The following is a 72,089-nucleotide window of genomic DNA, read 5'->3' on the forward strand; positions in this document are numbered from 1 at the left end:
TAATTTATCCTTATGCATGTTCTTCAAATGCAAAATGAACGACGAACATTGTGTATTTGCCTGGAGCCTAGTGCACAAACCAAGAGTTTAAAAAATAATGCTAAGTAGCTACTCCTAATATTTTTGAAATTTTCTATAAATAATTTATTCTCTATACATAAAAGGAATATAAACATACAAATTAAGAAGTTAGGACAAAAAATTTGCTAAGTAGTTACTCCTTACTTTCTTAGTCCTTAGTCTCCTTACTAAGTTACTTAATTGACCTATTATTAAGGTACGTCTCTCACAATCTCACTACTCTTTAGGAGTTCCTATTTTTAGGGCGAGAATTATCTTATCCTCTTACCACATAAATTGAATATATCTAACCTTTTGAAAATTTCAACTTGACACGACACAACATAAAACTTGTGGGTCGAGCCATGGATCGGGCCTAACTAACCCCAAAGCACGTGAATTTGCTGATACGAGACATGATTTATAGCCATCTTTATACCCATCTATCTGTACTCCGTATTAGTCATACTCTTTAATGAGAATGAGAATATTTGTGGCACATTTTTACTCGCGGATTACTTGATGTAAATAAGAGAGTGAACGAACTAGCATACAACTAAAAATGACTAGCTATACAATATACTTCGTCTACTACAAACATTTATACAATACGAAGTACTCCTTCACTCTGAGGTCGAGGTGATGGAGTAATGTTATCGTGCTCAAAAATGTTGTCGTATTACTTTAATCAAAGGGAGTAGAAGAGATCGACCGAAGACCATTTTATACATCATATATACCAGTAAATATACTTCGTACAATTATACATATAAAAATACGAAGTAGATTCCTACCTTTAAAAAAATTACAGTAAATAAAATAAAATGAATAAAAGATCCAGTGATCCACAAAATACCTGTAAATAAAAAAAAAATATAATAAAAAAAATTCTGTTTAAGAAAGAGAAAAAGAGGCTTTGATTTGAGAAGTTGCCCATTAAATCTTGGAAACCGAAATCTTTCTTCCAGACTCTTTCTCTCTCTAAAAAAAATTGCCCACTTTCTCTCTCTAAAAAATTGCCCACTTTCTCTCTCTAAAATCCTTCGAAACTCCTTCAATAATGGCGGGTGTGCTCTGTAAATGCACCCCAAAACGAAACTCATACGGCTTCAATGAATTGCTCTTTGGTATTCGAAAGGGTCGAAATGGTTTCCGTACTCAACGAAACGTTTCTACCATTGTTCTTCCCCCTCTTTTAAAGAAGAAGTTCTTCAAATGGAAATCTGTAATGGGCAAGAATTCTCCCGTTTTCAGGTCTGTTTGATTTTCAGCTCATTTTAGTTTCATTTTTTATTTTACTACTGTTTTAGTTTTATGGTTATAATTTGTTGATGATTATTTAGTGTTAATTTTGGATTATTGATGAAATTATTGGGTTTCTTGAATTTTTGCATGTTTTCTTGATCATTAAATTGAATTATTTGATACGGTGATTTTTGGGTTTATTTTTAAGTCATTGATTTGATGTGGGTTTTTTTTTTGCATTTATGGGGTGCCTTGATAATGTATAATATGATTTAGTTACGAAATGTTTATCGGAATGTTAAGGGTTAACTACAATCATTAATCGTGTTTCCTAAAATGGTAATTGTTTCGGGTTTTATGACAAAATCACGCGTTGATCCGTCATTTAATAATGAGCTGAACCTTGGAATTATCTGTATTGTGTTGCCTTGATGTAAAATTGTGAAATGTAGTCATTAATACTAAACTAAAATGGGGAGTTTTGGTTTTCTTGAAATGATCATTAATTCTTGGCTAAATATCCAAGATTAATAAATGAGAGTTATGAGTTTGAATCTGGTATTGGAGGGTGTTATACATGGTTTTGGATACTCAAGCTTCTGGCTGAATGTTAACTCACTCGGTTTTTGGATAGGGATTAGATACATACTGTTAGGGTTAATCTGAGACTGTAAAGATTAATATGATCAGAGGGCTCTATTCTGAGAATGTGAAGAGTAGACTTCAATTTTATATCTGGGTTTTTGAGGGTTCTATTTTCGGCAAAGTGGTGTGTAATGATCGATCGAAGTGAAGTTACATAGATGACATGATCTCGTGCGTACTTGTCTTTTTGGGCTGTGGCTATAGGCTAGTTTGTCAACTAATCCATTCCACAATAAGTGTCTCTTGTGGCTGGTTTAATCACGTTAAGGAGTTAGGGTGTGTTCTTTCATCATACCTGGGTTTCTGAGGGTTCTATTTTTGGCATAGTGGTGTGAAGTGATCAATCAAAGTGAAGTTGATCTTGTGTGTACTCTGTCTTTGTGGGCCTGTGGCTATAGGCTAGTTTGGCAACTACTCCACTCCAAAATAAGTGTCTTTGCCTAAATTTCACTTACATATGTGTACTAATATTGAACTTAATTTATTTGAACTTATTGCCCCAAAACTTAACTCATATGAACGTACTGTAATTGTGAAGCAAGCTTTGGTAGCTCTTATTGTCACTGAACTGTATTGGACTTATTAGCCCTGAACTTAGCTTGGCAGAACAAAACAAAACTTATATACTACCTCCGTTTCATGTTTTTTGCAATTTTGGGGTATTATTGGTGAGACATAAAATATTCCAAAGTTGCAAAAAATATGAAATGGAGGTAGTAGTTAATTAAGTGGAAACGAGGTGAGGAAATAGAGCCTTTATCTTTTTTTGTCTTGTACTTTAAATTTGATTCTTGCATAGGTATTTTAAATGACAACTAATAATGGTTTAATATATTAATTTGCTAATGATATGAAGTAAACTTAATTAAATTGACTAGTAATGTTGATGTAACCATGAACAAAGTACTGTATTTTGGATTTCATAACTCAGAAAAAGAGCTCACTAGTACAGCAGCTACAATCTTTCAACTGACCCATTTTTGAAATATTAGCTGCTATTTAACTTTTATACAGGGGATCTACATGACTTAAATAGAGTTTTTTCCATTAGGCCTATATCCACTTTCTAAGAAAGTGTTAAATTTAATAATCAACATTCTTTGCATGAAGTTATTTCACACATTTCCAGCAATGTGCAAGTGTTGGTGTAGTAAATGTAAACACTTTGGACAATTTTGTTCCAAGTTTTATGCAGTTACAAGAATGTGCTTGTATGTAATGCAACTATGTTTTACAAGATATTTGCATTTTAGCAATTACACTTGCACATGTTTTAAGCTGACTTTTTTTCTAAATCCAAGCTGCGAGCATATCTCACTTAACTTTCAGTCCTTCCTCCTTCCCTCTTATTTTAAATTTTTTGTTCCCATGTAGCCTTGAATGTCAGGCGTCTTTATTACAAGTTTGAGCAGTCATGTAAAAGAAATATGTTTGCCCTTCCTCATTTCTGGTTTAGATATTATAAATACATGTGTTTTAATGGTCACAAATTGAATGAAGTAGGTATAAATAGTACGTGCCTGGTACTTGTAAAGCTAGTTTGGTCACTTGTGATAAAAACTAATTTTATCCAGTGATCTACATGTTACAGTATGGATGCCCGAGAGAGGTCAAAATCCTTGATTTTAAAGTCATCAAAGCAGAAGAGAGTGCCTGTTTTTGTGATGATGCCCGCTGATTCCTTTAGCATTGATACTCTTGGGACTATAAGGATTAAAAGGTAAGGTCCCCTGCCCTAGTATAAGATTTTATTTTATACACGTTCTAAACAAGTTTATCAGTGTTCCTTATCATTGCCTTTTACAGACTCAAGGCTTTGTCCGCTTCTCTAAAAGCACTCAAGGCGGCAGGTGTCCATGGAATTGCAGTTGAGGTTTGGTGGGGAGTTGTGGAACACACTTCTCCTTATTCTTATGATTGGTTTCTTTATGAAGAGCTTTTCAAAATGGTATCTGAAGCTGGTCTGAAGTTGCACATTGCGTTGTGTTTCCATTCAAATGCTCGCTTATCATCCCATCATAAAGGTTCTGTGAGCCTCCCACTTTGGATTCAAAAGGTTGCTTCACTTCCCCATTAAATGTTGCTTGACTGAAACTTTGTTTGATTTTAGCTGCTTTGAAGAAATGTTTTATGTCATCTAGTTTGTGGGAGATCCTCTTTTATATCATCAAATTTCTCATGTCATTGGTATCCATTGGTGGACATGTGTAATATCCTCTACTTGTAACAGTGTGATTTTGTGGTGGTGTTGTCCTATTTTTGAGGATTTCCCTTTTCTCATTAGTCATGGCTATTCTGTTTCCGTTATGTGTTGGATTTGTCTAGTTATGTTTTCGTAATGTCAAAGATCATGCGGATACAAAGTTGGGAGGTGATATCAGCCTTGGGGGTTTTAATTTCCTCCTATGCACAATTGTAAATATATGAACCTCATTTCTTTGTCTTTCCCCCAGATTGGAGCTATCGACAGGGACATATTTTACCGAGATCGGAATGGGAATTTCTGTGACGATTATCTTACACTTGGAGTGGATGAACTTCCTTTATTTTGTGGCCGTACTGCTCTCCAATGTTATGAAGACTTCATTTTTAGTTTCCTTGACAAATTTGATTTGTTAATTGGTCACGTAATTGAAGAAATAAGTGTTGGTCTTGGTCCTGCTGGTGAACTGAGGTGATATTTTTGGCTCCTTGCCCATAAGCATCAGCCTTTTGATTCCCTTAGCTTACACGAGACTGCTTGCAGGTATCCTGCTCATCCATCTGCTGATGGTCGGTGGAGATTTCCCGGAATCGGTGAATTTCAATGCTATGATAAGTACATGTAGGCCAATCTTTCAGCTTCCAAAACTTGCTATAAGTACTTTTGAATAATGCTTTTTTTTTTTTTTTTTTTTTTTTTGGGGTAAGGTAGAATGTTCACTTATGCAATGTTATTGCAGGATGGAGGATCTCAAGATAGCTGCTTGCCAAGAAGGAAAACCTCAGTGGGGAGAAAATGGCCCACAAGATGTTGGAAGTTATAATAGCTCTCCATCTGGAGTACCTTTCTTTGAAGCTGGTCATAAAAGTTTTCTTTCTGACTACGGGCATTTCTTCCTTGTATGTACTTCTCCTGAAAGGTCATCTCCCTTATTTATATGTTTCAATATCTTCGAAAGAAATTCTTTATGCACTCTACACATGTCGTCTTGTGCTACATCACGTGACAGCATAGTGTTTGAGTGTTTGCTCTAACAACAAGAATGCAAGACATTTTCTGGGGTACAAGTAAATTTCATTTCTTCAATCCTAGGCTTTGTAAGCATCACCAAAGTGGACATGGTCGGAGTTCAAAACTAAAGACTAGAGGAGTTATTTCTCTTATTCAATTAAATAATGAGACATTCTTCCAGGAAAATTATTTAGTTGCCAATCTCCTTTTGCTACTAATAGTGTGTCATTACTTGGAGTCTAGTATTACTAGAAAATCGAAATGGGGTTTTAAGCACTGCCACAGCTGGAATTGAGTCACACTAATAAGCTTAAAGAATAGCTGGAAATACCATCAAATGCTTTGGTTATTGATGAAAAACTAAAGTATCCACATGTTTCCGTCAATTGTCAAGAAAATCTGATGTAATTTTTTATTTTTTATTTTTAGGAATGGTACAGTGGTAAACTGATTCATCACGCAGATGCAATTCTTGGAAAAGTAGCAGATATGTTGAAGAAATATCAACAAGATGATAAAACATCTGTGCTACTGGTGGCAAAGATTGGTGCAATATATTGGTGGTACCACACATTGGCGCATGCTGCTGAACTTACAGCTGGTTATTACAACACCGCTCAGAGAGATGGCTATGATCCCTTAGCTTTAGTGCTGTTTCGTCATGGTGCAGCTCTACACTTATCGTAAGAGTTCTCCTGTATATACCTTTGATCTTTTACTTAGAATTTACCCCTATCCTGAGGAAATTATGCAAGTCTATCTGCATAATTAATTGATACCCATGTTCTTAACATCTAATACTTCTCCGTTAGTTGTCTGGTGAAGTTTCTAGAGGAATTGCTTGAAAATATTTAGTTTTCTGAATCAGTAATAATGCCACTAATCTATCATCAATCCATTTTTGGTTAAGCTTTACTTTATAATCTATGTGCTTACCCTTGAAAGATTCTTTTTAGGTGCCTTGAAATGAGGGACCGTGATACACCACCAGGTTATTTTTGCAGTCCAGAAGGATTACTACAGCAGGTAAACTTTTTTTTTTTTTCCATTTCTCTTCAAGTTATTTTGTCCGAGTGCATCTCCATGTTTCTCATAATCTGCTTCCTGCCTTCTGTTGTGGAAAGTAAAACAAAATGTCTCTTTTTTTTTTTCATTTTATTATTTTATATATTATTATTATTATTATTATTATTATTATTATTATTATTATTATTATTATTATTATTATTATTTGTTTATTTCACAAAAATCCCTCTTAACTTGTAGAACAACTTAGCTTGTTTGGGGTTGGTAAGCCAGACCAATCTCAAGATCTTCACCAATTACTTGCAGTGTGGATAGCTTAAAATGAACTATAACACTTTTTTCCAGAACCAATGACATCATTACATACTCCAGTTCTTTCGTTCACGAGATCTCGTAGTCCACTGACTTATCTTTTTGAGCTTATTGGCAATGTTCTCTTTGACTTAGGGTTGTTCTTCAATTTGACCATCTTAGTTTCTCACTGCTATGACTTTAGTTTCACTTTGATGAATAATGATGTTTAAGGAATGAAATAAGAGAGAGAATAGCACTAGCATATATTTTGTGAATAAAAACTTGTAAGATTTTGCTCATAAAACAAATTAATTACCCCCAATTTTGGCATCACACTTGCCTTAGGATGGAATCTTGATCTATAAGTCATCCTAGATAGGTGTTAAAATGCACTACTCATCAAGAAGGCTTTTTGAGTATAGACATCTTGTTCTGTAAATCAGAGGGCCTTGCAATATCTTGGTGCGGGAATAGTTCAGATGCTTTTGAGTCATTGCATGGATTTGAATGTATTAATAGTTAAGGCCTGACAATATACCATTTTGAATGTAGCTTCAAGCTGTCTCGAAGAGAAGGACTATAAGTTTGACAGGAAGGAATTGTATTGACCGCTGTGACAAGGTAAACCATCTTGCTTCAAATAAATGCTTGATTTATTGTGCATGTGTGTGCAACTGCACCCAGTGTGATTGGGGTGGAGTCTTTGGCTCTATCACAAACTAACAGATCCACTATGTTGGTGTTGCTGCAAAGTAATGTCTTTAGTACTTCTAGTCGTTCCAGAGTCCTAGGTCTTAGGTATTTGAAGGGAAAAGGAAATTTGAATATTGCCTCTCATATTTATGATTTGAATAAATAGCAAACTACAGGATGTTTGTAGTTGTCTAAAATGCTCTCTTCTTTTACTTCAGGAGTTATTTTGCATTAGTACTTGTTGTCTTGTTGATATGACTGTTTGGATCTGACCTTGGGGTAGGTAGGAATTGTGGGCTTATTAACCTACAAGTTCACATGCTGTTTATCCCGTTTGGTCCCAGCTCGGCTGTACTTTTATTGAAATCTAGTCCTGAAGTACATAAGCTGAGCTGCCTGGATCAAAATTTTGGCATGATTTTACGAGTGTATTTATTCCCTTCTAATGTACTCCTGATACAATGTTAGAGATCGTAAACCACTAGGCTGGAAATTGTTTATATTCATTTATTCAAGAGTCGAGACTCAAATTTTTGCCTCCTGACTTGTTTTCCCCTGCTCTCTCTCTCTCTCTCTCTCTAGCTTTTCTTTATCTCCAACTTATATTCAAATCTATTGCTTTATATTTAAAAAGATGAAACCTCATTTTGCAGGCTGGACTGGAGCAAATACAAACTAATTGCACAGAGGCAGAAATTTTAAGATCATTCACTTATTTCAGATTGAGCAGCAGCTTTTTTAATCCCGAAAAGTGGCACAACTTTGTTCCCTTTGTGAGACAAATGAATGCTGAACAGTGACAACCCCATTCAACCAATCAATCTTTTGTTGTTAAGGAATCAAATCGATCATAGAATAGCTTTCACTGCCCTGGAGTTTTTGTCAGGCGGGATAATTTGATGGTTGTGCATCATACTGACTTCATCAACTTGTATTCTTCATTCTTTACAGGTGTAAATACTAATAGCCCTCCAATGTCAGAGTAGTTACAGCTCTAATTGTTCTATAGGAAACTATCAGCTGTTCTAGGGTACTTAATATACTCTCTTATAGATTTACGGAGTATAATCTCCTTATGTAATGAAGCTGACTACTGCATTACACTTAGCCTTATATACGGCCTTACAGGAAAAAGGTTTGTTTTTGTCAGTCATATCAGCTGGTGCAATAATCTTTACTCATTATTTGCTATTGACACAATTGATCTCTCGTGTTTCTGATCTGTATGTGGATTTATGGTTTCGATCACTTCCACGTAAAACTTACAGATGAATTTGTTTTGATCTTGGTGGATGAAGCATTCATTAACTTGATCTGCAAGTAGTTTTGGGTTCATTAAACGATTTATTTTCATTTTTGATTGGTATGTGTATATGAAAATCAGTTTTGCCTTTTCATTGTTCCGAAAAATTGTTATTTTAAAAAAAATATAAATTAGATAAATTGTGTTCATTGCAGTACTGAAGCTTAATTTTTTGGCTAGTCATAAGATTTTACAGTGGCACGAGTTTCTTAAAATGGGGCTGTTTTTGAGGACTCGTCCAATATTTGTGCTAATAACAATTAATTTTGGATCTCAATTCGTCAATGGCTTTGAATCATTGGTGGTTAGGCTTTCCTGAATTTCTGTTGAGATTTTTCCATGTAGGCACGATTTACGGAATCAAAGAGCCTAAACGACACAACTTAACCTTGACATCATCAATTGTCCAAAAAATTTAGATTGGCTCTTGGGTAACCCATTAACCCAAAGAAAGTAGTTGAAGGATTCAATCATCCTCTTATTAGACCGCTATCAATCTTTAGATTAAATTTCATACATTTCGTATATAAGTCATGTTTGAGAATTTAGTATTATTTTTTTTCAAAAGGTTACACAACCTCAAACCCACATATGTCTCGTTAAACATCTTAAGTACACTTTTTTAAAAAAAAAAATCTTCATCTCCGCTTCATCACTCATCAAACTTGTTCCTATCACTATCTTGAAGCTTGATGCAAGGCGAGTATCTACCATTTATCAAACTCAATCTACTAATATCCTTAGTTTAGACATGTATAGAAACAAATCCTTTAACCTTAATACAACAATAAATACGTCAATAAACCTTTCTATGTAATATACTTCGTATTTCACTACATACGTATATTGTACATATATGCACGCGCGCACACAAACCCACTCGGCCACGGCCCTATAAAAACAAAAGAAAAAGTACTAAAACGAAAAGGGTCGACATGGCCATTTACTTGCCCGTAGCTTCAAATTGATCTAATATGATATTTGTCCAAATAACAACACAAAAATCACTCTCCATTTCTTCAAAACCTTAGCTGCCAGCCATGGCAACAGCTTATCTACTCTCCTCACCTTCTTCCTTCAAATCCATCCCTAAAACCCATTATTCAACCTCTCTTCTTCCTCTCAAAAACGCCTCATTTCTCTCATTTACAACAACACCCACTATCCCAAATCCCTCCAAAAGATTAATCCTTTGCAAATCCAAGAAAAATGATGAAAATATTGATGCCCCAGATCGATTAATCTCAGCAATTTGCTATTTTTACCCCCTTTTTGATGGAATTCAATATGGAAAATATGTAATTAACCAATTCACCCCTCTTCAACTCATTATTCAACCTCTAATTCCTGCTATTAAGGTCTTCCAAAGCTTCCCACTCAATGGTGTTTTGGTCTTTTTTACCCTGTATTTTGTTGTTGTAAGAAATCAAAATTTCAGTAGATATGTGAGGTTTAATACTATGCAAGCAATTGTTCTTGATATTCTGCTGATTTTTCCTGATCTTTTGGAGAGAAGTTTTAATCCAAAAGATGGGATTGGGTTGGATTTGATGATGAGTTTGGATAGTACTGTGTTTTTGTTCTTGCTGGTTAGTTTGATTTATGGGTCTTATTCTTGTGCTCTTGGTCAAGTGCCTAGATTGCCTATTGTTGCTGAAGCTGCTGAGAGGCAAGTCCTTTGAATTTCATTTCACTAAGATTATTATTGTTGTTTTTATTTAATTATGTTGTTAATCTTCTCTGTTACAAAAATTGTATCAAATTATTGTATACTTTGGAATTATTAAGCACAAGGGTAGTTTTGTTGTATCATTGATGTTTTGATATAGATGAATAGAAATTAGAATTTGGGAATTGCCCTTTGGATGAAAAGTATAATTTTTTATTTCAGCTTTGGATGAATGAGCATTACTTGAGATTTGTTGTTGGTCCATCTTATGAACTATGCATACATTTCATTGTTGTTTGAAACCTCGACTCGAGAACGTAACTTAGTCCTTGTTTGATTGACAACAAAATATATGGGAAGTGAAGGTTCCTAGGCTGTGTAACAAAGTAAGTTATTTGGTTAGAAAAATTGTAGGAAGTTTGTAAACTTCATAAGAAATGTCACTACATGGGAAAAGTAACTTCATTTAGTCATAAATCATGTTTATAGTGCTTCTTACTTAATTAGCATAGGGAACTTTGGTTAAGGCTAGATACCCCTTTTACATCCTTGATCCATCATAGTAACCTACTCACTATGTCATGTTGCAATAACTCTTATGTTCATGGTGCTTTCAGTAGCTGCTAGCACGCGACATGCTAGTGAGAGAACCATTTATTTCAGCTGCTAGCAATACTTGTTGCTGTTCTTCAAAGTTGGCATATTCTTCATATTTTGTACTTGATTTGGAATTTAAGCTGAGGATAACCTGGCAATATCCAAGGAGCAGGGGCACTAAGGCATTAGGCTGACTAGTTGCTACTAACTCAGCTCCTTTTGCCATTCCTCACACACTATTATGTCCAAAGTGGGGCAGATCATCAACTTTCTTACCAAGCATCCCAATTAATGCAATTTCCGAAGCCATCACCAATGTCTCCATCACTGCACTAGCATAGGTGATTACACATTGACCATCACATGTGAATCTTTCTTAGAAAGCAAGTTCCATCTTTGATCATTACCCTATTTGTAACATATCTCTCTCTATGTCCTAGACTTTCTTCGAGCCAGTGAAATGTTGCCTCATTTTGTTTTTAAAAATCCTAGAGATTATTGTGTTGGGCGGACAATGACTGCCTTGCCTTTGGCTATTCAAGGCACATTGACATAACTGACATCAGAGACAGAAGAATGGTAATTCCTGTTAAGAACATCAGTTACGGTGAAGTAGCTGCTTTGTCGGATCCTTTTAGGAATTCCAAATCTCTGATATAAAGTAATGGCATGCTGTCGGTTCCACAAGCCCCACCAGACCAGATACTGTTTTGACAATTATCGTTGACTAATGACTACTACTTCGTATATCATTAAGCTGCTAGCGTAGAAGTTGTCTAACAACAATGCTGAGATGATCTACACAGAAAATGTAATGACCATGTTTTGCTTGAAATAAATTTTCCCTTGAGTAAATATTCTCAGGTTTGAGCAACTACAAAAAAGAGTTAACTTGGTCTGTTGTTGTATCATGCAGTGCCACTTTACCCTCCCTTTTATATGTTAAGGAAATTAGCTTATAGCTTCCAGATTTTTTCTACTGATATGCTGGACAAGTTTGAGAATATTGGTGGGATGTGGGTCTAAAGACCATGGGTTATCTCAACCCGAGTTGTCTGTAAATGTCTTGATGGCATGTTCTAGATAGTGGGTGCTGTTGATGTGGCCTTATTGCCTAAAGTGCTGTTTAAGGCTTAATAAATATGGCATTTATCCATAGAATCCATATAATTATCCTTCCCAGTTTCTACAGCAACTAACTGATAATACATTTTTTAGGTCTATACTATTATCTTTTCATCTCAAGCCATTGCTTTAGTATTCTGTGCTGTGTATCTTGACTGATTAGTTAGCTTGAAATTGAACTACAAAATAAATGGATTACCACTGTGAAATATACAATAGTTAAGATATGATATTCTGATAGCTTAAGGAAAAAGGTCCAACTGTGGGAGTACTTTCCTCAATAGTAAGTGGCATCCATCTGCTAAGAATTAGGACCTAAGGCATGTCTTGAATAGTAAGTGGCATCCATCTGCTAAGAATTATGTTCGTCTCAAATACTTTGGACCAAACAAGCTCCATCCCCTCTTCTTCAATAATTCTACGGTCTACCTTGGCAATCACTTTATTCTTTAACATTAGCCTTTAAGATTCAGTTATCTGACCTTTCTGATAGACTTAAGATTTTCTGCCTGTGAGATTAAGAAATGTGAAGATTCACCCCGTAGTTGTAATCCTGTCAAGAAAAAGATGAGAAATATTTGATATTCTTCCAAGGTTTGCCAGTGAATCAAATCCCTTTCATGCTGCAAGACATGAGCATCCTGGTTATGAACACGTTGGTTACACTGGTTTAATCTCAAAGTAGAGTTTGCTAGGAAAGCTATGATATTGGAGACTGAGGTTATTACATCCTGGTTCATGGAGACATTAAGCAATGATTCACCCATAGCAATGTATTACATTGGTTCAGGCCCTTCAGGGACAAGCCATACTGCTAGGGTGATGCGAAGCCAGTCGGACTCGATACATTAAACCTCCTAATTTCAATGTCACAAGGTATACGTTTTCACCACTAGACTAAGCCAAGCTTATTTTGTAAGCCTGGTCCGAACACGAACACAAGTTATTAAACCAGGGCAATATTGCTCCAAAAAATCATTTATTTGAGTCTAATATAAATTTTTTGTCTATTTACACAAATCCTATATTGACTTTGACCATGTCTAGTTACTAATTTTACTAATGTACGGAGTATTAAAATAGTATTACAATAGTGATAGGGTTAATTTAAATGTTTATTTTCAAAATAATTCTCTTTAATTATTTTTTTTATCAAAACATAACTTAAGATAATGGTTTAAGTAGTGTGTTAGCAATCATGTCCCTGATGCATTGTGGAAAAGCAAAAGAATAAATTAAAATTGGACATGAGTCAGGGTAGCACAAGGGCCGACAAAATTTGACACGAAAATGGTCTAATCTAGCACAAGCTTGCCATGGAACGAAAGGCACACCGCATGGGTCTTACATGGGCTTATTTACAAATTTTGGCAAGAGCACGATAGACTAACTTGCGTGTCAGCATGCCTTTATTTCCACTCAAAGTCAAAATATATAAGCCATGAACTCAGCCTCGAGTTACAACATATGAGTTAGGTCGTGCATGAGCTTCATTTATAAATAACCCTTACAAATCCAACACGACACGTCTTTTTTTTTAGCCCATTCCAGGACCAGCTTTAATTAAAACTATTTACTAATTGAAATTTGGGCCTTTTATCAACCATAAAACTGGGCCAAGTAATATGGACCAAGTGTCAACCAAAGGTCATGAACCATCTACCAAGTCAATAATATCAAGATAACACAAACAAAGAAACTTCTAGTAGCAACCAAAAATCCCTAAATTCTCAAAAAATCAATTCAATTTCTCTCTCAACTTCATCCCTCAATTCAAGAAATGAGGAGCTCAACAAGGAATGGATCGTTGAAGCAAGCAGCAATAGTAATGGGTGCGCTCGCTTTTGGGTGGTTAACCATCGAGCTTGCTTTCAAACCATGGCTCGATAAGGCTCGAGCCGCTATCGACAAGTCGGACCCTGCTCATGACCCTGACGATGACAACGACAACGACGTCGTTTCACCCGATGCTCAAGCTGCTGGCGTTGAGAATGATAATGATGATTAACTGTTTATTGTTGGGTTTTGGTTTTCTAATTAGGGGTTTCGGTTGAACCTTTTGATGATAATGTTATCAACTTTATTTAGGTAATAATGTTTTAGATTTAATTTAATGTTATAAATAATGATGATAAGGGTTTAATTTAAGTTTTATTGATTTTAATTGCTCTGTTTTTGGGTTTATTATGATATTGTAACAAATGAGATAGATTTTACACCCAAGTGTATAATAATGGATTATGGATGTTAAGCTTTTGATCATCCAATAATTTTTTGTTTCAAATTAGTTATTGTTGGTATTTTATTTATGCTTGAACTAAGATATGCAATTTCTAAGCAACTAAACAAGCAATTAGAAAAAAGGGTCATATTTATTTGGTGGGACTAAAGATAGGATATTACTAGTAGTGATGAAAAGATAAGATTTAAGAACATGTCATTAGAAGCCATCTAGGTAATTATTTTAGGTTTCATTGAAACTCTAGCTTGATCGTGGTTAATGGTTAATGGTATGGTTAATTGGTTATGTTATCAATGACACCGTTCTTAGGCTTATGAACGATTTGTTCAACTTATTTTGACTATTTTTTTAAAAAAATAAGTGCATACAAGCTTAGATAAAATATATTTTGCTACAATGATTATGAATTGCGACGCAATAACAAATAGGTCATGTTATAGTGAAAGTTTAGATGAAGTTTAGTTTAGTTATAATAGTTGAATAAAACAAACAATATATAGCATCTTACTTGCTAATTAATTGATTAAATATCAAATTTTGAATCCTTTGAAAATGATTTTTGTTGTTTGTGGGACAAGTGGAAGCTTCAAAGAAGTGTTACAAAGAAGAATGTCTTAATAATATGTCATATATACAAAGTTTTAATTTGATACATTACGTCCAAAACTTAAAGTTACTAAAATAGTTGATATCCGCACGTTTCACATCCCGGATAAATTGCGTGTTGAGGACCAAGTGTTCACGGGACAAATATACAATAACGTCAAATATGAAGATATAGCAAAAACTAGTAGTATTAATTAGTAACCACAATTCCAAAATAAAAGCCACAATTCCAAATTTCCAAAATCACTTGAATATCTTAATCTAACTTGATCAACTAGGGGAGATGACGAGCGCACCAAAGGAAGGACATGTGAAGCAAGCAGCAATTGTAATGAGTGTGCTTGCTGTTGGGTGGCTAGCCGTCGAGCTGGCTCTCAAGCCGTGGCTCGGCAAGAAAGGAGCCACTTCGGACAAGCCGGAACCTACTGAAGCTAATGAACCTAGCGCGGCTAATGTTGAACCTACTGCAGCTAATGATGAACCGGCTGTCAAAGAAGCTGCTCCAACAGAAGCTCAAGCCGTTGAAGCCGGTGATGATGCAACTACAAGCAGTTGATTTTCCGTCAGTCGGCTTAGCTGCTGTGTTCTTTTCTTTTAAGCCCTTTTCAGTTTAATAACTTTAATTATCAAATGTTTGTCAAAAGAAAAAAACTTTAATTATCAAATGATCTTATTATTCTATGTCACGCTCTTGTGGCTTTCTAAACACCAAAAAATCTTATTAATCTATGTACTATTTCACGATCCAAAAAGGGGGGAAAAATTACTTTGTATTAAGTCATTTATTGTGATGACATGAATAATCATAATAAGTGCATGATTTCATTGGTGATTTAGACCATTTAGTGTCATTATTTATTGCCCAATTTTGATAGTTTGCAATCTAACAAGGGTGGATTGCAAAATATATACAATTACAGCTTTTTTTTTCTAGCTATTTTAATTGCTACATATATATTGACATCCACAATTTTCAATATGAGTTTAAGTGTTAATATTATACTTACGGTAACTAATTAATTATATATTTGTTTTCAAAAAAAAAAAAATAATAATAATAATTATATATTTATATATTGCTCTGTATGAGTTTCATCAGTACGGCATTATTCATTCTTTTTATTTTACTATTGTTCATTATATATAAAAAGTGAAAAATATAATAATTATGTTGGATACGTTGAATGTCTATAGTTTTTACAATTAAACAATACTCATATTATTAAGGATAAAGTTATTGCAAACGTGTCAAGTCATAATGAAATAACTTAGGAAAAAAGCGTAGAAAGTAAATCGTGGCCTATGAATTATTATCTACTAGCATGTCATCCAAAAAAAATCATCCAATCCTTCATACTTCATATAAATTTAAAGTATGACTTGTTCAAAAAGGTTTTTTTTTTTTATTTTTTTTTGGTGGTGGAAACGAGGGGCAAGCCCGAAAACAAGAGAAATACTAGCAGACTTGTTTAAAAAGATAGGAGAATTTATTAATTTATATTCCAGTCCGTATCTTATATAGCTTTCTTGGAGGAAAATAAATAAATCTTTCATAGGAACTATGATTGTTATGACAAACTTATCCAATCATAGGAACTATATATATGTATATTCCCCTAACACGTAAAAAGTTGTATTAGGGTTTTATTTTAGTTAAACAAATTAAAGAACATAGTTTAAAGAAAAACAGTAGATAAGAAGATATTATGGCGAATTCCGAAGAAAAAAAGAAAATTTGTGTAACAGGTGCTTCTGGATTTATTGCTTCTTGGATTGTTAAGCTCTTGCTTGATCGTGGTTACGTTGTCAATGGCACCGTTCTTAGCCTAAGTATGTATCTTTCTTTCGATTTCTCTTTTGTTATGCACGTCACAAGTAATTGTCACGTTGATAATGTACTTTACACTACTTTTCTTGAATAATTATTTCTCGATTGCCTATAGTTATGTGAAGTCACATAGATAGTTTGCGACTCTAATTGTCATCAAGAATTAATTAATTGTCACGTTAATAGTGTAAAATTAACAACTTTGTACAGGTGATCCGAAGGAAGTAGATCACTTGCTAGCTCTGGATGGCACGAAGGAAAGACTCCACTTGTTCGAAGCCAATCTTATGAAGGAAGGTTCCTTTGATTCTGCTATTCATGGATGTGATGGTGTTTTTCATACTGCGTGTCCTGTTAAACTCGACGTCTCCAATCCTCAGGTTAATTATAAATTCGTCGTGTTTTTAGGCTGAAATGATTGATCCAGCAGTAAAAGGAACAATGAATGTCCTTGCATCTTGTGCTAAAGTTTCAACCATCAAACGCGTAGTTTTTACATCTTCTATGGCTTCTGTTCTGTGTACTGGTAGACCTCTGACAGCTGAAACTGTAGTGGATGATACATGGTTTTCTGTACCTGAAATCTGTGAGAAATTACCAATGGTTTGTGCACTTTCTTGCCATATAAAAATCATCTTATGTTCTTGATTTGATAGGATATTAAAGATAGCGAAAAGACTAACTAAAACCTGACTGATATATGTATGCAGAAGTGGTATCTGCTGTCAAAGACATTCGCCGAAGAAGCTGCTTGGAAATTTGTCAAAGAACATGACATCGATATGGTGTCGATAAACCCAGGAATCGTTATAGGTCCTGCACTGCAGCCAACAATCAATGCTAGTGTTGCTGCTATTCTAAACTTGGTTAATGGTATGAACATTCTGTTTTTAGGCTTATTATTCTGTTTTGGTCAATGATCAAATCTGTCTTTTATTCGATAAATTAAGGGAAAATCGTCTGCGTTGGTTTGGACATGTAAGACGGAGACCCGAGGGTGCACCGGTGCGAAGAGTGGAAGAGTGGGACCATGGAGGGATTAAACGAGGAAGAGGGAGACCAAAGATGACTTGGTTGGAAGGAGTGAGGAAGGATATGAAGTGCATGGATTTACGTGAGGATGAAGTTTTGGATCGTAAGGGATGGAGGAGAAAGATTTATGTTGATGACTACACGGAATAATCAAATTTGGTTCATGTTAGCCGACCCCACTTTTGGGATTAAGGCTTTGATTGATTGATTGATTGATTCGAGTAAAACTGATGTATAACATGATTTTTTTCCTGTTTCTTTAATGTTTCTCTATTGAGTTGAAGAGATTAGGGCTTAAGTATGTAACGATTGCACCATTTAAACTTCGACAAGTTTTGTTATTCGAGTTTATTGCAGGGTCAGAAACCTATGATAATGGAACATATGGATGGGTTAATGTCAAAGATGTAGCTGAAGCACACATTCTAGCATTCGAAACTCCTGCAGCAAATGGGAGGTATCTGTTGAATGAAAGTGTTCATCATGTTTCGGAACTTGTGAAGATCTTAAGGGAGCTTTACCCTGACCTTCAAGTCCCTAACAAGTAAGTTTGTTCCTTCTTTTCTGCATTACTAAGGGCTTACACTGTATCTTAATTCCTATCTAGTATCTACTGTTATTTCGCCTTTGATAAAATCCGTCTATGCACACTTCTAGGCCTTCGAATGACAAGCCTTTCAATCCAGCTTACAAAGTTTCTAAGGAAAAGGTGGAAAGCTTAGGCATCAACTACATTCCCCTGAAAATCAGCCTTAAGGAAGCTGTCGAATCCTTGATCGAGAAGAAGTTCATTAGTGCTTAATTTTGCTGTTTGATCTCATAGCTATTATGTAGGACAGACATTTCTAGAGTTTATATAATCTTAGCTTAAATTGCATATACAATATTGTTCCAATTTCCAACTTTGATGTTCTAATTTCCAACATTATTTCCTATATACAATAATGTTCCAATTTCCAACTTTGATGTGTATTACTGATTACATGTACATTTCAAAATATTATTGCAGAGGGATCTTTATCAAGTTGATCCTACACCTATCTAGTATCCAGACCAACCTTCATTATTCTGTCAATACAACACATATACGTCTGGCTGCCTGATGTCTCGGCCTTTAGGCACCTCAAGTATGCCCGAGCAATGCATGCCTCAGCTAGAACTTCTCTCCCATAAATAACATGTTTTGTGCTCTCGAAACTAAATTCAAATTGACTGCGTTAGCTCGGTAACTATATGGTTGTACATTTGTGTCGGGTGCTTCCATGGCATCCTGGGTGCATCTTGCTAGTTGCTACCTTGTTAGTCAACCTGTCAGTTGTTACTAGCTAACAAGGTAACAATGCAAGCTACTTCGTCAATTTATTTGGTGGAATAGTATGGATCAATAGCCTACACATGTTGGGCCAGCAGGCCCAGAGGTTGGCATTAATATCCCATAGCAATTGGCCCAAATATAACGTATTATATTGATAGTAGTTTATACAAAGTATAATTAAGTACAAGGCTCCTAACCTCCTAGCTTAGAATATTGAAGGAGAAAAAATTAAAAAAAAAATAAAATTATGTAGTAGAATATTTTGATAATTAAGAATATCATTACATGTAAATAAAGAAAATAAAAATATATAAAAGCATTATCACATATTCACATTGATCAATTAATTAATATAACTTTAAAAGCTCCAAACCTCAAAACTAAACTAACAATAAAAATTCATTTGTTAAACCCTAATTTTAAGAGCAAGTATCAAAATAAAATATAGAGTAATAAAGATAGTTATACGGAGTAATGAATATTGATTCACATCAACTAGTATATTAAATTGACAAATAAGAAGGCAAAGGTGCTTAAATTTATTAACTGTCAAAATATCATGAAAATATAATTATTTACTAGGTATAAAAAAGGGGACTTAGTTGGTCTCAAACTATCAACCTTTTACAAAATTCATCGGTTCAACTAGCTAGCTAGGTTCCTCAAATGTATTCGATAACTAAGTTAGGAAAGGGCATGGAATCCTCAATTTAATCTCTAATGGGAATTAATTAAATCAAGTACGGAATAGTAATTAGCTAAACGTATCAACAATCCGAACAACATGCATATAAATATAGTCATATATAATAATCCGTATCTTATAAAATAATCGCACATAGCTCATGGAAGTTACAAATGATATGCTAATCACCGACCATTGATAACAGAATTTTCGGTTGCCTCAAATACATGAAAGAATACTCATAAAAACGTTGTCCTTTCTACAAGAAAATTTATTAGAGGGAAGATTGTAATCAAATGACGTTACCCATTAGCAAGAACTAGGGATGCTCAAGGAATCAATCTTAACAATGTAACATCCACTAATTCTTGTTCTTGTACGAATTTAAGTAAGTTCAAAATATATTAGGGGCCTCCATAAAATCCGATACATGATGATTCGTTTTCGAGGTGGGTCGTTATGGATTTTCGTTGATATTGACAAGAATCACAAAATTTAAACAAATTGTCTAGCAATTTCAAAGCAATTAACTACTACTCCTGTATTGTCCTTGTGGGCACATCCGAACTAAATAAAAACTTGGAAAATGATAAACATAACTCTTAGGCCTATGTATAAGGAGCTAAAAAACGAAATATTAAGGTTAAATTTACATTAATCACACCACTTTGTGCGTGATTTTGTCATGAATTTCCAACTTAATTCCATTTTAGGAAGTATATTTAATGCTTATAGATAGCCCTAAGCGCTATATATATCGTTACCCTAAAAACTTTCATAATTATATTTTATGCATTCTCTAATATCTTCAAAATCACAAAATTTATAAAATTAAAACTTGTAAAATATTGATACAATAATAAATATATATACATTGAAATGACTCTAACATGATCTCACACATAGACAGATCTAGGGACGGGCCTACCTAGACCACGACTTTTGCATAAATGCATAAAAACATATGTAAATGTATAAGAACTTATGTGAGAACCTATAGAGAATGTGTTCAATCCTTGTTGGTATCAATTATAAAGATGATTTGTATAGTGATTTTTTACCATATAAGGTCAAGTGAACTGAACAGGGCATTAGATCCAGTTAATATTGATTTTTTTACAAAAAAAAATAAATTATTTTTCAGCATTTTTTGCACATGTGCTACTTTGACCTTGACAAATCAGTGATTGACTTTCGATGTTTTCAAATCTTCCAAATATAGACATTTGCAATTTGCGTTGATGTTCTGATTGAATAGGTTGATGACATGATTTAAACCCATATGAATTGGAATTGGGAAGAAGACCCTGAAGTTTGAAACATGATATATGTATATAGATTATGGTGAGTGACATTACAAATTTACAAGATTATCTTCTCTTTAAATTCTGGATTAGTGAGTGTGTTTGAACTTAGAGCGTGTTTGAACTAGTGAACTATGTTGTATTCTTCTCGTGTCAAATGAAATCATCTAATAAATTTTATATTTGGTAATTAAGAATTATTTATCGCCCGTTTAATAATTCGATACATGTGAAGAGAGGGAAGGAAGCAATCAAGCAACATAAGTTTTAGCAAAATCAATTAGAAGACTCGAATCTAGGAGCTCAAGATCATCAACTTATTTATTAACCCCATAGAAATCAGTAAAAAATATCCCAAGTTCCAAACTTATAACGGTCGAAAAAGAACAAAAGATGAAATCTTCAATCTTAACCGTCGAGGGCCCACGAAAAGTCGTCGGTGGAAGGACAACTCTTTTTATTTTATTTAATTTTTATTTTGTTTGGGGTGAAAAATGACAAAGGGGCTTTTCTTAGATTATTCTGTCAAATGTGGACAACACTCTTGTTGAGTTAGGGACCCACCAATGGACCTTTCTACTGGCTCATCTCATGGTCCATACTTTTTTAACCCTTGATTTGGACTTAAGGTTGGCTCAACGTATAAAGGTTACTTGGAATTTTGGCTGGGGTTTAGGGTTGAATGGTAGATCCGATATTATTTGAGTTTGAGTGTAATCGTCTCTTCACTCAGATTTTTACGAAGCACTTCTTGTTTTTAGGATGAATCAAATAAAATGTCACATAATAGTTTAAAGATATATCATGTTTATGTATAAAGGATTAAAAATTAATATGTATTGAGACAATTCAAACTTAAAAGAATTTATCTAAATGTAAATGCAACATTTTTGCAAAATTGAGAGTACTTTTCAAATTGAGTAATTGACTTGATGATAGCCTTTATTTGAGATAAATCAAGGTTAGCAACAAAATAGAATTGGAATGGAGTCTAATTTTACTTTGCACATATAACGTGAATTTTAGCAATCATAATCCTTCTTTTAACTTTAATTAATTAATGTCGCTTTAATTTGGTGACATTTGAGTACAATTAAGAAGGAGATGAGATCATTATATAATATCGCATTGCTTGAATTATTTTAAGTGAGGGGTAGAATGTATTTATGTGATTATGTGCAAGCAAGAATCTAAAATTTTGTCTTAATTGTAATGAGTATTCAGAACGGACAAGTTTATGAGAGTGAGGGATAGTTCAAGTGATTAGAGCTTTCCTCCCGATTTCAGGAGATCCTGGGATCGATTTCATCACCCCCGTCCTTGTGACTCTTTAAGTTCAAAAAAAAAAAAAAAAAAAAAAAATGGACTAGTTTATTTGAACTAGGCTAGTAGTTCATATTAAAGTGAAATAATTCCCCTCACTGTGCATCATAGCAATACTTCATTCTCGACTTTGTTCAATATATATATTTTGAATAGTTTGCTTTACTTTTAGCCTCTAGTTTCAGATCATTCTAGTAAACTCATGACAAATGCATACAAATTTACTTTACACAATCACATAAATTATGTCAAACGTTGGTCCGTTACTTTATACAAATCGTTATTTTTTTTTCAATATGCTAACTTTTATTAAATATGGAGTATATATTAATATGAAGTTTGATAATATTAATTATTTTATAATTGTTTATTTATTTAGGGCCAACCTTTCTTTCTTTCTTTTTTTGAAATATTATTTAAGCCAAATTTATGTTAATCATGTCGTTTATTATGAAACTAAGTTAGTAAAACAACAAGATTAACCCGGATTTTCGATCCATCCAACCATATCATGTCCTCTTATTATCAGTGTTTAAGTAATTATAAATACTTTTTCCATTTTCTAAATAAAAGTATCTTTGATACATCAAACTTAATTTTTATTTGCTTAAACAGCAGGATGGTAGGGATCACCTTTTGGATAAAATTATTAAAGACAACAAAACGTTAAAGAACTCAATTAGGTGAATTTGGCTTCTTCTAATCAAAATATATACAAATATAAATGTATGATATAATAATTTCACTTTCTTACTCATGATTACCTAAAAAGTTCCTAATCCTAGTGTTTGTAATAATGTACATATATCACCTCGCTTTTAACAATAATGTATTCAATAAATCCACTTAACTTATAAGTTATAACTAATCAACATGTTACTACTAAATTTAAAAGAACCTTAAATAATTTACATGCATGGATTGATGTCATTAATACTACTAGCTATTTATACTTGTAATCAAGCAAATTTAAAAGAACCTTAAATAATTAACCAAGACTACTTAACCAATCTTGCAATAATCTTTATTAAGTTTTTCTTCATAAAATTCATTTATAAATTTACATGCATCAATTGATGTCATTAATACTCGTAAGAGTCATAACATGAGGATCGTATAGCTAATCAACACGTACATAACTTAAAAATAATTAACCAAATCTTCAATAATCTTTTTCGAATTTTCAGACTTTGAGGATCCATAATCTACAATCTACATGCCTAGATCGATGTCATTAATATTCGTAAGAGTTGTAACAAGAGGATGGTATCTACTTGCTTAGGGCAGGGGCAGGGCAGCACGAAAGATGAAAGCTAGAAGAAAAAAAACTACCTTTATGCTATACTTGTGGTGGAGTGTTTTATTATATTCTTTTTGTATTTTTAGGGTACTCTTTAAATTTATGGCCTTGATTTCTGTTTAAGATGCCATTTCCACGTGATTTTGAGTAGTTTTTACTGTACTTTCCGAATCCTAAATCTTTTCTTTACAGTATATTAGTCAGCTTTGTTGGTTGGAGCCTTGGAGGTTTAATTGAATTAACTTCTTGAATCTTGATTATTAACAAAGCAAAGTTCTTGATTTATAATAGTAAGATTACTCGATTTATTTTATCTAAATTGTTTCCGCAATTAAAACTCATGGTTGATGGATTAAAATTGATTATTCTTGGTCTAAAAGGAGTTATTGAGAACAATTGAGTAGAAGTATATGTATGAATTTTTAGAAAATCTTTGTCCACCTTCAAATGTAATGTATGTTCATAACCAATATTGTAAAAGACTACATACCAACCTGGTTTTCGATCATAGTCGATATGACAAAGATCAACTCGCCTTATGGACCGTGCACGTTGGCCAAGAGGACGAGGGCTACGTATAAGTGTGCAGCCATATTACCCACCCTATTCATGATGATTGTGGATGAACATTAGAATTGAGTTGAAAGAAATTTTAATTTAATTTCCCATTGTAATAATTGTGTAAGTGCCATATATTTGCTTTATAAGTTGATAAAAATGATGTAGATCTTGTAGAAAACTAACCTAAATAACGAATGTAATACGTCAACACATTTTCAACACATTTTCTAACGTGTTTAATGTGTTGCTGACTTACCGCTAATACAAAGGCAAGTGTTAAGAGCTCATTTTGCGGTTTTGCCCACTGGCCAAACCACGAATTACAAACCATAGCCGCTCAACATAGGCAGCAACGATTGGAACCCTAACAAGCTCCACACAAAATCTATTGATTTAATTACAAATCATACTTTGAATCATATTTATGTATGATTTAAAAGAATAAATAAACAAAATTAAATCCCTCTATATTTAATTATGGATTTATGGTTGAAAAGGACGTGTAAATCTTTATACAATCTCACCATTGATACATTTGCTCCACATGATTGGATCATCACATGCTACAAATCTAAATCTTGACCACAATTCCCCAATTAGACACCCTTGATAGAGTAGGAACAATTTAACTTACTCTAAAACAACAAAAGGTAACAAATCAACCAAGTAATACAGAGTATATTAATTCTTTTTTGCTTGTGATGTTTCATTTTGAAACTCTCACAACGATCATACTTTGTATGTTATTGTTACGAGTAATAATTATCAGTATAATTGAATTAGCTAGGCCGCTACTATAATACAAGAGATTTTCTCTCCCGATAAAAAGAATACACATTAGTACATTACATATATACGAAGTGAAATTGTTATGAGTATTTAACCGTTGTATAAAAAAGTGTAGTTGATATTTCTGATTATAAGGCTTAAACAATGGATGGAAATTGTCATTCACAATAATCATCTTGGACAGCTTGATATTATGAGAAAGTAGCATAGTTCCATATGATAACATCCGTCATACATTACCTTTTTTCCGCACTAATTAACCATGATTAATCCACAATTTTTATATTAGCACACAAAAATCAAACCAAATCCTCCTTATAGTATATACTTGGGACAATTATTCAAACCTAACCCCGACATTTATAGTTGTCCTTCAAGTATATGATTCAATGGCAACTTGACAATTGTTCAACTTTGACACGTTTCCCTTTCATCTGTTTTATAGAGAAAATTCCATCTAATGTAAACAAAATTAGATAATAATAAATGAATTAATCAATAACTTATGCATGTAATTGTGGGCTTCATCACTACAAGTGTACAGCCATTAGTCAGCTTTAATTAGTAACTAAAAATATAGAGTTTTGGATCCTAATCTAACGTCACTAGATTCTACATTCATGCAAGCTTTGTTGGTGGCGTAGATTGAAGACTAAAATATAGTCATGCAAATAAATGTTAATAAGAGACTGCATCCATTTCTTCATGAATGTGATATGCATCACTCTCTCCGTATGTATATCATATCAGCAATACAACCTTGTCATAATCTTCATATTATTAAATAAAATAGGAGAAATTTAGAAATAAAACTATATAAATCACACGTTTAATTTAGTCATTCTGATTTATCGATACCACATGATTAAAAAGTGTATAATTAACTTTAAAGATCAACTAGATGCTTCTCCATCTCCCTATTATCTTAGCTAGCAAATAATAAGCAAAATATCAAAAAACTAACTCATAGTGGCTCAATTAGTAATTCAACCCCAACTCTAAACCCACTATCCATCCAACTTCACACTCACTCTAGCTAGCTCCCACACTCTCTACTTTACTCTTTGTCTCACTTCTCAACACTCCCATTTTCCAAACCTCATTCATTTCTTCCACACTTTTTCTCTCCACCACATTCACAAAACACAAACCACAAACCACATTCACAATGCAAACATCCCTCTTCGGAGCATTGCTCCTCCTCCTACTAGCAACCACCTCAAATGCACACAACATCACCAAAATCCTAGCCAAATTCCCTGAATACTCCACCTTCAACCACTACCTCACCACCACCCACCTCGCTCCCGAGATCAACACTCGCCAAACAATCACCGTCCTCGCGGTCGACAATGCCGCTATGAACTCCCTCATTGCCAAACACCTCCCTATCTCCTCCCTCAAAAATGTACTCTCCCTACATGTTCTCCTAGATTACTTTGGCGCCAAGAAACTCCATCAAATAACCGATGGTACCGCCCTTGCCGCCACTATGTTCCAAGCCACTGGTTCCGCCCCCGGAACCTCTGGCTTCGTCAACATTACCGATCTCAAAGGCGGCAAAGTTGGCTTTGCCGCCACTAAAGATGCCGACGATTCCGGCACTCTTTCCCTCGACGCTACCTTTATCAAGTCAGTCAAAGAAATCCCTTACAACATTTCCATCATCCAAATTTCCCACGTATTGTCTAACCCTGACGCTATGGCGCCCGCGCCCGCGCCCGAGGCGACGAATATTACCGACATTATGTCCGCGCACGGCTGCAAGGCCTTCGCCGACACGCTCAAGACTTTTCCCGACGCTCTCGACGTCTTCACCTCCAACGCCGAGGGCGGCTTGACGGTGTTCTGTCCCACCGACGATGCCTTCAAGAGCTTCCTCCCGAAGTTCAAAAACCTAACCAAAGAGGAGAAATCCTCTCTCCTACTCTTCCATGGAGTTCCGATCTACTACTCAATGGCGATGTTGAGGTCCAGTAATGGAATGATGAACACTCTGGCGACCGACGGTAAGAAGAAATTCGATTTCGAGGTTCAAAATGAAGGTCAATCGGTAACATTGAAGACGAAGATTGTGACGGCGAAGGTTACCGGAACCCTAATTGATGAAGAACCGGTTGCGATTTACACCGTTGATAAGGTTTTGAAGCCGAAGGAGATCTTTAAGAAGGCGGAGATTTCGCCGGCGCCAGCACCGGCACCGGAAGCTGAGGCGCCGAAATCGTCGAAGCATCACCATAAGTCGCCGCCTGCGCCGCCGAGTGATGATTCGGCTGACTCGCCAGCCGATTCGCCGGCTGACTCGCCGGAATCCGATGATGCGGCGGATGATTCGAGTGAAGGAGGAGAGAGAGTGAAGAAAGGGTTTTGGATTATTGTTGTGTCGGTGGTGATGGTTTCTATGTTGGTATAGAAAAAAGAAAAGAAAGAGATAATGTTGAGATGAAACGACATCGTTTCGTTCAGGTAAAAATTGAGAAAAATAATTAATTTCGGTTATTTTAAAAAAATAAAAAAAGAGAAATTGTAAAAGTATTTGATGATTTTTAATTATGGTGTGGCCAAATTGTTGGCTTGTAATTTTTTTGGTTTTATTTAGGATTTTGTGTGCCAAAATTTGTTTGTTTGCTTTTTTTTTTTTTTTTTTTTTTTTTTTTTTTTTTGAGTGAATTTTTATTTGGGGTAGGAGTTTGTGTTTTTTTTTTGGTTAATTGGTTGTAATTTGTGTTTGAGAAATTGTAAACACACATAATTGAAGATAATTTATGGTGATTTATTAGTTCATTTAGCAATTTGTTTCTTTATTTTTTGCTTAATGTTTAAATTTGTGTATATATATATATATATATATATATATATATATATATATATATATATATATATATATATATATATATATTGATGCAAATGAGGGAAAATTTGTTTTTATATATACATGCTTAGAAATTATATGAATTGAACAAAGTTCATGAGTATAATGATGTCATAGATTCATAGAGCATAATGTATCAAATTGTGTTGTGCAATGTAGTTTGATTAGCAATGTTACTTTAATGTTTTGTTTAAAGACATTAGGTCGAATTTATAAATATTTAGTCTTAATTGCGACAATGTCGACAGATTAGTCAAAACTTACATTGACTCATTGATTTGCAAACTTTACGTGCTGATAACTTCAGTCGCATATACAAATATACAATAGTGTTGATTGATCAGGTTATTACAAATCATTTGAGCTTGCGAATTATAATAATATACTCGTATTAATTTCAGCCGTAAATTGTTCTCTTCTCAAGCCTTCTCAAACTATATAATATTCCGTTAGATTTTAGAACTATGTTATACTCCGTAATTTGTACGAAGTATTACTACCTCCGTTACATATTATTTACAACGATTTTGACATAAAGTAGAGAGAAAAAAATCTCTAATTATTGCAAATAATATGTAAAAGAGGTAGTATTTTAATTCGAAGTAGTACTCACGAGAAATAGTAATTTTTTACAAGCATTATAAATATTTTTATGTTTGATTAAGTGACAAAGCAGCATAGGATTGTCATAATAACATGGTGTACTTTAATTAAAAAAATTCGAATAAAGATAATACGAGTACTTGTAATATTGTAACCAAAAAAGAAAAAAAAAAAAAAAATTGTGACAAAAGAAAAAAATTAAACGATTTATTCGAGAGAAAAGACGAAGTTATTAGAAGGCAAAAATAATGCTGAGGTGGAGGGTGAATGGGGTGGGTAGACATAGCACGTGAAAAAGCATGTGAGATGACGAGGCAAATGAGCCCACGAGAATTGTCCATTAAATACCTTACCAAATTATATGGACCATAGTAATATCTTACTTGTATTTTTTTTATTTTTAGCCATTTTTAAATAATTAAGTAGGCCATATATTATTTTAATTTCATGTTTATTCATTTATAGCCGTTATAACAGTAATCATCCAACTAGTGTTTAAGTTAAGAACTGAATTAAATTGAAAATAATCTGAAGAGAACATGCCCAAAAATCTAAAAATTAGTTAATAATCTTAATAATGATTTACACAAAGTATGAGTTAAGTACATTGATAAAAAGTTATTGAAAATAATAACATAAGAGTTATTAAATAAATCTTAATAATGATTTACACAAAGAACGTAATTCGCCAGACCATGACCTATTTAGTAAAAGGAGTTAAATTTTGTTTGATTGAATATGTATTTACATGGAGATTATTATTTTCGGTTAAAACTATACTTCACGTGTATTCATATATCAAACGAACAATAACAATAAGATTAACATCAATCAAAAGAGCATCAAAGAGAGATCATAGATGGCTAGATGCATGTATGCATGAGGGGAAAGATTAAAAAATGGCAATACGTACACATATTTATTTGCATAGAAGGAGGAGTAATTCACGGCTCAAATTGTGGAAAATCTGAGCCTTGGTGAGCTACATTACATATATAATTTTATGTAATAGTCATTTTAAATTGTTACTGTCAAATGAATTGGCTGCGACATGAGATTAAAAAGAAATTCATAACATTACATTAATTAAACTTCCTGTGCATAATGTATTTATTTGTCAATGTATTTATCTAATGCAGTAGCTAATTTGTTCGAATAAAGCTGATTTCCTCTAATACGAAGTATTTTCATAATTTAAATGAAATAAACATTTCCCCTAGTTCAAAACACACAATACCGAATATACCAAAGTAACCTAGTATTTTAGTTTGTCACGCTCTTAAGTGTTAGGAGTCGTGTATCTGATGTAATTTGTCCATCCTTCATTCTTCAGTTATGTACATCTTTATTTACATTCATCCTTTTAAATTACATGATACAATAAAAAATTAAAAATTAAAAAAATAAATAAATAAAATAAATAAATAAAATGTAAGAGCATTGCCACCAATGGGGAGAAAAATGCCTATGGGTAGTTTTTGGGGTCTAAATAAAAAAAAATTACTCCCCATCAATGGTCTAAATTAAAAATGCCCATGGGCAAATTAATTTTTGATCAAAGTTTGGGCAAAATTAAAAAACTGACCAAGAATAAGTGGGCCCCACGTGCTAGCTGCATTTAAATTTTTTTTTTTTGCTAAGCTTACCTCAAAACGCAGCGTTTTGAGGAAGCGTCTGCTTTGCTTCACCTCAAAACGCTGCGTTTTGAGGAAGCGTCTGCTTTGCTTCACCTCAAAACGCTGCGTTTTGAGGGTAGGAAAAGCAAAAAAAAATATAAGTGCAGCCCTGACAGGCGCGTCAGCACGGCCAATCAGATGCTGACACGCGTCCTGTCAGGCGAGTTGGACCAATCAGGAAATTCCTGATTATTGCAACGGTAACAATTTTGTAACGGGTATTTTGTGCTTATAAAATTAAAAAAAAAAAAAAAAATATACCAACGGCTAGAAAAAAAAATTCTCTACAAATAGAGACCCATTTTGTCTATATTTTCATATTTCCAAAATTCACATAAATTTGTTGTATTTACATTTTCTCTCAATTTCTCCCTCATAATTAGTCATCCTTTTAATATTATTATTATTATTATTATTATTAAATAAAATATTATTATTATTGTTATAATTATTATTGTTATAATTATTATTGTTATAATTATTATTATTATTATTATTATTATTATTATTATTATTGGAAGTATAATTATTATTGTTGTTATTTTAGCTTATTAATATTATTATTGTTGTTCGTTATTATTTTTGTTATTAATATTATTATTATTATTATTATTATTTTTATAACAGTTATTATTATTATTATTGTTATTAAAAATAATTAATAATGTACTACTCTCATAAATAAATTAATTAATACAAAATTTTGTTAACAATAATATTAAGAAATACTAAATTACAAATTTAATGATGTGTAGGAGAGATAAATATTGGTGGGGTATAGGATTAAAAATAGGAGAGAGAATGGTGGGGATTATAATTTTTGACCATTGGTGTAGAATAAAAATGACCAAGAAAATGCCCATGGGGAGGAGGAGTGAGAAAGTGGTTAGAGAGAGATTGGGCAACCAAAAAAATGCCCATTAGTGGCAATGCTCTTACAAGAATACGCTTGAAGATGAGACCCTTGAAACATTGATCAACAAATAGTCAAGATTAAGACTTTGTGACAATTAATCTTGGGGGACCATTAGAGCTATTTATGCACCTAATAAGCACATATATGGATAGTGAGCATGTCGCATGTGACCATGCCAATTTATAGGGTATGGGTTGGCCGTAAGACTTGATTCACTGTCATTTAGATGAAGCTCTATCCTACTGTCAAACAGTAAGGAAAGCATTAGCAATTGATAGAGTAAGGTAAGCCAATGGTTGAGGCCCAGGAATATGTTTTATACTCTATCATCAATGTTGTTGTACATTAGCACGGAATATATTTAATTTGCGAAAAAAGATAATCTTGACAACAAATGTGGGAATACAGAGTAATGGAAAGTTATTTTCGTTTAAATTGGAGTACACAAAATTATAAGAATAAGGATTTGGAATGTCGTCAACAAAAAATGGCTCCTCTATTAATGTATTATAGCCTGTTATAGGACCAAAGCAATAGAAGACGAAGAATAATCCATGGTTCGTATTGAGTCTAATGACTAATGGCCTAATTTGAGCACAACTGTGTTAGTTGTTACCTTTTCTCCTCGCAATCTACCTAGTAATGGAGTTCGAAACACTAGCAGATGATGAGACTATATTACATACTCTACTTGGTCTAAACTACCAAGTAATGATATTCGAAACACTAGCAGAAGACGAGACATAAGACATCTCTACTTGGTCTACTATTACGTAACAGGAGGAATGAGGTTATTCTGGTTTCAATGCCATGGATATCGCTCATTCTCAAACATCAATGTTCTTATACTCAAATTCTACCAGCAAGTTTCATGCCAACGTGCACTGTACATCCTTGAACTGCACTATAGTGCAGAGCAGACTAAGCCCCTTCACAAAACGTCAACAGAGTCGTCAGTCGTCACAACACCCAAGCATGAACCCCCAAGCATCAGGCCAACGTCAATGTTTTCTTCACACAACCCACAAGAGGTGCACATCAAACCCTCAGCACATGAAGGGCTTACATGCTACAGCCCCTACTTACCTCCTTCATCGTTCTGTCAAATTCTCAACGTAAGCTAAGACCTACGTCAGATCAGCCACTTCTTAGCTCAAACAAAAGCCTAACCCATATAACTTAGAAAAGACCCTTCTGATCCTTTAACTTCAACTGCATGAGCAAAGCCTTGATTTCAGACCAAAACTAACTGAAATCAATACTCCTAATAATTTAATGCCCTCTTTTAACCCCCATTTACATATCTTTGATATACTACTATATTGCCATCAAATATAAAATAATACAGCAAAATTCCAAGAAAAAAACTGTCTACAAAGTACAAAAGAGGCTAACTATCATGCATGATTTTCTTTCAAGGAAAAAACAACAGTTTATAACAGATACGAAGTAATATTTACAAAAATATGCAGTAAAAGTAGCTTACACAGCTTTGATAATTACGTATATAAATTTTGAAACGTTTAATATTCATTGCATCACTAGCACAAGAATTCATATTACAGGCATTAGTGTATCCAAACTTATTCTGAGAACAACCATTACTACCCAGATTTGTTCTGAGAGTATTATCTTAGATTTCTCTCAGCACTCATCTCATATGAAGCCAGAGAAACATGATCATTTTCTCTGATTACATACCCGCCCTCCTGTTTTGCATCCCATGGTATCCACTAGATTCCCAAAGAATTTCATCCAGAGCTACATCTTGCCCTGACATAAAAGCATCGAAACTCTGGGCATATGAAGCAATTAAAATGCTGTTCAATGAGGAGGAAAACAACAATTACCCAAATAATATTGAAAGTTTATGAATGATAGATACAATACGATCCAACTCCAATGTTTCACAGTTGACTTGTGGTTGTGTGACTTGACTGATGCAGATCTCTGGTGTTCATGTATAAATAAGGAGGTTTATCGTCAGAGGATGACACTGACACTGGGGAAAACCCAGCATAATTCTTGTCCAACTTGACTAGACAAAGATCAATTATGCGCTTGAAAAGACCAGACTTCTGGGCGATAGGTTGAGCTGCGAATTCTGGAAGCGCCATCCACTACAGAAAAAAGGTAGGAATTATATTTATGTAAGCTGTTCCATTATGGTGCCTGCATACTAACCAGAGTCATCTTAACATCTATCTAAACACGATTGCAGGGAAAAACGGAAACCACGATATGTGATTAAAAGTTCAAATAATTTGAAAGTTTGGTTCAAACCTACGGTGCCTGTATAACTCAGAGTCATCTCTTAAGATCTGTCTAAATGCAATTGCAAGGACAAAACGGAAGCCAAGATATACGATCAAAAAGCTCAAAGAATTTGCAAGTTTGATTCAGACCGCTATGGTGCCTTTATACTAACTCAGAGGCATCTTAAGACCTGTCTAAATGCAATTTTAGGGGAAAAAAAAGGAAGCCATGATATACAATTAAAAAGCATAAAGAATTTGCAAGTTTGATTCTCTTTTTTTTTTTAATCAACAAATCTATTAAAAAATTCAAATACAAAGCTACAACTTTAGTTGCAAGAGTTTACTAATCCCTCTACCACTTAAAAAAAAATGCACAGAGAATAAGGAGAGTGAAATGGTCAAGTAAAGAAAGTGGTAGATGTGGGCCAACTTTAGGTTGTGTTTGGTACAAAGTAAAACATCTTGATCTGAGTTTGTTTTCAATGGAAATTAAATCAAGTTTTAAATTTCATCTAATTTTGTATGATTCCTTGATATAAAAATATTAGAGAACAGGAACATAGAGATGGAAGAGAGAATAAATTAGAAGAGGGAAAGAGGGAAGTAAGGAATACGGAGGAAAATGTGTTCCTTACAAAAGGAAAATGTTTCACACTCTTGAGAAACTACTCTTCCTTAAAAATGTGTGGAGACCGTATAACTCTTAATGAACATCTTTACAAGAAATGTGTACCTATTTTTAAGAAATGGAGGGAATAGCATAAAAGGCAAATATGTGACTGCCAGCATGGGGTTTTCCTTCCCAGCTGACATTACTAAAATGATAAAGCTAGAACAACCATATTTAACGCTCAATTTCATGGTGGATCAATTGGTTATAAAATTCTGGAGTAAACAAACAAGTTTGAAGCAAAAAAGATGCGACAGTGTTGCTGAGAAAGCTCCACATGTTGGGCAATATCAGATTTTCTCAACACATACTCCAATATGGTCCCATAATTATTAAAAGTACTCTTAGAAACAGATTTTCTCAACGCAAACTCCAATATGATCCAATTAAAAATACTTCAAGAACTTAGAAGTTAGGAGAGTAGAAAGGCTTTAAGGGGAAACCGGAAAACAAACAATAAAGCAGCTAGCGCACTAATAATAATACATAGAACTACTATACATGTTTAAGTTAGTACCTGAGCTGCCTCAATCTCCAATTCTTGCCTCTGAATATTGAAAGATAATGGACGCAAGAAGCACAAAAAGAATAAATCTGACTTTTCAAAGAATGCTTTGTGAGTTTGCCTGCAAAATGATAAAAGCCAAGAAACTATTAATGCTTAAAATGCCTGGCTCTTTGGCCTTCCTCTGATAACTCTTTCAGCTAATATATGCACAATACTGAGCTGACAAGGCGTAGGATAACCCTTACATTAAAACATAATGCTTCATATTTGTAAGAATGATAAGTTTGGGCTGAAAAAATCCATTTATGTTTTACAGGTTTATTCAGTGCATCACCTACATACACTATATTCAGAATGCTCCTTTACAAAAATCTAGATTAGGGCCCATTAGGCACACCATGTTTGAGAATTATAAAAAAAAAAAAAAAAAAAAAAAAAAAAAAAAAAAAAAAAAAAAAAAAAAAGGAGACAAAGACTTGGGTTATCAATTGTTCCACAATGGCTAAGTGAAGATAGCATCATACAGTTACAAGGAAGCAGAAAACCAGGGAGCCAACATTTCTGAAGCACACTCGAGACAGTATCACATATCACAAAGTTCAAAGCGTGGACCACATGCAAGTTTACAAAAGCATATGATTGACATACCTGAATGCTACTACCTCGATGAATTCTGCATCAATCTAAAAAGGCAGAATCACATTAGCAAAACATTGGATGCATCCTCTTTCATAATTGGAATAAATGACATTGAGAGACCACTTACTCCTGTTTCTTCCTTCACTTCTCTGACAGCTGCTGCACAAATATCTTCTCCCTACATAACAAAACCTATAGAAACTTACAATATGCATAACGCAGCAATAAAAAGGAAGTGGAAAGTAAAAGTCTCTTAGAAATATACTTCATCCACGACTCCAGTAGGGATCTTCCAGATACCTAATCCTCGAAATCCGCCACTCTTTTCCTGTACTACAAGCATCTATAAATAACAATTAATCAGGCTCTGTCAAACTAACATCAATGCAAAACATGACATTCAGAAAAGGCCGAAAAAGAAAAGGCCGAAAAAGAAAAGGCAAAGCTGAATCACAGAAAACACGACTTCTTAACTATGACTTATATAAAAAGCATTCGGTACTCAGCACTTCAGCAGTTGGACATTAAACATTTAGAACCATATTCATGGGACAATCAAATGTGCTACATCGATGTTGACCACTCAATACCATTATAAAATCAGGGGGATGAAAAATCAATCATCCTTTTAGCACACAATACACATCATATAGACCATTTTTTCTGGGAGATGAATTTTTAGAAAGGAACTAAATAAGGGATTGCACAATTGTAAGGGACAAAAACAACAATATGTGTACCTCTCTATTTTCTGTTAAGACAATAGCACCAACTCCTACACGATGGGTAGCATTTGCAGGGATTGTACAAATAGTTTCAGGAATCCAGTAAACCAGCATTAGATAATTCGGCTCTGCATGATGGTACCAAAACCCCTCCTATAATCAACGTAACATGAATACAGAATGAAAGCTACAAATTCACAAAGTAGACTAGAAAGTTAAGTGTCATATCTATGGTAGAATAGAAAGTTATGCAGAACTAATTGATGTCAATCTAATTTCCTTTTTCTTTGTGTGTGTGTGTGTGTGTGTTTTGGAGTACCTTGACCACAATTTCAATGAGGTTTGCAAGTCCAATGGGCAATTTTATCCACACACCCTTCTTACCCTGCCAAAGCATAGCGTGATTATTCATCAGCACTAATAACAAACAAATTGGTACTGCAGTGACAAAGTGACAACTAACACAAATATTCGTCAAGAAGCCAATGAAGGAAGATACCTCATGCTTCCATTGAGACATTGAAGCTCTAAGTGCACCAACAAAGACTTTGGAATCCATTGGCTCCTGCACATCCACAATGACACCTCCATGGTCGTCGTTTACTGCAGGAAGCAGCCGGATCATATCTACTGCATCTATTTGATTGGTCAACAGTGAACGGTCTAAAGCATCTGACATGGATCCAACAGCTATACTAATAGTATAGCCTGGAGAAAAAAGATATTCAGAGAATAAGCTTCTTAGAGTCCAAGTGAAAATACATGATAGAAGGCAATATATAGAGATTTGCCAAGGAGTTGGTGACTAATAAAAGTAAAAAGCCAGTAGTATAAAATACAAACTTAAATTCAAATTAAGAAAAATCGCAGTACTCCACAGTCCACAACCCCCCCCCCCCCCCCTAAGTCTTTGCGATTTTGACAGATTATTGCAATTGGTTAATATTTATTCTATTTACCAAAATGGACTGCTGCCAGAACAAAGGACATGTTTCTTAACCTAGTAACAATATATGATGACCTTTCCATAGTATTAATAACTTTCAAAGAGACAAACAACAATTTGCTAAAAGTCACAGGCCTACAATCCCCACTCCCACAAAAGTTGCGAAGACTGAGGAACAGCACGGTTATTTGTCTAATAGTTAGATATCTAGTAACTATAATTGACTTCCTCAGCTTTATGCTCATTTCAACAAGGAAAAAAACCCTTTTGACTAATATTTTTCAAAGGCAGTGATAACTTTGTGTAGTGTTAGATGCCTAAAAGTTAAATCTCTAGCGTTTTTCTAAAGAAGACGTCACTTTGACTCCCTTGGTCACCCAACCTCGCGATTCATGAACTAAACTTGGAGAGATCCCAAAGAACACAATTTGAATGGACATTATGGGCGATAAGGCGGCTAACAATCAATAATAGTCAGCTGTTAGCCGGTATATGATCCTCAAGATCAATCAATTCACACTAAAATATAGGTGATGGGTCAATTAATCATCCTTAGACTAATACTACTGAAAGAGCAACTTTAATGCACTGTGCACACATCACTATCTAGAATAAACACTTAATACAACAAAATGGGATAAATTTCATGTTCATACTATCAAATCGATTTCGTTCTCAAGTCAAGTTTTCACACTCAAATCCAAGCTACAAAACGAACCCATTTCACCCTTCCACAGTTCCACCCAATACAAAATCACCAATCATACTATAATTAATTCCTACAAAATAAGATAATGAAATAAAGTTGCCAAATTTAACAATGATAATACATTTATATTAGGATTATTATCCAATTTATACCCACCAAGATAAATAAAGCAGCAAATTTAATATATAATTTTTTAAAAAGCTAAACCATCGTTTTGGGATGAAAATGAATTAAAGTCTGCAACTTTCATCACAATTTATCCAATATCATATTCATTTTCTATTCGATTAATTAAAATCAAGGTAAGATGATTAAATAAAATCAAGCTTAAATTCAAAGTAAAAAGGATAAAAATTGGCATCAAAATTAGATTTTTTTTTTTTTTAATTCTTTCTATATCTATAATTTCACTTGAAACAATATATACCCAGATAAATTCCATCACAATTTATACCAATTTAAAAAATAAACAATAAAATAACATTCAGAACTGAAAGAGTAGCAAAATTTGAACCTGGGATGTCGAAGAAATGAAGAATTCCAACTTGCAAACAGAAGAGAAAATAAAAGGAAGAGATTAAAAAGAAAAGGAGAGTACTACTTGTTGTTGAGTGGGGAGCGTTGAATTTATTACTTGTTCATAAAGTGTCAGATATTCGGGTCAGGTTCGATAATTGGGTTTGGTCAATTTTTAAAAGTTTACATTAAAAGAGAAAATAGACGTAAAAAAAAAGTATTGTGATTTACACAAAAGAGAGGAATTTATTTTTAAAAAAAGAGAGGAATTAACAACAAGACAACAACATTAAATTTTACTTAGAGTAATGGAGTAAAATGGACGTAAAAGAATGTCATGTAGTAAAACTTTATTAGGGTATGTTCTGTTTAGCTTAATTTTAGTTCAATTCAGCTCTTATCAATTCAGTTCATTTCCTTTGCTAATTTATTTTAATTGAGTTCAGTCCAGTTCAGTCCCAGTCAGTTCAGTTCAGTTTCAATCAGTTCAGTTGTTCTATGTAAATCAGAACAACCCCTTATCCGGAGTAAAAGAGTATGTAAACTTTTCTAATTCTAAACAATATTAGATTATCATAAAATTTATCTTAAAATATCACAAAGATATACTCGGTATTATTTTTTCCTAGATAATTTCATAAGATCAGAGGAAAATATATCCAATAATATATATATATATATATATATATATATATATATATATATATATATGTATATATATATATTATTTTATTTTTATTTTTATTTATTTTTGGTGAAGTCCTCCCTATATACTTGAACATACTGTAATTCCTCTCTTTAAAACTTACTACAAAGTCCTTCATATTACATACTAGGTAGTTTAGCCTAATAAAAAAACATTACTTTCTCGTCAAAAATAAAATAAAAATAAAAAATAAAAAAAAATTACTTTGAGATTGATCGAAGGGCTAGAAAAACTAGTGAACGTGATGAAGAAAGGATATTATATTCCTAAGGAGCTTATCATTGAGATATTCTCATGCCCCGTTATATCTCTTTGGCGTTTTAGGTGTGTTTTCAAGTCATGGTATGTTGTAATCAATATCTAGATTTTATCAAAACTTAATCCATCTTCGTCGAACCCTTAAAATACACTCCAATAACGCCCTTATCATGGTTAACCGGTTTAGGTCCGGGCGTCTAAGCAAGTTCTACTCATTTATTGTGTCACGCCCAACTTTGATACCCAGAGTTACTTTACTTGGGATATAAACATGTGAGGGTTATATAGCTAGCTTTAACTATTGTCTTTACAATTCTGCCACTCTAGCTTTTAAACTATTGCCCTTATGGCCGTATTTAAATTATTCCCAAAAGGGGGAAATAAAAGAAAAAGGGGGGTTTAGTGGGTCTTGTGAGGTGCACATGTTAGTTAACGTCGAAAATATAAGTCAATCGTCGGAATTCAGGTAGGGGTGAGACAACAAATAAAATTTAAAATAGGTGTGATTTGACAAAAAAAAATTATTAGATGATTTTCAACAAAATTTGGTTTTTATATATGATGATTTTCAACAAATTTTCCTTTATATTAAGACCCATTTATGTTAAGTACGTTATTTATTTATTTTTTTAGGGGTAAGGGGTGGGCCCCACCTTAATTTCCTATCACAGGAATATCAAGGGGGTATTACCCACAGGGGAGGGGGGATATGAGCCTCGAACCCGGGTCACTACCACGGGAACTGAAGCTTAGCTTCACTGAGCTATAGGCTTCTTGCTCATGTTAAGTACATTATTGCTTTCCTAGTTGTTTGCAACTTCTGCCAAAAGATAAACTTGAACAAGGAGACTTTGTATTACAAATATGGTTCGAATAATATGAAAGATAAGGAAAGTTTTATCAAATTCTTCAAATTGGCTTAATTTGTTTTATCATATACGGAGTATTATCATAAGCCATATACTTGCCTGACAATACAACTTCAACAATTATTCAAATCCTACTCGAAGTACATTTTTTTTTATCTTCTCTAATTCCTATATAAATAAATTCATAATCAAACCTCTTCTTAAAACTTACTTCATTATCAAACCTCTTCTTAAAATTTACTTCATAATCAAACCGTGAACATGATGAAGAAAGCAAAAACATTATATTATTATGAAAATTTTGTCAAAAAAAACTATTTATAATAACTTTTTTGTTGGAAAAAACCTTATAAATTTTTTTTGGCAAATAGAAACCAGATTGTAAATTTTTTGTTGTTGAGGACAACCAAAAACCCCTAATTGACATTATCAACCTCTAATTTCTCTTATTTCTTCTAATTACACTTTTAACTCTCATTTAACTATTTAATAATTAAATTAATATATATATTTTAAAAAAAAAAACAAACAAACAAACAAAAGCCACCACCAAGCCACCACCACCCAGCCAACCCTTCCCCTTCCCCCTCCCTATTCGAGCCGCCACCTATAACCCCCACTCTCATCGGCGACTAACCTCCAATCCACCACCGCGTTCACAACATTGGATGTTGCCCGCCGAGCTCCCCTGCTTCGACCAACCAAAAAAAATTTCCACTCTTTTCCAGTCGTACCATTTGCTACTGCCGACAAACAATTCCATGGCAAAATCAACATCTCACAACAAATTCAGGCAATTCAGCAACAAAAAATGAGAGAAAATCACAGAGATAGGAGAGAGAAAGAGAAGAAACCTCGAGGATTGATGACGAAGACGAGATCAGAGTAACGAGAGAGAAGATTAGTGGAGGAGAGAGAAAATTGAGGCGGCATTGATGGAGGATTATTCTGAGCCTTACAACCACTTTATTGGGTGGAATTTTTGGGTTAGGGTTTAGGAGGGTGGTGGTGGCGAAGGTAAAGGGGAAAGGAAGGAGGTTGGTTCGACGGTGGAGGTTGGTCGGCGAGGGTAGGGGGGTTCCAGGCGGCAGTTGGGGATGGGGGAGGGGGCTACTACCTGCTGCCACGGGAGGGGGAGAAGGAGAGGGAGGGTGGCTGGCCGGTGGTAGTGAGGGTGGTTTTTTTTTTTTGTTTTTTTTAATTTATTAATTAACTTAATTATTAAATAGTTAAGTGAGAGTTATGAGTAATTAGAAGGAATAAATGGGAAAATTAGAGGTTAATTGAGTGATTAGAGATCTCAAGTTATCTTCAACAAAAAAAATTTACAATCTGGTTTTTAGTTGCCAAAAAAATTTTATAAGGTTTTTTCCAACAAAAGAGTTGTTATAAATGGTTTTTTCTGCACTACTACAAAAACAGGCAAAGAGACCCGTCCAAATATACCTTAGAGACCATTCTTGGACGGGTCTCTATCTCAGGGGTTTGTTTGATAAAGAGACCAGTCCAAATGGGGTGGTTTGTTTGAAAAAAGGAGAGACCCGTTATTGCGGAGATGGGGTTTGTTATGTCGACAAAGTGAATTAAAACTAAATATTGAAAGAGACCCGTTACTAGAAAAATGGGGTCTGTTTGTTGAATGAAAGAGATCCGTCAAACAGAAATGGGGTCTGTTTATTACATATAATAGACCACATATTAAAGATAGGGGGTCTCTTAGATATTTGAATTTTTAAAAACAAAATTGGTTTAGAGCGCTTTTTTTTTGTTATTTCGAATTTTAAATTTGAAATTTGAAATTTTAGGCTCGATTAAAATTGGCGGAAATGTAAATAAATTAAATCAACCAATGTGAAATTTCATAAAATAAATATGAATCATTAACTAATTAACCAATTACAAACTAATTGAAAATTACAAGTATAGACTAAGTAAAATTAACATCTAAAGTACAAGTCTTTCAAAAAAAAATAAATAAATAAATAACATCTACAAGGTTACACCAACTTAAATAAAAATTAACAAGTATGAACTAATAAACTTGGTGGTGGAGTTTCATATGCCGATTTGTAATCCTCATTCCTCAAAACTCGATAAATCCAAAGTCATCATTAAATCTACAATTCAAGTTCATTTCAAAGTCAGTACATGCATACAATGAAATTAAACAAATACAACTCGTTTTTACAGTACATGCATACCAAATTCATCTCAGAAAGCATTTGTCCAAGGTGTGTACATCATAAACTAAATGGAATCACTCAATAATGAATATAACTTAAAATTCATAATTACTTCACTCAATCAAATTCATGTTCTGACTTATGCCCATCTAATTAATTTTGATGTATCAAATAATACAATCAAAGAAAACCAATTAAAAAAATTCCAAATTCCCAGAAGGGCAAGATAGAGAAATTAAAACATAGAATAAGGTATTAGTGATAAAACATAGAATAGGATATTAGTGAAATTATACTTCCCAAGTGAAAAAAAAAAAACCCAAGAATTAAAAATACGAATTCTTTCAACAAAAAATATCAATCTTTAGATCTCTTCAAACAAAAATCATCTAAAGAATTAAAATAATAACCTCCCATTTTACTCAAAACAACAAAAATTGCAATTAACAACATTGGATATGAATTGCAGTGAATGAACAAATTAGCAATTGGATACAAAAATTACCTTCAAATATTGAAGAGTAGATACAAAAATAAGTTGTTATTATTGTGTGGTTGATCGCCTCTTGAATCGGTGGTGACATGCTAGGATGAAATCTAAATCACCTGTAGGATGAAGTCTGCGAAGATGATGAAGACGATCTGTGTAAAGTGAAATTGGTAAGATCAAGATGTTCCAATTTATGGGCTTTAGAGGGAGAAAGGCGTTATTAACTAAGAAATTAAAAAGAAAGAGAGTAAATAATGGAGTGGAGTTTGTGGTCTGTACACTTGTGAGTATATTTTTTTTTTTTTGAGAAAAAGCTAGGAGTACCATTAATTAGGAATTGGACAAAGTGTCCATGAGTACATAAGGAGCAACATCAGAAGGGCAATGATTTTCCCAAACTTGCTCAAAACCAAAGGGTACTAACCTAGCTAGATGGTGAGCAGCAAAGTTCCCATCTCTACGAACATGTGACCAAGACACAAAGTTGAAATCTTTACAAGCAAACATGATATCATCTAAAACAGAATCGAGATCTGAGAGAAAAATAGCAGCCCTTGAAAGCCTATTGATGACAAGATGACAGTCGGATTCCACCACCAGACTCTTCATCCCAAACCTGCGAGCAAGCTTCAGGCCTAGAAGAATGGCTCTACCTTCTGCAATTTCTGGTGACCATCTAGCACGAGTTCTTCTTGTTGCTGCAAACAGAACGTCCCCATTCTCATCACGAGCCACAGCTCCCAAACCCACCCAACCTTCATCTTTTAAACAAGCATCGCAATTAATTTTGACAAAATCAGAGGGGGGAGGACTCCATTTCTTCGGGCTACTCCTCTTCTTTACACCCACCCCACCATAAACCTTCGTTAAGTACTTGAGGCAGTCATCCATGATTCTCTGGACTCTCATCTTCACAGTCAGGTGAGGCACATCCTTGGCATTGAAGACTTTGTCGTTTCGTCTACCCCAAATAAACCAGAGCAAAGCAGCACCTCGCAGACACTTTTTGGAGCTCATTTTATTCCAGCGCACAATCATATCCTTAAAATCCTCAGAAGGATCCGTGGGAATTAGCTCTTCGCAGTCAAGTTCACGCCAGAGGTCACTTACAGCATAGCAGGAAAAGAAAGTGTGACCTTTAGATTCACAGATCGAGGGACACCATGGGCACGAATTGGAATCAGACATATGTCTGAAGTGCAGGAGCTCACGGGTAGGGAGTGAATTAGTACAGCAACGCCACAAAAATTGCTTGATTTTAGGGATCGTGTCTAAACTCCAAATGGTCACCCACGCCTCATGAAAATTATCAAGATTGCAAGACTTGCCAAGAAGATAAGCAGTCCTTACAGAGTACTCCCCGTCATTTGAGAATGCCCAAGTCAGCTGGTCTCTGGATTCACGAAGGCTAATGGGAATTTGCAGAATGCAGTTAATATCCCGATCAGTGAAGTTTGCAGCGAGAAGATCATGGTTCCAGTCCCTCCTATTCTCATCAAACAGATCACGTACCAGAGCAAGCCCATCAACTCTAGGAGACATGATGTACTTCCCTTGATCATCAGCAACCCAAGGAGCCGAGTAGATATCAATCAAGCTTCCATCACCCACTCTCCAAATAAGTCCCTCTTTCACAAGCGCCTTTGCACTCCAAATGCTACGCCAAGCATAGCTCCCATTGAGCCCCAAAGAGGCCTCAAGAAACTCACCATGAGGGTAATATTTACCCTTAATGACACGGCTTAAGAGAGAATTAGGGGCTGAAATTAGACGCCAGGCTTGTTTGCCGAGTAATGCATCATTAAAAACAGCCATGTCTCGGAAGCCCAAACCCCCAAGGCACTTGGGCTGACACAACTTATCCCAACTGAGCCAATGCACTTTGCGGTGATGATCAGTGTGCCCCCACCAAAATTTTGCAACCATGGACTTAATGTCATCAATCACACCAACGGGAATTTTATAAACCCCCATGATGTACGTAGGAATAGCTTGAATAACAGATTTAACAAGCACCTCTTTAGCAGCTCTCGACATTAATTTTTCCTTCCAACCATTCAACTTCTTCCAGATTCTATCCTTCAGAGCGGCAAAAACCATTTTCTTCGATCTCCCCAACACAGTCGGAATCCCAAGGTACTTATCATGCTCATTCACCAACCTCATTCCCAGTAACTGTATCAACTCATCCTGCTTTTCTGCACTAACACCTTTGCTGAAAGAGACCTCCGATTTATCATACTTAATTTTCTGCCCGGAAGCCGCTTCGTATATGTTGAGGATATCAACTATCTGTGAGCATTCCACACGGTTGGCTCTGACAAAGAGAAGACTGTCATCTGCAAAAAAGAGGTGAGAGATTTTCGGACCCTGTCTACTAGCACCCGCACCATGAATAAGTCTGTGATCTGAGGCCTTCTTGATTAAAGCAGAAAACGCATCTGCAATAATAATAAAGAGATATGGGGAGAGAGGGTCCCCCTGGCGAAGACCACGGGAGGGGATCACTTTACCACAAACATTCCTGTTAATAATAAAAGAATATGACACCGTTGAAACACAACTCATAACAACTCGAACCCACTGCACCGCAAAACCCATCTTCAAAAGAAGCTTCTCCAAAAAAGACCACTCAACCCTATCATACGCCTTGCTCATGTCTAGCTTCATTGCTATAGTTCCTTTCCGACTCGTACTTCTCTTTTTCATAGTATGAAAAAGTTCCATAGCAATCAAGGCATTGTCTGTAATAAGTCTCCCGGGAACAAAAGCACTTTGACTTTCCGAAATGACATTCGGCAAAATTTCTTTCAGTCTCATAACAAGCACCTTTGAGGCAATTTTGTAAAGAACATTACACAAAGCAATCGGCCTAAATTCAGACATGGAAGTAGGGGAGTTCACCTTGGGGATAAGAGCAATATTTGTAATATTCACCGACGATGGAGAAGTAAGGCCTTCAAGGATCTGACTAACACGAGCAAAAACCGCATCACCCACCACGTGCCAGAATTTCTGGTAAAATATTGCATGAAGTCCGTCAGGGCCCGGGGCTTTACACGGGTGCATAGAACATATAGCTGCATAGACTTCTTCTTTACTGTACGGCTGTAAAAGCTGCTCATTGTCAGTGGCCTTGATAGAGGGGGAAACAGCCATGAGCACACGATTACAGTCATCTGTGGAGGGTTCAGAAGAAGCAAAAAGGTTGGAGTAGAAGTTTTCGGCAATTTCTTCAATTTTCTCTTCTTCCGTACACCAGACTCCATTTGCATCAAAGAGGCCATTAATTGCATTCCGTTTCCGTCGATGAGAAGCCTTGTGATGGAAGTACTTCGTGTTCCTGTCACCATCTTTAATTTCAGAGGCCCTCGATCTAAGGTACCAATATGCCTCTTGTTTTTCATGGAGGTCGTCAAGCTTCTTTTCTAGTGCTGAACATTGCTCAATAGTAGCTGCTGACTTTCCCCAGCTTTGAATCTCTTTTAACTGCTCCTCAGCTGCTTCAATTTTATTATCCAAATCAGAAAAGTTCGAGCCACTCCAACGTTTGAGGGCTGCCAGAGTAAGCTCGAGCCTAGCTTCAGTCATCATATGCGCATTTCCATCCCAAGTCTCACGAATTGCCTTCTCACAAGATGGGTCTAGGAGCCAAGCTGTCTCAAAGTGCAAAATTCTCTTCCCTTTCTTCCTCCTCCGTTTGACACGCTGCATCCTCAGTAGTATTGGGCAATGATCCGACTTGTACCTCATCAAATTTTCAACTGTGGCATCAGGAAAAGAATCTCTCCAAGAATTATTGCAACAAAAACGGTCAAGACGTTCTCGAACAAGGGTTTGAAGAGAGTTGCCCCGTTCCCACGTAAATTGCTGTCCACAATAACCCAAGTCATGTAAATTGCAATCCTGTAAGGAGTCTCTAAATTCAGCAATGGCTCTCCGTTCATTTTCAGCTCCACCTTCCTTCTCAGAATAGCTCAATATCTCATTAAAATCTCCCCCCACCAGTAAGGGACCCTGAAACTCACCACAGAGGTGTCGAAGGAGCTGCCAGGTCTTGTGTTTATTGGCAGTTTCCGGCCACCCGTAAACTCCAAGAAATCGCCACTTGACACCTTCACCACTAGTGACGTCAATACAAATGTGGTTGTTTGAAAACGAGACAATAGTAACATCAATATTATCTTTTTTCCAAAACAAACATAAACCACCTGAAAGGCCTACACTACTAACACCAAGTGCACAGTCAAACCCCAAACAAGTTTTTAAATTTTCAGACTTACTTTTGTCAATTTTTGTCTCCGAGAGAAAAAGTAAATCCGGGGCAAATTTCAAGCACCATCGTCGGAGTGCTTTAACTGATCGAGGGTTGCCCACACCTCGACAGTTCCAACATATGAGATTCATTGTCCTTCACGGGGTTGGATTTTCCCAACACCCGCTACTTGGAGTTTAGAGTGCTCCTCACCATCGTGAACAGAATCATCTGAAGACATCATCACACCTACATCACTGATTCCAGCCTTCTCACAAGTATCACCACTCATCACTTTTGTTTTTTTATTTCCACCCTCAAACTCTTCTGACTCCTTAGTCAAATCCCTGTTAACCAATCCTCTCTTCTTGCTAATAGGGATAGAACTGGCACTATCTGAAGTGTCCATAAAGTCACCTTCCCCCTTTCCCCCTGCTATCCTCTCAACTTTCCTCCAAGTTCTCTTTTTGTTGTTGCATTCATTTCTCACCAGTTGCAAACCCAAGGTGCTCACACCCAATTGTTCCCCTTTCCCCAAATCTGCCAGAATCTCTGACGTTTCTTTAGCACTCTGTCCCTCCATCAAACCAGCATTATCCTCTTCTCCTCTACTATTCTGCCCAGACACTGCCACTTGTTCAGCTCTTAATACAAGCTTGTTGCTTCCTTCCACCATGACAGCACGTAAGGAGGCTTCACGAGGTTTAGGAACAGGGGAAAAGGACCCCGAAGGTGAAAACTGGAGCTTTCTTGCTGCACTAGGAGGCCCCAGTCTAATAGCATTGGGGTTATTATAAGTAACTCGTTGAACTTGCTTCCTGCTTGCCAAAGTCTCCACCCACTTCTTCTCTTTTTCTCTGTCAACTGGGTTAATTCGAGACTTTTGATGGGGTGATGCCACAAGGAAGGGACCATATTGGAAAACAAGGGCATTCTCTCCCACCTCCTTTTCTTGCTCCAAGCAATCCTTGTCAATATGTCCCAACCTACCACAGAAAAAACAAAAATCGCCCAGCCGTTCATATTTAAAACCTATCCATTTTGTCTTAGCAGAGTTAACTGCCACCATGACTCCTCGACGCAGAGGTTTTGCAATGTCAATCATCACCTTAACACGCATAAATTCCTCCCATCCAATGGGGTCCGAGTCATCAAATTCCAAGAATTCGCCAATAGCATCTCCAATTTCACGAGCAAACGCTGCATTACGACGCCCAAAAGGAACATCCAGTAACCGTATCCAAAAAGGCGTTTTATCAAAAACAATATCAGAGGGTTGTTCATCTCCATCGATGACTTTCAGCATGATCATCTGTTGATCAAAGGTCCACGGACGCCCATGTAACACCTTATTTTTATCTTCCTCATTAAAGAACTGGAAAATAAACAAATTCGTATCCACAGCACGGACCACAACATTGCCTTGTAACCGCCATAATCTAGTTAGGACACGCTTCATGGATTCGACATTATAGGGTTTGCTTGTTAGCATCTTACCAACAAGGGAAAGATTTAATTTGATGTTTTGATTTTCATCAGTCGATCCTCCATCACCACTACCAATTACCAGGCTCTCATCATCCGTTAACTTAAGTTTTTCCCAATCACGCAGCAAATCATTCGCCATCGCTAAGGATTATTACTTCACAATAACAAAATTGAGAAGGGAAAGGGATTATAGAGGGAGTGCTGTGAGAAAAACAGAAGAATTTGATCAAGAAAACTTACTATCCAACCCTAGCAGAGCACTGCTTCGAAACCCTACGCGAGGGACTTTTTCACTTGTTGAAGAGTTTCTAAATGATACTCCCAGTGTAGTTTTACACTTGTGAGTATATGAAGGCTCCTCAAAGTGGTAAAATTGTACAAGAAGGTAAAGGTAAAAGACCCGTTTAATCTAATAACAGGACTGCAATCTCTTTTTTGTTTTTTTATTCATAAAGTAGTGGGCCCTACTAAATTTTAAAAACCCGTCAAATTTGACAACGGGTCTCTTCTTTTTGGCACTATTTTTCCCCCAACTAAAGAGACCCGTTACCCCTCATATTAGATCTCTTACATCAAATAGACCTATTATTGAGATGACGGGTCTATTATAAGGGATCTCTTTTCCAAATTTTGTAGTAGTGCTGACAAAATTTTCTATTATTATCTTTTTCCTATCGAGCTAATTATCGATACACTCTCATGGCTACCCGTTAAATCTCTTGGTCGTTTTAAGTGTGTTTCCAAGTCATCATGATGAACTCTCATAAATATGGAAATCAAAGTAAGTTCTACTCATTTAACTTTAACGGCCTAAATCACAACCACCAATTAACCCAACTTTGTTACCCTAAAGAAAGTGAACGTCCTGATGGTATGATATATAGCACGTGTAATGGCTTACTTTGCTTAGCATTATTGGGAAATAAACATGATGAGGGTTTATATGACTTTAACCATTGTCTTTATAATCCTACCACTCGAGCTTATAAATTACCACCCGTATTCAAATTCACCCTAGAAGAAAAGTTTGTTGAACGCATTAAAATGTTGTCACTTGGCTATGATTGTGTTTCGGATGATTATAAGGTTTTAAAACTTGTACACTTGGCGCGGGGTTCTAGTATACTAGATAAGAAATCGTTGGTCTATAGCTTGAAAAATAATTCATGGGAGATCATTGAAGACCCCTGATATGTCTATTTTATATAGTATTTTACCCCCGTCCCTTGGTCATAATTAGTAGTGTTTTTGGCTCTTTAGAGCCACTTTTATTACTAATATGTGTTTTCTAGTGTTTTCGTAGTTTTGGTTGAGTTTTGTAGGGAATTGCACCTTTGGAGCATTTTCCCGGGATTTTATGGAGCAACTACGAGCATTGGAGGAACACGACCATCTTTCATAGCCCAAAATCGGTTAGAGTGATCAAGCCGGTGAATAAGGGCTCGACTTGTGTGAAGACGAGGCATTTGGACCGAATGATTTAAGCCCCAAAGAGGATATTTGGTTTGGGCCAAGTTACGAGCCCAAAAGAGGAGTCCAAGCGGCCCAAAGGTGTCCGCCCGATGATCCGCCCGATAGCGCGCCCGATCGGGCAAAGAAGACTTATATCGCAGCAGCCCTTCGTCCGATCAAAAAGGCGCGCCCGATCGGGCGTGTTTCTGGAGGACGTTTTAAGCGTCGTTTAATTTTTTTTAACTTAGGATTTTCTAGCTTTGTATAAATACGCTTTTGTTAAGCGAATTTTGGGGGGAATTCTTTTCTCCCTTCCCTTACTCTCTCTTTTCTCTCTCTAACTTTTCTCTTTCTCTCTTCTCTTAAACTCTTAGTATTATTTTCTTTCTCTACAACTCTTGTTCCTTTTAACTTTGGTAACGATTTCTTCTCTTTTAATCTCAGTTATTTATTTTATTTCCTTACTCTATCATGACTACTTTTTATTGCTTCGTTTAGTTTAGATTTAATTATGTCCGAGTAGTTTAATTCTAGGGTTTATGGGGATCCATAATTAATATGAAGGGATAATTTGTTATTGTTGATTATTGATATTGCATGATAATTTCTTATTGAATTGTTTTAATTCTTTACAATTAGATTATGAATCGAGCAGATGTAATTTGATTGTAAAAGTATAGCAATATTGAATTGATGAATCGAGCAGATGTTAATTTGATATTAAAGGCTATTTTCAATAGGAACTTAGATCTAGTAAATTTGCTAGAGCCTGTTAGATCTATGTTGATTAATAAATTGCGAGAGCCTGTTAATCATGTTATTTGTGCAATGTTGATTATTGATTGTTATGTTTTATCCCGGAATATTAATTATTGGTGAACCTGTGACCCTAGGCCTTCTTATTATTGTTTTTCTCCCTGAACTTGATCTCCGTAGTTTAATTCCTTTTTACAATAACAAAATTGGTTGCCTTAATAATTTAGATTATATTAATTAATTAGGAATAGAAAGACCAGTTTCCCTGTGGATTCGACCCTACTTCCCTATCTACTGTAGTTAGAGAACTTAGGTATTACTTTAGATTAGGGGATACGACTTTACCCTGTCAACCCCCCTTGGGATACGTATGTTTTGCAACCCCATAGCTATATCTTTGCTAACAACTCGTTTCACTGGTTGAGTCCCGAGTGTAAAGAAATAAAGTGTTTTGATCTTTCCACCAATAAGTTTTATGAGATGCCACGACTTCAAAATAACATTTTGAAGGATGTACCTAAACTAGAAGTGCTAAAAGGACAAGTCTAAAGATGGGCACGGGCCGTGCCGGCACGACTCCGGCACGGCACGGTGGCCCACCTCTGGGCCGTGCCGTGAACACAAATTTGGGAATCGGCACGGGGCACGGTGGCCGGCCCGTGGGTCGGCACGCCGACACGGCCGGGTACGGCCCGGCACGTGTTTTATTCAATTTTTTTTTTTGTGTTTTTGGCTTATCGCACTTGTAAATTATTTTTATTTTTTTTTATTATATGGATTGTTGTTTTTTGCTAAATTAATAAAATTATTTACATAAACTTAAACATAATTAGATAAATAATTTATATAACCTTAATTAAAATAAAGTTGTTCAAAACAAAATATATTAACATTAACATAAACATAAATTAATAACATTATTTATATAAAATTTAGTTGTACTAAAAAATATATATATATCGTATTTTTATTTACATTTATTATTTAAAAAAAAAAGTTGTACGGGTTGGCCCGCGGCCCGGCCCGGCACAGCCCGTCAGGCACGTGGGCCGTGCCGTGCCGTGGGCTGGGGTATGCCAAATTTTGGCACGGCACGGCACACCCACTACCGCGGCACGGCCCGTTTCCCATCTTTAATTAGACAACTGTGTTTAGTGACGATCTATTTGGATATATGGATATTGAAAGAGTATAGCGACAAGAAGTCTTGGACTCAAATATTTTGCAGCCAAATAAAGCCATCGAATAACAATAATGCTTATTCTCATTCCGCGTATCAAAATTGGAAACATGATTTGAGTGTTGATTGCTTAAAAGATAGGAACACTATAATTCTATAGGAACACTATAATTCCATGATTCTAGTCAATTTTCTGGGGAAGAGGCAGAAACCAGACATTGAATCTCTGTGGACAATCCGGGATATACAGGAAGAGGCTAACAAATTCGACTCATGCGTAGTCTGGAAGGTAAGCAGGGAACAGGTTCAACAGGCCCATTTGGTGGCTAATGACTGCAGGGCATCGGGTTCCTCTTTCATTACTTAGTTTTTGTTTTGCTTTTGCTGTTGTCAAAAAAAAAAAAAAAAAAAAAAAAAAAAAAAAATTCTAGTACTCACTTACCGTAGTCGTGATGGGAGAAAAATCATACAAACATTAAAAAATGTATTTTGCTGTGAGCTAGAATCCGGAGTTAGTAAGAGTATTGATTTGCTGGATTTACCGGATGATGTGATGTTGCCGGCTAAACAATCTTGGGCGGAATCGCTTGTGGATCCGCTTGTATTATCAGTAACTAAAGTTGAATTATAAGGAATAATGAAACCATTTGGAAGGAAAAATATACGGAGTATACGGTAATAACTATTACTCCCTCCGTCCTCAAATGATAGTCTTTTATGCGAAAATTTTAGTCCTAAAATATTCACCCTATTTGTTTTTTTCAACAACCATTAATATTAATTTTTTTACCAAAATCCACTCCAATTTGCAACAATATTTGTACAAATTTAAATTTTCCACGTAAATTTTGTTTTCCCATGTACTTTTATTAATTTTTCTTTCTACTTTTTTTGCATACCCAATGTCAATTTACTTTTATTATTCTTATTTGTATTTATTAATTCTCGTAAAAAATGTCCATAAGGGACTATCATTTAGGGACGGAGGGAGTATTGATTACTGTGGTTTTCTGTTTTTTAGTTTTTTGTTTTTCAAACTCGTATGATATACATAATATAATGAATAAAAATTAGATAAACTTATTAAAATTAAGATAATTGTGAAAACTGACAACAAAAAAGCAGAAACACTTTTTTCTTGTTTCCTGTTTTTGGTTTCGTGTTTTTAAAAGGGAAAAACTGAAAACAAAAAACAATGCCTAACAATGCCAAACAAGCCCCATCTAGAGTTATTGTTTCTTTTATACTAGTATTAGTTTTACTTCGTATTACGCTAGGCTTTTATTAGATTATCTTATTTCGTTTTCTTGCTACGTTGAATTAATTAGCAATAGTGGCATAGAAGTGTTTTTAACTCTTGAAAATGCCTATATATATATATATATAATATTATTGCAAATATATTTTCAAATTTGTTACTGTATTTATTATTGATTAAGGAAAATTGTTATTGTAAAAATAGTTTTATACTGAGTTCGTTGATGCAAAAAAGTGTATTAAATAGGAGTACTTGGGCTTATTATTCACTCTCTACTTATTGGGCTTATTATTCACCCTCTAGTCCTCTACTTGTTTTACTCCGTATTTAAATTAATGAGACGTTTTCCTTATTTACGTATATATGCTAATGAACCAGACATGTGCATTTAATGGTTTGTTCTAAGTTGGATTATACCATTGGTAAAGATGTTTTTGCTTTCTTCCCAACACATGACTTAACACACTTAAAATTAGGTTCAAAGTTTGTCCAAATTATTCTTTCCTAACTCCCAAGTGTTACAGAGGACCACACAACTCAGTAGGTAAAAATCAACTAGAATAATTTAGACATACTACGGAGTACTATACTAGGTACTCAAAAGAGTTGTCATAAAGGAGAGGAGGAAACGAGGACGCATATGAGAGAGAAAAAATTCACACTTCACCAAAATAAATACGAGTATGGACCTGTGAGAGGTTCCAACTCGATAGGGCTCTTCTTCCTACCTTAAAAAAAAATGTGCAAAACTAATACTCCGTATCAAACATAATTTATCCCATGCCATTCAGCAATAGAGGAGAAAAAATGACTTAGGGCTTGCCTGGATTTAAGGGATCGGAGTACGTTGTTAGGGGATAATGATTAGGACTTTGGGAGGGTACTAGATTAGATCCCGTGCTATGCACGGGTTTAACAAAATTTTACTATGAATTTTACAATCTTTGAAAAGTTATACAATAGTTTACATAAAAGAGAGAGTTATAGTTTCTTTTAATATTAATAAAATTACTTAGTTTTTATACCAGTTCTTAATTTAATAAAGACATTAAGGTTGGTAGTCTTGATATCATGCAATACTCCCTTAATTACAGCCTTTAGTTAGCTACAATAATTTACAAAAAATAAATAAATTAGAGAGAATCGTAACATTTATAATACGCTTAAAATAACATGATTTTTTTTACCAAAGTTATACCTTAGAACAAAGACGTCTAGGTTACTGATACAACACTCTCTCCCCTTACCAATTTAATTAGTTGACCAACTTTGATCGACACATGATTTGGACAATAATAATGAATTACCTTATACTCAAGTTACAAAAGATATGAAATTAATAATATGGAATATATATGTTAACTAAATATTGAAAAAATATCTTCCTTGGTATGGTAGAAGATTGTTTAAGAAGATTTGACAAAAAAAATTAAAAAAATAAAAAGAAAAAGAAAAAACATTTTGGAGGGAAAATACAGCACTAGGAAATGACACGTGTCATTCCTGATGTCTGTTTTAGTATTATGTTATTGAATTGTTAGGGGAAGTAATTAATGGAGGGAAATCTGTTAAGGAGACTCATTTATAGTAGGTTTGGCACAAGATAACTTGTTACTAGGGAAACTTATTCTTGTGTTTAGTATTACTAGTTGTTGGAGCGCTCGTAACGTGGACGTCTTCAATTTTGTGAAATTAAACAGGAAGTATAAAACATGTATCATTTTTTTTTTTTATCATTAGAGCAATATTTAATGTATATGTAATTTCAAAGAGGCTATGTGAAAAACTTTTAAAATAATAGTGATGGTGTAGTGTGTTTAATATAGTGTGTATTAGGAGTTTTCAATATTTGCCAAAATTATTAATGGGTTAGTTAAGCATGATTAATTCTTGTAATGACAATACGTAATACCTAATGTAACATTTAATTAAAGTGGAGGAAAGTTTTTTGTAGTATGTAAGTGTAATTTAAATTTTTTAAGGGTAACCATTCAAAAAAAAATATTTTAAGGATAAAGGGTAACTTTAACCCGTTTTACAATAATTATAAATAGCTTAATACTAAAACAGACACCAAAAGTGGCATGTATCGCATCATGGTGCTGTTTTTTCCCTTCCAAACCCCCTCTCCTATTTTAGCTAAAATCTTTATTTTTTTGGAATTTTTGTATAATACCACTATAATAATATTATTATTATAATACATTTTTTTTTGTAGTATTATCTCTATAATAAATGCATTCCTTTTTAGTTGGTGTCCTTAATTATTCCATACACATTTACCTAAAATATTATTTCAATTATTTTTTAATAATCTTATATATGGAGTATTATAAGATTTTGAAAAAAAAAAAAGTAAAATAAAATTGATATTAAAGAAATAGCTTTAAAACATCACCTTTTTTTTTTCCAAATATCTCTAATAATATTTTATTTCAATTTAGACATTAAATATAGATTCAAATTAATGACAAATTTGTTTACGAGGATTTAATAGTAATTATCTAAAAAGGTACGGAGTATTAAACTTTTACTTTGCCTTTATATCGATTATGACAATATAATTTATGGTTTTATCAAATTTATTTGTTAAATATAATTAATTTAAAAAAAAAAGATTTATTGTGCATGGCACGGGGCCTAAGCAGCTAAGCTAGTCATATACTAAAAGACACACCAGCAATGACACATATCATTTTTTCTGGTGTGTCCTTTTTTTTTTTTTTTTTGAATAAAATTCAATTAAAGAAACAAATCTTATTTACTGTGTACAAAAATTCCCTAACCTTATACAATATAACCTTATACAATATAACCTATACTAATATATTTCCTCAAAAAAAAAATCTATAGTAATATATAAAGAGAAAAGACCTTTTGATTGATAATTTTTTTTTCCTAAAATACCCTTCTACATTTTAGAAATTAAATTTTTACCAAAAATAAACACATTTTAAAAAAAACTATCATATAATAATCACTGAATTTCATATGCGGCAGGCCGCATGGCCAACCCCAATTTTATTATTATTTTCTTCTCCCTCTCCTCTTCCTCTCAAAGCCATCCCCCATCACTAATGCTCCACCCATTTTCTATCTCCTCTTTGCCAATCGAGCCCACTAGTACTGCTACCACTTTCTCATTTGAATTTCGTTGGGGTTTCTGGGTTCCAAATCGAACAACTCTCGAAGAATGAAGAGGAAGAACAGAAAGTTTGATTTTGGTGTTGAGGTCCGGCGATGCCGTATCCACTATTATTACCAGGTTGGTCAGAAGTTACTAGGTTGGAGGGTTACTAAGTTAGAGGGGTTACTCGGTTGATCAGGAGTTAATAAACTGTTGTATAATAAACTGATTTAAGGGGGATGTGAAGTGAAGAAAGAGCTGATTGTAATGCTTAGACATAGTCGTTACTAGCCGTTAGGTGGGTCTACATAACAGAAATCCACCGGAATTTTGAAATGGGTGACAATCTGAGTAGTTTTTTTAATTAGGGGTGTTAAAATAAAATAAAAAATTAAACGGGTGGTTATTTTGAAAATGGATACATTTTTGAGTGGTAATTTAAAAATTTTCCAAAAAAAACACCACCATCTAAAAAAAAATTCACCAAAAAAAAAAAAACAGAGTATTGATCTTGATAGATTACTTATATGAACACGCACGAATTTTTGTGCATATCTTAGCTTGTAATTACTTAAAATAAAAAAGGTTTGACATATCTTTAACTCAAATATTTATATAGGTATAAATAAAAAAATTCTTAACATAATTTTTCTCATTTTATAACATCAGTTAATATCTAACATATCTTTCGTAATCCTTTATTTTGCTCAAAATTTGTCAACTATAATTTTAGATTTTTTTTTTAATTATAATGATAGTTTAATAATGGTTATTGAAGATTACATACCGTGCATGCACGGAAACTAACCTAGTAATTCAATAAAAGTCCGCCTTAATAAGGAATTTATGTACTCGTACTTTTTTTTTTGATTTGTTGATACTCTTTATCGTTTTAGTAGCTTACTAGGTAATTGACCAGATTGGTAAATAAAAAAGACCCTTAGTGACAATTTAATAAAAAAACTTACTCCGGCGGCAGTTTGGTAAAAAAAGTTAACCATATGCGAAAACTTGGTAAAAACAATAAACTCCAGCGACATTTGGACCAAAAAATCTAATTTTTTCTGACAAACTCTTTAAAAATCCTAATTTTAATTTGTTTTTTTGTTTTTAAATTTATTTTTTCTTTTTAAAATTTTGAATTAATATGTCATCTCCTTTTTATTTTGCTAAATTCCGATACAAAATTTATTTCCAACCCCTTTTAAAAACATTTCATTAATAGGTGGTATGAAATTTAAGTGAAAATTGATACTTAACATGCTTTTTTTCTTGAAATTGTTATTTCCATAAAAAGGGTTGATAAAAAAAAAAGCACGAAAACGAACTAAATTAAGTATTCGTGAGTAATTTGTCGGAAATTTTTGTATTTTTTTGGGTAAAATGTCGCCTGAGATAATTTTATTTACCAAATTATCGTTTAGGATTAACTTTTTTTACCAAATTGCCGCCGGAGTTATTTTTTTTTTTCACCAAATTGTCGCTCATTAGATATATTTATGTTAAGATCATTAGATATATTTATGTTAAGTTATTGCTTTCCTAATTGTTTCCAACTTCTACCAAAAGATACACTTGAGCAAGGAGACTTGTATTATAAATATGGTTCGAATAATCTTTCAATGAAAGATAAATCAAGTTTTATCAAATTCTTCAGATTGTCTTAATTTGTTTTATCAAATTTTATCATAAGCTGCCTGAAAATACAACTTCAACAAGTATTCTAATCCTAGTCGAAGTATTTTTTTTATATATGTATCTTTTCTAATCCCTATATAAATAAATTGATGATCAAACATATTTACCTCTTCTTAAAGCGTATTTCATAATCAAACGGTAAACGTCATGAAGAAAGCAAATACATCATATCATTATCTTTTTCCTATTGAGCTAATTATCGATATACTCTCATGGCTACCGTTAGATCTCTTGGTCGTTTTAAGTGTGTTTCCAAGTCATGGTGTGGCGTAATCAACGACCCGTATTTCATCAAGCTCCATCTTGCTCGATCCCTCGAAACACACTCTAATAGCACCCTCATCATGATGAACTCTCATAAATATGGAAACCAAAGCAAGTTCTACTCGTTTAACTTTAACGGCCTAAATCACAACCACCAATTAACCCAACTTTCTTACCCTAATGAAAGTGAACGTCCTGAAGGTTTGATCTTTAGCACGTGTAATGGCTTACTTTGCTTAGCATTTGCACATAAACGTAATGAGGGTTTATATGACATTAACCATTGTCTTTATAATCCTGCCACTCGAGCTTATAAATTATTACCCGTATTCAAATTCACCCTAGAAGCTAAGTTTGTTGAACGCATTAAAACGTTGTCACTTGGCTATGATTGTGTTTCCGATGATTATAAGGTTTTAAAGCTTGTACACTTGGCGCGGCCTTCTAATTGGAAGGATATACTAGATAAGAAATCGTTGGTCTATAGCTTGAAAAATAATTTGTGGGATATCATTGAAGACCCCCCTTGGGATAAGTATGTTTTGCACTCCAATAGCTCTATCTTTGCTAACAACTCATTCCACTGGTTGAGTCTCGAGTGTAAAGAGATAAAGTGTTTTGATCTATTCACTCATAAATTTTATGAGATGTCACTACCAGATAACATGTCGAGGAATTCACCTAAATTGACGGTCTTACAAGGACAATTGTGTCTAGTGACGTACTATCTGGATATATGGATATTAAAAGACTATAGCAACAACAACGATAAGTGTTGGTCTCAACTATTTCGTAACCTACATGGGCCATTGCACAGTTTTGATATGCATCATCATTGGAAATCTCATTGGAATCTTGTTTGTTTGAAAGATGGGATCAATATTATTTTAGCAGTTACTCAAAGTGGTATTAATGGTAATCAAGTACAAAATTTTTTGATTTGTTGTGAACTAGAATCTGAAACTCTTAAGAAGATAGATATGCCGGACTTACCGGAAGATTTGTTTTTGCGTAATAGACAACCTTGGGTCGAATCACTTGTTGATCCCTTGCATTATCAGTAACTTGAGTTGAATTTAAGGAATAACGAAGAGATTTGGAAGGAAAAATATTTATGATATTGTACTCTTTTATCACTATTTTTAATATAATAAGTTGTTTTTGTTTTTGTTTCGTGTATTAAAAAATGCATTGGTTTTGGGTGTTGTTTTTGTCTTAAGGTGCAAATTGAACTCGAAATTGACAAAAAAAAAAAAAAAAAATAACGCAAATGCCTCATTTTTTTCTTACATGAATATTTTTGCCATTTCTGAGGACATAAATTGAGGAAAAAGTTGGATTAATTGGCAATTAACAAATTATTAGTACTTTTGGCTGTAATTTGAATTTTTTTTTTTTTTTTTTTTTTTAAATGGTTATAATTTGCAAATTTTCCAATAAGAACATATCCTTTCAAGTATGGAGTAAATTCTTTGGGTTACCCAGGAGCCCTATCAACTTTTTGCACAATTGATAATGTCAAAACATTTAGTTGTGTCGATTAGGCTCTATGATTACACCAGCTGATCTGACATACAAATGGGAAGCACTAGATCAATTGTTTGATGTGCTAATAAGGAGGTTATTGGAAATTTTACTCCATACTTGAAAGAATTCATTCATTTTACCGAAAGATTTTTTAGAATGAATGAATCCGATCCTTTTTAGTATGGTTGTAATGTAGTAGTCAGCTTCATGCCACCAAAGTTCACCAGCAGGACCAAGTTACGTGACCAATCAACAAGTTAAATTTGTCAAGGAAACTATAGATGAAGTCTTCATAACATTGGAGAGCAGTACAGCCACAAAATAAAGAAAGTTCATCCACTCCAAGTGTAATAATCGTCACAGAATGTAACACACCCAAATCCCCCTCTACGGAAATACTAGTATAATACGTATAATTATACCGTAGAGATAGACGTAGGCGTATTACCGCCGCGTGATTACGCAAGGCTACTCAAACTCACTAAATAAACCAATACTTTGCAGCGGAAAATTCAAAACTCTTCTTTATTAATAATAACTATAAATAGAAACCAATGTTATGAGTATTCAAAAATAGATACAAAGACCAAGATTCCTAACTTAGTGAAACCAATCCCGGGACTCCAATGCATCAATTTATTCACTCCACCTGAAATAACACTGCTTAACATTACGGTAAACAGGGCGAACCAAAACAAATAAGTAGTACGGGTTAGCAAATATGCTAAGTACGGTAAGTGCAAGATAATTAAATTTAATTTATTTGCAAACATGCTTTTGAAATCAATTCCAATAATTAATCCAATAATTCCAAACTCATGATTCAAAACCAATTCTCAATATTCAAATCCCAATAATCAATAAAACCAATTCCAATTATTTTAAAACCAATTAAACCAATTCCTCTCCCAAGTGTGCACACCCCCCAAGCTAGTCTCCTTATATTACAAGGCTATTCTTGAGGAAAGACCCGGTCATACAAAGTCCAAGGCCTTATCAATAAACCAAATCCGCATAGTGGGATTACTAACATGCTTATAAAGCATAAATAATAAATTTAATTCAATGATTAAATAAATCCTCTTTAAATCCAATAATTCCAACCTTTAATAATAATAATTCAAACTCCCTTTTTTTTTTTATAAATCCAATAAGCTTTCAAAACCAATCCTTTTTAAAACATGAATAATAAATTAATTAATCAAAACATGTTATAAAAATCAATACTCCAATTTAATTATTAAAACCAATCCTTTAAACATACTTTTATTTCATAAACCATAATTCAAGTCAATTTAATTCAAGCAACATAAAATCATTCAAACATGCTCATTCAAATCAATCTTTATTTTTTCAAGGTATCTAACCACCTAACGTACCTTGATCCCTGCTTAGCCAAAAACACCTCAAAAGAACTCTCAAGAATCTTGATCAAAAACACCCTACAAATAAATATAACCTTAATTAATATAAGGTTAACAAATAATCACAACAATGAAATTAAAATCCCCCAACTATATGTACATGAACCTTTTAAATTAATTTTCATAAACATCATTAAAAATCTAATTTATATAATTAAAACTACTCATAATAATTTTTATAAATCCCCCATAATAATAATAATAATAATTGAATAAAAGAAGAGAAGGGAAAAGATAAGAAACCAAGGAAAAGAGAAGAATTGGATTTTCGTTGGAAAGAATAGGCAGAACTTGCAGAGGCTATAACTCCTTCAATATAACTCCGAATTGGGTGATTCTTGAGCCTAACCTCAAGGATTTTTTGAGAGGAACAATTTTCTGTGAAACAGCAATACCCCAAAAACTGACCAGAAGTGCCCGAAAATTGGCTTCAAAGATAAACGGGATGATTTGTGTAAAAAGAGGAGAAGAAAATAAGAGAATTGGTGTGAAGAATGTGAAAGGTATGGAGGGTATTTATAGGCTAGCTCATGCAAGAATTATGGTAAGAGAACTTGAGAAGAATTATGATAAGTAGGGTTTAAGGGATTACTTGGAGAAGTGAGTAAAGATTTAAGGAAAGTTTTGATATTGAAGAGATTGTGTAAAATTGAATATGGAAGGTATGATTGTCATGAAAAATATTAAGGAAATTGGAATTACTTGGGGAATAATTAAGAAGAATGAATGGAAAGGAAATATAATGATTGGATATTAAAAAGATGGAGAATTAGAATTAAGGAAAATAGGAGATTTTAAGGAGATAATTAAAAATACAAATTACCAAAATATTTTTCCCAAAATCTACATGGAATGGCCGAAATTTTTGAGCTTTCCTAAGCTCATATTTTCGGCCCTCCTATTTAGTACTTTAGGAAAATATTTTGCTAGTTTTAAGGAATTAAAATAATTGTGTAAATAATATTTATTGTAATAAATAATTAAATAATAAAATACCAAATATTCACCAAATAATTTAACTAATAAAATCAGATTTTCTCTTAGGAAAATCCGAAATTTATTAGCCAAATAAATGGGATTTTCGGACTTATTAAAATAATAATAAAATATAGCTTTTGCCTTAATTAAAATATCCAAAATATATAAATAATCCGGTTTTTAAAAATAATTTAAGAAAATACTACCTGGTAAGCCGATTCAATGGAGGAGAAATTTCAAAAGCTTATTCGACGGAGGAGAGATAGCTCGCAAACACCTGCTTCAACGGAGGACAGATAGCTCGGAAAAAACTGCTTCCATGGAAGAGAGAGAAAATCGGAACAACCCTAGGGAGAAGTTTGAAATCAACGCGTTTAAGAGGAGAGAGAATTCATGGCTGTTTATTTTAATTAATTTTTGGAAATTTATCCATTTTTTTAAAGCATTTATTTTCCGTTTATTGTACAATAATCCTAATTTAAAGGTGACTAAATGAAGTCTGTGCGACGCATGGTTTGTTTGAATTTTTTAAATAATTTTTTTAATATATAAATATTTATGTGCTAAAATTTGTCATATATTTAGATAAAATCTCTGATATCAAAAGATAATATTTTATATTTAATTAATTTAAACTGGAATCTCATTCGTCAATTTTGCTTACGTGTCATTTATATTATTTAATTCTAAAAGAAAATAATAATCTCATATTTAATTGTCTACCACTAAAATTTATTATCCTACATGGCGCGTTGAAAAAATTAAATCCTACGTGACTCTCTAAAAACTCAGGAAAAAACTCCCTTTTATATATATATATATATATATATTAGATTTTATTTCTTCAGTCTAGAAAACCCGTATTCTATTAAAAGGATATAAATTTATGATTAAAAATATAATTATCACATGTCAAATGTTTATTTGTTCAAAAAGAAAAAATTAAATAAATAAAAATTAAAAATAAAAATAAAAATAAAATCCCCAAGCTGACAACCAGGACCACCGTTGATGGCCACCCCCTCCCCAAGCCCAGCTCAAACCACTCCACCAAACCTTCTCACCGCCCATCAATTTCTGACCCTCTCCCTTCCTATCACCCCATAATCCTAACCTTATGCCAACCTAGCCCACTAAAATTATAGTCATTTCAGTGCATGGAAAGGAGAGGGATCGGTTTAAAAGGTAGGGGAAGGGAAGGGGGTCGATTTCTAAGGTGGGAAAGGGAAGGGAGGCCAATTTCTAGGGTGGGGAATGGAGGGAGTCCGTTTAAGGGACTAGGTTGGGGAATGGTTTCATGGGCAGTTTTCGAGGTGGAGTTGGGGATGATGATGGGGTCAGAAATAGATGTTGGGACTGGGAAGGGTGGGCTGACAAGGAGGATGGCCATCGCTAGTGGCTAGTTTTTTTATCAATCACGTGTTAACACTTATTATAATAAGTTAATGACAAGGAGGGTGTAATAAGTTAATGACCTTTGCACCAAAAAAAAAAAAGGTTAATGGCCAGTAGGGAGTAAAAAAGAAAACTCACCTTAAAGCTGATAGATTATTGGATAATAAGCCACGATTGAGACTATTGAATTGAATTTTCCAATTATTATAGGATAGTGATAAAGATAAAATACTCCGTAAAATTTTAACACATTTACCCTTGTATTTACAAACTAGTTTAATTTAAAACAAGCTTCTCACACGTGTCAACCAAAGAAATTAATCTTTTGGGTTATATATATATAGTAAACTAGTAAATAGCTCGGGCGTTGCCACAGGTTGCTACTGTTGTAGACGTGCAATTGATAAATTTTTGTAAAGGCTTTTCAAAACTGTAATTCTTTTTTTTTTTTTTATTCTTAATTGAATCTTGTGGTTTGCACTTATATAGTTTTTTTTTACATATTAATAACAAAGTTGGTAATTAGCTTAGATGGTTAAGTAGTTATCTTTCTTATAAGAGGTTGAGGGTTCAAACCTCGTTATCCTTATGTTATGTTCTCAGGAATGTCACAGGGCCTTAATATATTATATTAATGATCACTTATTTTCATATAATAACTCGGGGCATCGCCCGGGCCCAAAAACTAGTTTTATTTTAAAACTCCCATCGGACCTCGAATTTGTTTGCACTGCCCCTACTTATACTTGTACATGCAACTATTATTATTACTAGATGAAAGCCCGTGCGATGCACGTTTTATCCATATATAAATCTCAAGAAAATATATTTTCGTATAGATTCTAAGTTTTTTTTTTAATTATTTGATTTATTTTACTATTTAATAATTTCAGACAAAAAAAAAACACATAATATTTCAATTAAAGTGTTATTGCCTGTTACAAGAGTATATATTTTTTTAATGTGATTTATAATGCGACTTTATTTATTGTTGTTTTGTATTTTATTTGTGGTTTTTATTTATATGACAACTGAATTTAAAAATATGAATAAATTGTAAATATAATATCTTTCAAAAAAAAATTTGTAAATATGATATTTTTATCGGTTACATATTAGGATAAAATCTTTAATGTGAAAAGATATTTTTTTTTATTTTGTAAATAATTTAAATCCTAAATCATTATTCGTTGTTTTTTAAAAAATAAATATATTAAAAAATAACCAAAACATGTATATTATTTATCTTCTATTTCGATAGAATCACCAACTTCGTTCACACCTATATCTCTTCCATCTAATCAAAATGGATAAATAAAACATGTTAGCATAAATAAAATTAATATAAAATTAATCTTTATAGTCTTATAAAATAAATCAATATATTTACCAGGACGTGAAAAATTGTTGTGAAATTGATCTAAAAATTTTAATTGTACAAAATCAAATCTATGCATTGGAATTTTTTCATAGTCCCTAATCGCAAGAACAATAGTATTTTGAAAAATTAAATCATTATTTTGTTGTCACTGGCAATGCACTGGCAATGCGTGCGATATTGCTTCTTATTTGTAACGATTGAAAAGTATCTAATTGAGTAAACTTTTCTTTCGATTGATTTTGAACGAAATTGTACAAAGTTGGCTTTAATTGAGGCATGAACGCAATCAATCATTCACCCCGAATTGAAAAATACTTATAATCAAAGAATAATTTTTATTTCTTATCATAAACACTATCAAGATTATCTTAGATATATAAATCCTATATCTAAAGATGATTTTTTTTTTAAATCTCAAGAAAAGATATTTTCGTATTTGATTTTTTTTTTCTATTTAATAATTTCAGACAAAAAAAAATAATAATAATTTAATTAAAGTGTTATTGCCTATTACAAAAGTATTATTTTTTTTTTAATGTAATTTATAATGAGACTTTATTTATTGTTGTTATGTATTTTATTTGTGGTTGTTAGTTATATGACAATTGAAATTAAAAATATAAATAAATTGTAAATATGATATCTTTCAAAAAAAAAATTTGTAAATATGATAATTTATCGGTTACATAAGGATAAAATCTTTAATGTGAAAAGATTTTTTTTTTATTTTTTTATTTTTTGCTTATTTAAATCCTAAATTATTATTCGTTGATTTTTTAAAAATAGAAATAATAAAAAATAATAAAAACATGTATACTATTTATCTTCTATTTCTTCATCTAATAAAACTGGATAAATAAAACATGTTAGCAAAAATAAAATTTATATAAAATTAATCTTTATAGTCTTATAAAATAAATCAATAAAATTTTTGTAAAATTGATCTAAAAATTGTAATTGTACAACATCAAATCTATGCATTGGAATTTTTTAATCGTCCCCAGTCGCCGCTTCTTATTTGTAACGATTGAAAAGTAACTAATGGAGTAAACTTTTCTTTCAATTAATTTTGGACGAAACTATACAAAGCTAGCTTTAATTGAGGCATGAACGTTAATTTGTTCAATTAAGTTAATTTGATGACTTGATTAAGCTACCTAAATCACAAAAGAATTGTTTTAATCATAAAATTAATTAATAAAAACTAAAAAGGTTTATAAAAAAATTTAATAAATATAAACGATTTATATAGATATAATACCTTATCATACTTTGTTTTTACAATCATTTTTGCTCGAATTTAATTCATTGATTAATTAAATTAGATCAGCATATAAAAACAAAATTCAGAAAACAAAATATAAACATATAATCATTAAGCATTCCAAATAAACACAATGTAAGCAATAATCACAAATATACATTTAAACATGAATTTTAAAAATAAAACTAAAAATTACGCAGCCACTGATGACCTAAAACTGACACAAAATTATGACACAAAATTCGCTTGATTTGGTTTTGTATTGATATGAAATTTTATTGGTGTTGTAAAATGTGTTAATTTATAGTGGTAGGCATCAAAATTTTTAATTTAATTATTATTAAGAAATAATTTTTATTTCTTATCATAAACACCATCAAAATTATCTTAGATGTATAAATCCTATATCTAAAGATAATTGTTTTCTTAAAAGATAATTTTTAGTTTTTTAAATAAGTTAAATCCTTATAAATCACTATTCGTTGTTTTTAATTACGTGGCAAAATTCTTAAATCTCATTCGTCAGTTTTGTTTAGGTGGCAAGTAAATTTTTAAATTCTAAAATAAAATAGAAATATAATTTTTAATTGGTAAAAAATATACCTTTGCTTATGTGGCGCGTCGAATGCTCTCCAAAAATGTCTACTTTATTTATATATATTAGATTATTATTTTTTTTTTTATTTTTTTTTTTGTGAGCACATTAATCCATTTATTTATCACTAATTAACAAAACTCAAAAGATCTTAAAAAAAAAAAAAATCATGAATGAGTCCTCTTTATGAAAACATAGTCACAATTTTAATCTCAATGCATTAAATTCTCTTTAATTATTTCCAATTTTCAAGCCCTTTTCATACCTTATTTCATATTAAAACTTCTACTCTTTAAATTGAAAATATTTTTATCAATTTTAATTATATTGCAAATTAAATTATTTTTTTATCAAATAAAATTTATATTTACCGATTTTTCTAATAAATTTCCTATTTGATATTATTTTTATTACTACATTAACTACGTTTTTTTAAAAACTTAAATTTATTTCTCAAAACATGATTGTATTTGAATGAGGTGAAGATTTAGTCACGTAATAGTAGTTGAAAATGAGCTAGCCCTTATTGATCTTACACAAAGTTTCATATATGGATGACCAAACCGTGTAGTAGGGGTTACTTGGTCGGAGGTTACCGATCAAGGGTTACTTGATCGGTCAGGGGTCACTTGATTAGTCAGGGGTTAGTTACTTACTCGATCGATCAAGGGTTACTCAGTCAATCAGGTGTTACTCAGTCAAGGGTTACTCGTATTTCAGCTGGTCACAGATGTGACCATCCAAACAGAAAACACGATTTTGATCTTATTTATTAACACATTTTGTTTATTTAATGGCAAATTGGTAAATAAAAGGAACACTGATAAGTACACAATTGACATACATTGATACACGATTGATTACATTGCTGGAATAATAAGCTTAGATGGTGGTAACTGTACTCCACTCACTCCACTAACGCCATTAGCTTCTTTCACCGGCACTTTCCACCATTAGCTCCAGTGAAGCTTCCTTCGCCGATACCTTCCACCATAAGCTATAAGCTCCATTGAAGCTTCCTTCACGGCTTCACCCATCTTCCACTTACACCACGAGTAAGTATAGGCTCATACCTGATATGGTCCATACCAAGTACTTTTTTTGTTTTTGTTTATATTGTTATTGTTGCTTTTATACTGTTATTTTTTATTCTATAATGTTATTATTCCAGCGAGATTTACGATGAAGAAAGAGGAAAAGAGAAAGGAACGTATATCTTTACTATACTGTTATTATTAATCTTATACTGTTATTATTGATTTTTAAATTATACTGTTTCTGTCCCTTGATATGGACCATACCTGGTAGCGGCCCATCGCGCCTCCTTACACCACCAAATTCATCGTGTCACCTTCCACTGACACCAATGCCATCGTATTCGGCGGCTTGGTCGCCAAATTATACGAAAACCTTATGATTAAAGGGTGAAAATAAGGGCATGGTCAACCCTAAAAGGGTAGGTAAGGGTAAGTGGGTGACCATATCCTACCTTGAAGTTGCAAATAAGCTTGAATTTTGAAGATAATGTCGAAAAATGGTAGAGAATGGAAAAGAATGATATTGAAAAACGGTAGAGGTTACATGGAGCAATATCCATCTCAACCAACATCAATAGATGATTTTAACCCCTCTAAGATAATGTCGAGAGTACGTACCCCTTTGATATGGTTTTTATGTTGATAAAAAGACCAACTTGTATTTTTTGAAGAAAAAAAGAGGAATAAATAAGGACTCTTATGTAATTTTGGTTTGAACCTTCATTAAAATTGTTTTTCACTAGTTGTATAGTTGTATTAGGCCTCATTTGGTTAATAGGGGAAATAAATTTCCGCAGGAAGTTGTATTGCATGGGAAGTTATTTCCCCCTTTTTTTTTTTTTTTTTTTTTTTTTTTTTTTTTTTTTTTTTTGGAATTTCTTTATGTTGTTTGGTTGTGACAAAGGAATTTGAAATTTTCATGAATTTTGATTGACCAAGGTGACCTAGGTAATTTACTTTTTATGTTTTGTCAAAAGTAGAAATTCTCATAAATTCCAACTTTTCCCATTTTTGCTTTTTTATATCAACCAAACAACTACCTTAATTACAAATTTCCATGACTTTTTATCCCATCTTATTTTGCCAACCAAACAAGCCATTAAACCCTTTTTGGTCGAAGAAATTTGGCTGGAAAAGAATAAAAAGGAAAAGGTTTTATTATGTTTTCATGTTTGGTTTGATGAATGAATGACATGAGAATTTAAAGGAAAGAAAGGGAAGTAAAAGGAAAGCTGCTTTACAAATTTTTGGCTTTCCTTTCCTCCCAAAGTGGAGAAATTCGACTGAAAAGAGAAAATAAAAGCATATGCATATTTCTTTTTTCTTCTCTTCATTACCTTTCATTAACCAACCATTCGAAATAAATCTCTCTTTTTTTTTTTTTTTAATACTAAATAAATCTCATTCTTTATTTACTAACAAATTTTATTTTTTTTCTTTTCCTTTTTCATACTTTCCTTTACTAACAAATTAACAATGAACCAAACAAAGCATTAGTGTATACTAGTAGAATTTCAGATTTCTTGCTAATTTTGGCTCTTGGTTTCCCCTTACAACACAATTTGCCAAACAGGCCCTCAGAAAAAAACTCTTCTGCTAATTATCTGATCAAATATTCTTCTCTTTAAACCCTTGATCTGCAGATAATTTTAGAGAGAGAAAGAGAGAGATATAGTAAGAGAAAGTACAGGAGAAAAAAGGGGGTGTTTTACAACTATGTCTTTGGGGTATGCTGAGAAGCTTTCGTACATTGAAGATGTGGGCAAAGTTGGGATGGCTGAATTTTTCGAATCACCTCGCATTTTACAAGAGAAAGTAAGGGTTTTTGATAACTTAGGGTTCTATGATTTATACCCTTCTTATTTGTTTGATTTATGCATTTATTTGGTTGTTCACTTGTAAAGTTTATGACTTTGATCTGTTTTTTTAGTGCCCATTAAATGCTATTAGGTTTATGGACTTTGATTGTGCGGAATTTATGTGATATTATGAATTTTGATGATTTGGTCATTTGGGTTTTTCAGATTAGTTCTGTTTGAATGAAACGAAATGAAATTCATTAGCTTCATAACCTGCATTGTTGGAATTTGTAAGATGATAATGATGGTTAATTTGTTTAATCAAGTGTGATTGAGGTTTGATTGTGCGCATTCTTGTGGTTCGACTACTTTGGATGAATCAAGAATGATTTATTTCGTGTCCGTCGTTGTGGTATGTATATGAATTTGATCTACTTGGTAGGGAAGTGAACTTTTTGCTTTGATTCTTGAATGGAGGTAGAATTGCGTAAGGATATAATAGCATGTTTATGTTTTACTGAAAAAGAGTTTGTCTGCATATCGTCATAGTTAGCATTGTCATGTAAATAATAGTGAAGGCAGGATGTTGTTTTTGGTGACTGAAAGTTCGCCTTTGGAGCATTTGTGAGCAAATCTTGTTTTCATCATGAAAGCAAATTGTCAATACTTTAGGATTCTTGCCTGCAATGGTATGTCACCACAAATAGCATGCACTTTCAGACACGAATATCTTTTAGGCTTACATTAGCATGACATGAACAACTGTTTCTTATGCTTCCGAAATTATCTTTTGCAAGTATATGTATCTCTTGTAATATGCAACACTCACTTCAATAATTCTGCTCTATGGTTCCGGCAGGTAGGACAACTTGCGAATATGATTCGAAAGGTTTGAGCTTCAAATCTTACAGCATATCATATATCTTTGATGATTCTTTCTATGTTTCGTTAAATTTTCTAAGCCTCATTGGTGTTCTTGCAGAGTAAGCATATGGTTGTATTTACTGGTGCTGGTATATCTACTTCTTGTGGGATTCCTGATTTTCGAGGTCCCAAGGGAATCTGGACACTTCAGGTAATGTTATTCGTTTGTGTCATTTCTGTTTGTTGATTGCAGTGGCATAAACCTGAAGAAATTTTTTTTAAAAGCTACGGAGTAGCAATTTCTTTTTGGTAAATCTAGCTGGATTGATGGTTATTATTATCTTATGCTTAGTGGTTTCTATGACGTTATTCTTATTCTTCTTTTGCTTAGTCATTTAGTGGTTCATAAAGTTAAGGAAGTTATATTAGGAAGTATGTGTCTTAATGATAATCTAAAACAGATTTTATATAAATCATTTTGTCAGCTGTTTTTTCTGCTTTATGACAATTTATTCGGAAGATTCTGTAAGAAGACTTTTTACGAGCTTTGTCATGGTTGTTTTGAGTGGATTCTCATGCAGATTGTAGAGTAGATCTTTCTTTTTTCCTCTTTCAATGTTTGGGAGCTTGAGACTTTGTGATTGAAGCATCACTTTTGTTGTTGATGTGCACATCTAAACCTGCGGCTGGAATAAGCTTTTGGTTTGCAGAACTCTAGGGAGTAGGGCCGGGCTATGAATTCTATAGCATCAAGAAGAGCCCAGATTTTTTTCCCTCCACTCCTCTGTACACGATAATTTCAATCCTTCATTTTTATATCACGCTCCAACTTTGTTATTGAAGTCTCTTTAAGGGATTATTAGGATCAACTTTATCAATCATATACTAGTGCGACTCTATATTGTAATATTGCCCTGATATTTTGCTGGAAAAAAGCCCTTAAAATGAACTTAGTTTTTTGGTTTTCTAAAGTGATGGTTATAATCGAATTTGTAGTTTCTGGCTCTGTCAATTGAAATGCACGCATTCACTTGTCTTGCCATTATGTCAATCTGTTGAAGACTTAAAGTTAGAAATTCAAAGTGCTCATCATTTGTCATGAACCCTTACAAACTGTTATCTGGAAACACATTTTGGTTCTTGCCCTCCCAAGTCCCAATTGATTTATTGGTTCATGTAGTCAATTAGTTTGGGCATGTTGCTAGATTATATATCTTTTACAAGATTGATATTCTGCTATGTAGACTTGCCACGTATTCTGCATATTTATCATTGCTTATGAATCCTTCAGACTGATGTTTATTATGATTTCTTCTGGTGGCAGCGTGACGGCAAGGCCTTACCTAAAGCAGCTTTGCCTTTCAATCGAGCAATGCCTAGTATAACCCATATGGCTCTGGTTCAGCTAGAAAAAGCTAGTATCCTCAAATTCGTTATTAGTCAGGTTTGTTCTCTCTCCAAGATTTTATATGTGTAGAACTAATGGAAGATTTGGTACAATGAAAGCGTGAGATTGTTTATTATTGGTTCTTGCTGGATAGAGTAAACCTTTCCTATGCTTTGTAATAGGTGGCATGTAGGTTACAATACATACAAATATTTTGCTTGGGCATCAGTCAGCATACTTGTCTTCAGAAGGACTGTTTATTCCCTCAGTTATAGTGTAGTAAAGAATTGTAGTTAAACATATCTAACCTATATCTTTATTACTATCCTCGTTTTATATAAAATTTGGGGAAACCGGAAACAAGTTAGTTGAATTGGGATTTTTTAGATATGAGAAAATAAAAAAAGAGATTCCCTTTAGATGCTTTCTTAGAGTTCACTTTATGTTTTCTAAGCCTGAGGTCCCATTATTTAGTTACATATATCATTTAGAATTGGTGCCAAATTGTAGTTTTTCCTTAACGGGGAGTTTGGTAAAAGGGATAGGGGTAGGAAGGATAA

At 33.6% G+C, this 72,089-nt stretch overlaps 5 protein-coding genes and 3 pseudogenes across 6 annotated transcripts in view; 6 read left to right on the forward strand and 2 right to left on the reverse strand.

Moving 5' to 3' along the window:
• Positions 1-976: 976 nt before the first annotated feature.
• On the forward strand, positions 977-8,330 carry LOC145576975 (inactive beta-amylase 4, chloroplastic-like). Its single transcript, XM_081634678.1, has 10 exons — positions 977-1,314; positions 3,542-3,670; positions 3,757-4,006; positions 4,404-4,624; positions 4,697-4,774; positions 4,893-5,052; positions 5,594-5,847; positions 6,121-6,190; positions 7,037-7,105; positions 7,831-8,330. Exons 1-10 carry the CDS (start codon positions 1,121-1,123, stop codon positions 7,975-7,977), a joined length of 1,572 nt encoding a protein of 523 aa, XP_081490804.1. The 5' UTR covers positions 977-1,120; the 3' UTR covers positions 7,978-8,330.
• Positions 8,331-9,444: 1,114 nt separating this feature from the next.
• LOC145576976 (protein TIC 20-v, chloroplastic pseudogene) lies at positions 9,445-10,292 on the forward strand (annotated as a pseudogene).
• Positions 10,293-15,270: 4,978 nt separating this feature from the next.
• On the forward strand, positions 15,271-18,539 carry LOC145576977 (phenylacetaldehyde reductase-like; annotated as a pseudogene). Its single transcript, XR_014098585.1, has 5 exons — positions 15,271-16,549; positions 16,758-17,150; positions 17,258-17,420; positions 17,937-18,123; positions 18,237-18,539. The product of XR_014098585.1 is annotated as a phenylacetaldehyde reductase-like (transcript).
• A 7,424-nt stretch (positions 18,540-25,963) lies between these two features.
• LOC145576978 (fasciclin-like arabinogalactan protein 1 pseudogene) lies at positions 25,964-27,603 on the forward strand (annotated as a pseudogene).
• Positions 27,604-32,429: 4,826 nt separating this feature from the next.
• On the reverse strand, positions 32,430-38,030 carry LOC145576979 (nudix hydrolase 10-like). The gene is made up of 9 exons (XM_081634679.1): positions 37,893-38,030; positions 36,223-36,431; positions 36,043-36,108; positions 35,739-35,876; positions 35,264-35,341; positions 35,126-35,176; positions 35,008-35,042; positions 34,369-34,477; positions 32,430-33,043 (listed from the first exon to the last, which is right to left on the reverse strand). The coding sequence occupies exons 2-9, from the start codon at positions 36,400-36,402 to the stop codon at positions 32,831-32,833; spliced, it is 870 nt and encodes a 289-aa protein (XP_081490805.1). The 5' UTR covers positions 36,403-36,431; positions 37,893-38,030; the 3' UTR covers positions 32,430-32,830.
• A 4,700-nt stretch (positions 38,031-42,730) lies between these two features.
• Positions 42,731-46,807, reverse strand: LOC145575810 (uncharacterized). Its single transcript, XM_081633608.1, has one exon. The coding sequence runs from the start codon at positions 46,805-46,807 to the stop codon at positions 42,731-42,733; it is 4,077 nt and encodes a 1,358-aa protein (XP_081489734.1).
• Positions 46,808-57,826: 11,019 nt separating this feature from the next.
• Positions 57,827-58,942, forward strand: LOC145575811 (F-box/kelch-repeat protein At3g06240-like). Its single transcript, XM_081633609.1, has one exon. It carries the CDS (start codon positions 57,827-57,829, stop codon positions 58,940-58,942), a length of 1,116 nt encoding a protein of 371 aa, XP_081489735.1.
• A 9,779-nt stretch (positions 58,943-68,721) lies between these two features.
• Positions 68,722-72,089, forward strand: part of LOC145576980 (NAD-dependent protein deacetylase SRT1-like) — a 9,491-nt gene continuing 6,123 nt past the window's right edge. The window contains exons 1-4 of the mRNA XM_081634680.1: positions 68,722-69,294; positions 70,138-70,167; positions 70,261-70,353; positions 71,467-71,586. Of these exons, the coding sequence (XP_081490806.1) occupies positions 69,196-69,294; positions 70,138-70,167; positions 70,261-70,353; positions 71,467-71,586 (342 nt within the window). The 5' untranslated portion in view covers positions 68,722-69,195. The remainder of the gene's footprint in view (positions 69,295-70,137; positions 70,168-70,260; positions 70,354-71,466; positions 71,587-72,089) is intronic.

This window comes from Chenopodium album, chromosome 13, assembly GCF_948465745.1.
Source record: "Chenopodium album chromosome 13, dcCheAlbu1.1, whole genome shotgun sequence".
Taxonomy (NCBI): Eukaryota; Viridiplantae; Streptophyta; class Magnoliopsida; order Caryophyllales; family Amaranthaceae; genus Chenopodium; species Chenopodium album.

Bases quoted from the DNA above. Each gene is read 5' to 3' on its own strand.
- LOC145576975 (XM_081634678.1), top strand. From the start codon at position 1,121: ATGGCGGGTGTGCTCTGTAAATGCACCCCAAAACGAAACTCATACGGC. The intron at 1,315-3,541 runs GTCTGTTTGATT...TACATGTTACAG, and splicing joins AAGAATTCTCCCGTTTTCAG to TATGGATGCCCGAGAGAGGT. The intron at 7,106-7,830 runs GTAAACCATCTT...CTCATTTTGCAG, and splicing joins GTATTGACCGCTGTGACAAG to GCTGGACTGGAGCAAATACA.
- LOC145576979 (XM_081634679.1), bottom strand. From the start codon at position 36,402: ATGTCAGATGCTTTAGACCGTTCACTGTTGACCAATCAAATAGATGCA. The intron at 35,342-35,738 runs GTACACATATTG...TGTTATTTATAG, and splicing joins TCTTAACAGAAAATAGAGAG to ATGCTTGTAGTACAGGAAAA. The intron at 35,177-35,263 runs GTATATTTCTAA...TTTGTTATGTAG, and splicing joins CTACTGGAGTCGTGGATGAA to GGAGAAGATATTTGTGCAGC.
- LOC145575810 (XM_081633608.1), bottom strand. From the start codon at position 46,807: ATGAATCTCATATGTTGGAACTGTCGAGGTGTGGGCAACCCTCGATCA.
- LOC145575811 (XM_081633609.1), top strand. From the start codon at position 57,827: ATGGCTACCGTTAGATCTCTTGGTCGTTTTAAGTGTGTTTCCAAGTCA.